This window comes from Micromys minutus (genome assembly GCF_963924665.1).
Source record: "Micromys minutus genome assembly, chromosome: 20".
Taxonomy (NCBI): Eukaryota; Metazoa; Chordata; class Mammalia; order Rodentia; family Muridae; genus Micromys; species Micromys minutus.
Window position 1 is genome coordinate 45,437,716 of NC_137955.1, and position 60,948 is coordinate 45,498,663.

At 48.8% G+C, this 60,948-nt stretch overlaps 1 protein-coding gene across 1 annotated transcript; it reads left to right on the forward strand.

The window, feature by feature from the left end:
• The first annotated feature begins 5,211 nt into the window (after positions 1-5,211).
• On the forward strand, positions 5,212-59,688 carry DAP (death associated protein). Its single transcript, XM_080933660.1, has 4 exons — positions 5,212-5,379; positions 15,367-15,463; positions 57,278-57,320; positions 58,524-59,688. The coding sequence occupies exons 1-4, from the start codon at positions 5,325-5,327 to the stop codon at positions 58,635-58,637; spliced, it is 309 nt and encodes a 102-aa protein (XP_080789786.1). The 5' UTR covers positions 5,212-5,324; the 3' UTR covers positions 58,638-59,688.
• Positions 59,689-60,948: the final 1,260 nt, after the last annotated feature.

A 60,948-nucleotide genomic window follows, 5' to 3' on the forward strand; every position in this document is an offset into this window, starting at 1 on the left:
TATTTATTTGTTTGTTTGTTTGTTTATTATCAGCACACTGTCTTTGTCTTCAGACACACCAGACTAGGGCATCAGATCTCATTACAGATGGTTGTGAGCTACCATGTGGTTGTTGGGATTTGCTCTTAACCACTGAGCCATCTCTCCAACCTGGTTGGATGATTTTCATCCAAATTCTCTCATAACGACTCTTTCCTGGAAGCAGTCCAGGCATCCCTGTGGCCAGCTGAGAGAGGGCCCAGCATAGAGCTCTGAAGGGAACAAAGTGACAGCACCCTCGTGGCAGAGTCCCTTAGTCCCTCTTCTCAGGGAAGCTGTAAGATAAGGAAGGTGGTGCACCAACACACTCAGAGCTCTGGAACTAACAACCAGCACACAGAGGTGCAGAGCAGCCCAGAAACAGCTGCAGTGCATGGCCAAGCATCTAGAGCTACAGTAGAACCCATGCAGCCTTCTACTGAAGGGGCGGTCCAGCATCTTTGAGGCTGAAGAGGAGGGGAGGTCTTAGGGTTCACCTGTTGACTGGCACTCTTGTTCTTAGTCTAATGTGGTGCTGATATTCCCAAAGCCTCCACTCTGGCGCTGCTCTGAGGACCAAGGTTTGGAATGCTATTTGTCTTGTTTTTAAGTTTTTCCCTTTTTCTATTTTTCTGTGTGACTGTGATTTATTTGTATGTGAAGGCATGGTTTTTTGCATGTACGTGTATAGGTGAGCATGCTCATGTGAGTGTGCCTGCATGTGGACGTCCCAAGGTTGACATCCTCCGTTTATTGCTTTTCTACCTTATTCATTGAGGCAGGGTCTCTTGATCAAAAACCCACAGTGCACCCAAGTAGCTAGTCCTGCTAGCTAGCTAGCGCTAGGAATCCAGTCTCTGCCTTTTGAGACTGGAATTACAGTGGGCCACCGGACATTTTTCATAGGTTTGGTGGTGATCCAAACTGCAGTCCTCACACTTAGCCAGCAAGTGCTTTCACGGCTCCATCACCGCCTCAGTCCATAGATTTATCTTCATCCTTCATCTTCAGCCAGTGTCAAAGGACTGATCTCCAGCAACAGCTCTCAAACATCTGGTGGCAGTGAAGGAGGGCTGACCTACACAGAAGAACTAAGAGGTGACCATGTTTATGATATACTAAAACTTTGTTGCTTCCCACTCTGTCTCGAGGGTCTGGTGTGGCTTTCTGATGGCTACATGATGGGAAATGACCAAGGACTGAGCATAGGTTTGAAAGTGTGCTTGCTCACTCTGCCTTCACATCAAGTGTGGTGAGGACATGGTCCTCTGTCCTCCACCTTCTGTACTTCCTGTACATGAACGCCCTCCCACCTCCAGTCAAGTGGAAAGGTTCGAGTCCTTGCTCTTGCCTCAGAACATCTTTCTTCTTACTTTTCCTGGAACCACCACAAACCAGAGGGGACCTGCTGTGTTCTGGAGCATCCAGAGGGGACCTGCTGTGTTCTAGAGCATCCAGAGGGGACCTGCCATCCAGAGGGACCTGCTGTGTTCTGGAGCATCCAGAGGGGACCTGCTGTGTTCTAGAGCATCCAGAGGGGACCTGCTGTGTTCTAGAGCATCCAGAGGGGACCTGCTGTGTTCTGGAGCATCCAGAGGGGACCTGCTGTGTTCTGGAGCATCCAGAGGGGACCTGCTGTGTTCTAGAGCATCCAGAGGGGACCTGCCATCCAGAGGGGACCTGCTGTGTTCTGGAGCATCCAGAGGGGACCTGCTGTGTTCTGGAGCATCCAGAGGGGACCTGCTGTGTTCTGGAGCATCCAGAGGGGACCTGCTGTGTTCTGGAGCATCCAGAGGGGACCTGCTGTGTTCTAGAGCATCCAGAGGGGACCTGCCATCCAGAGGGGACCTGCTGTGTTCTGGAGCATCCAGAGGGGACCTGCTGTGTTCTGGAGCATCCAGAGGGGACCTGCTGTGTTCTGGAGCATCCAGAGGGGACCTGCTGTGTTCTGGAGCATCCAGAGGGGACCTGCTGTGTTCTAGAGCATCCAGAGGGGACCTGCCATCCAGAGGGGACCTGCTGTGTTCTAGAGCATCCAGAGGGGACCTGCCATCCAGAGGGGACCTGCCATCCAGAGGGGACCTGCTGTGTTCTGGAGCATCCATCACATACCAGTCTGGGTTGTAAACACATTTTACTTCCTTCTTCTCTCTAAAAATCTCTAAACAAGCAATATGCTTCAGGAAGACTTGTGTCCAATCCTCATGGTTTACACAGTGTCCCCAATATGTCATATTGTCAGCCCACAGAGACGTCCTAGAGGGCACGTGACTCTCTCTGTTAAGACTGGGACATTGAGCCTCATGGAGGATGGATTTTTCTGTAGCTCATAAGCTGACATGCAGCCAGGATGGGTCCTAATGTGTCTACAGATCTCCCCCACTGACTTCTCTCTAGTCTACCCCATAGGAAAAGTCCAGGCAGAGCCCTGTGGGCTCAGAGGTCACGATGACCTCAACAGGCTCCTGCCCCTCATCCCACATGTGTGGTTTCTAAGAATAATGGGCTCACAGCCAAAGAACTTCCTGAAAGGCTTTTATGTATTTTTAAGGGCAAAGTCATGTCCCAGTAGCGCTGTCTCCGGGATAGATTCTTTAAAAGCAGAGTAACAAAAAATATTTTATTATTCAATTTTAGATTCCGGGCTCTCCTAAGATTATTTTGTCTTGCTGAGAGCCTCTTTATCCTCAGCCTCTTTGTCATGTTTATTTTTATACTTAATAGCAATTCATATACCCTTGCAAGAAATTTTATACAGCAAGATAAATGCTAAGCCATAATTCTGAATAACTATTTGAAAGCCTAAGACACGTATTATTGTCTCCAGTACAGAATCATAATCACAAACTACATAGGGAGCTTCCACAAGGTCAAACTGTGGCTCAGAGGGCAAACTGGAAATGCTGTTTGTGGAAACCCTTCCCTCATTTCTCCACTAAGCACATCCTCTCCTATGTAATTGGCAGCAGGCTGGGGAGTTCGGCGGGGGATCGGTATCCATCGGGCTGGGACGTCCATCCTTTTTATGGTTCTATCTTCTAACTTCCCGGTAAAGATAACAGGGATATTTGCCAAGGTTCGGGTTGGTCATTTCTTTCTTCAAATGTCTTTTTCTAAACTATACGTTTGTATGAGACTGAAATTGACTCCACGTTCTTTATTAGCTATTGAATAGCTTCTGAAAAATCCCTCAGATCTCTTCTCACCCTGTGATGGAGAACAAGTTGAAAATCCAAGTGAAAGCCCCAAAGATTGCTTGCCTCTGTGCCTCTGTGTGGTGTGTGTGTGTGTGTGTGTGTGTGTGTGATATATGAAACAATTTCCTTTATTCTTTGGCTTTTGGAACCTGTGTGGATATCAAATCAGTTATACTTAATTGTATTTATAACTTCTATAGCATAATAAAGAAATGCCTTGGATGTTATGGAGCTAAGTCAGGAAAAACAGCTACCCTTCCTTTATGAGCCAAGTCAACAATTTCCTGTGGTGTGAGAGTAAGAATATAAAAGTTCTCATCCATAAGGCAGCAGCTCAGAAAGACAGAAAGTAGAGGCTCGCCTGGAATAAAGACTCAGTGTTCATCGAACTGACTGAGGCACCGGGATATTTTATACACCTTGGGGCACTTGCACAATGATAAAAAAAAAAAAATCTGCTGCAGAAACAGAAGTATGTTCTCCAGTGTATGATGGTTTACATTAACTTTCAAACATGCAATCGGAACAACGGAAAGAGCAGGGTTCTCTCAGGCCTCCCCTTCCAATTCCTACAGGCCACGCCTGGGGACATAACTGGGTTGGTACAGAAGAGCATCACCACTGAGCCCCGAAACCCCACAACACCAACAGCCATCGTGGTTCAGATCTGGACTGTTCCTCGCGGGTGTGTGTGGTAAAGGCACACCCAGTCTGGCAGTAATGGTTGGTGGGAGAGTCATTCAAAGGTGGAGCCTGATAGGAAACTTTTGGCTCTTTGATGGGATCTGAAGGGCATGTGGAACTCTGGGCTTTTCCTCTTTCACTTGCTCACTAGACATGAGGTGAACAGATTTGATCTACTGTTCTGTCCCGGGCCCAAAAGCAATGGAGCTAGTAAGGAAAGTGCTAGAAGCTCCAAAACTGTGGCCTCAAGACTTTATTATTATTATTATTATTTTTTTTTTACTTAATTCTGCAGTGGGGATAGAACCAAGGTAAGCAGCGTAAAACTGAAGTCTGATGTGTCCAGCCGGTTCCGTTTTCACGTGAGTTACTGTGGGTGTTTGTGGAAATGCTGGGAAGCTAACATGCACCAGGGGTACAGCCCTCCTGTGTCCTTCTTGCAGACAGGGACACCAAGGCCCCGGAAGACTCAGTGAGGTGGCCAAGGTTGCAAAACAGACAATGGCAGGGAGAATTTGTACCTCCTGTTACTTCAAACCCTCTTTCCAGATTCTGTTTAGAAAACAACCTACTTAGAGAAAAGGGGGGAAATGTCCCCCCCAAAACCTTACTCAAAAGTCAGCCAACACTGGGAGGAAATGCTGCTGGGCTGAGAAACATGGTATCTGGGCCCAGCTCACATTCCCAAACTGAAATGCCTTTCTTTCTTTTTTTTTTTTTTTTTCTTTCTTTCTTTTTCTTTCTTTCTTTCTTTCTTTCTCTCTCGTTCTCTTTCCCCCTCCTTCCCTTCTTTCTCCTTCCTTCCTTCCTTCCTTCCTTCCTGTGTGTTTGCTTCCGGCTTCATTCCTAGAACCATTATGAGATTCAAATAACATCACTCAGTCAACCAGTCTAGAATCTGTTCAGTATACACAAATGCATAGAACGCTCCCAGAGGGGAACTCAGACTGTATCTGTGACTGCAGAGCTCCTGAGAGGCACCAGATGACCTGTGCAGCAAAGTGGGCCAAGGAGCCAGGAGCTGTCGTCTCAGAACGGAACCCCCGCGCAGGGGTCTCGAACCACCTGCAGGCGACGCTTCCCTCAGTGACCGCACGGCGGGTCCAGCCCCTCGTCAACCGCGGGGCTGCCCCGCCCTTCACGCACACGCGCCCCGTCACCCTTCCCATCCAGCCGCTTAAGAGTAGTACGTGGCGCTAGCCGCTGCGCATGCTCCACACGGACGGGCCGGGCAAGGCGGGGCGGTCCGCGCAGCTCGGGTGGGCGGGGCCGTGCCACGCAGCGGTCCGGAACCACGCCCCCGGCCCGGGGCGGCAGTGCGCGTTCCCGAGAGGCGCGCACTTCACCCCATCCCTCCCGAAGGCCTCGCGCGCGCACTGCCGCCCACCCGCGGCTGCCATCGTCCCTCAGAAAACCGGCGGCGCCATGTCTTCGCCTCCAGAAGGAAAGCTAGAGACCAAAGCTGGACACCCGCCCGCCGGTACTGACTGGTTTGCACTTCGTCTCGGGGCGCCGGGCGGGGGCGGGGCAGGATGGGGTCCCGGTGCCCCCGTACCAGTGCGGTGCGCAGGCGCGCAGGTGAGCGGGCCAGGGGTGCAGGTGAGTGGGGCGCGGGATCCAGCACTCCCCGGCGGGGGACACCCAGCCGTCCCGGGAGTCACCCCGACTGCCCGCACTAAGCCTAGTTGTACAAGTCAAAACTTAAACGTAGGCAATTTCTATGAGCTTGCACAGATGTTTGGGGGAGAAGACCCCCCAACAATTAAAAGGTAGTGTTGTATCACGATGATTTATCGTGGGCTGACAGCATTTCACACTGACAGACCAAAGAAGCGGAAATAATTACGATCATTAATCACCCGGCATGACTTCCTTTACTCATTTTCTTTTCGCATCCAACTTTCTCTTGAAAGTGGTTAAAATGGTTTTTTTTTTTTTTTTTTTTTTTTTTTTTTTTTTTTTTTTAAGTAAACCTGAAACTTTCTAAGCCATGGCAGTTCAGTTCAGTAAAGAGCCACCTTTCTTAGGAAATGGCAAGCAACCTTTGTGTGCCTTGGGCAGCAGCCTCCACTCAGTTCCTGTTTGTTCCTCCCTGGCCAGAGGAGTTGGCATTTCTACTGCCCTTTCTTGTGGCAGGGCTACCTGTGGACGCACCACAGAGAGCCAGCCTGAAGGCTGTGGGTCCCAGAAGCCAAGCCTACTTAAAGCTCCTCCGGGTCTTGACTGCACATGCTGGTGGTCCAAAACCAGGGCTTCTTCCAGCAAAGCTTAGAGGGCTGTGGAGGATAGGGACACATAGGTGCCATCTTTCTGTAGTAAAGACTCATCCTCTCCAGCTGCTGGCCACACTGGAGGGCAGGAGTTCCAGGGGAGAGGGAAGGTCCTTTAAAATGTACTGCATCCCAAAGCTGATTCACTGTGACAGTGCTTCCCAAGGGACCTAACTGGGTTTAGGAGTTACAGCTATGGGGCCTTTGGGTTTAGTGTAATATACCATGTAGAGTCTGGAAGGCTCTGGGTTCCGTCCTTCTCACAATACAAAACAGCTCTTGGAAAGGTTACCTTTAAGACCCTGGCTCCTATCCCTAACCAAGTCTGTTGGCAGTTGGTACCAGCTTGTTTCTCCAGTGGAGTCTCACTGGGTGTATTAAACCACACTTCAGGGTAAGCCCTGTGTCCCAGAAAATAGATGGCCAACGCAAAACAAGCCCAGTGGTATTTTTGTAGACTTCCTGTCTCATGTGGCTTTCTTTGGGCATTTTAAGAAGATCTTGCTAGGCTATTGCTTGTGTATTTTGGTTTGTGGCTTCGTGGACTGTGTGTGTGTGTGTGTGCGTGTGTGTGTGTGTGTGTGTGTGTGTGTGTGTGTGTATGTGAGAGAGAGAGAGAGAGAGAATGTGTTTTTTTGTTTTTTTTTTTTAAAGAAAAACAAGAAGCAGGGTGAGTAGGGAATTTGGGGAAGAATTAGGGGAGAGGAAAGGCATCTTCAGACTATATTGTGTGAAAAAAAATCTACTAAACCACAAACAAAGAACAAGAAACATTTCCTTTAAGGGAAACCCTGACCTTTAATTCCTAGGAGTAATTTGTGTTCACCTGCCTGTGGCTCTGAGCTGCTTTTGTGGCTCACACAGTAGGATCACATTCCTGATTCTCCCAAGATAAGGAGTTTATTAGTAAGTGCTGTTGGAAAGACATTGAGTCACAATATCATTAATTAAGTTGCACGTAGAGACTATTTCATATGAACGTCTCAGGATCAGAGGAAGAAAAGCACATGGGGGAAATTTGACTCGAGAGTTCTGATTTTCTTTAGTTTGTAAACGGGCTCTTGGACTAGAAATGAAATACATTGTTTGTACCTGCAGAGAAAGCCACATCGTTAGAGTCTTGAGGAGTATCGCTGGGGCTCCTCTGGGACCCTGGGTTTCTTACCTGAAATTAGAGGTTGTAGCAGATGGTTGTTCTCAGGGCTAGCCACCCGTGGGGCCCAGCCTTGGGGCTGTATCTTTGGCTTATTCGCCTCTGTTTGTTCCTCTGGTTAATCAAACAGATACATTCAGGTGACCTTAAGCCCTTTCATTTACCTGACCCAAAAGCCTAGCAGGAAGTTTAGCTGTCATTGTTACATGCTGCATATCCCAAGTCCAGCTAGACCTGTGAGGCCAGAGGGGTGGGTGGGAAGGTACTGTCAGTAGGCAGCGGTGGAAGTGACTCTCTGCGGTGGCCCTAGTGTGCATGTTTCTCCCTATCCACAGAAGACCGAGGGTGCTGCCTGTTGGTGGCTGGAAGGCCATAGGGTGCTTTTTCCGTCTGGCAGTGCCAGAGAGCAACAGTGCTGCAGAATAAATCTTTTTTTAAAGAAGAAAGGGCCACCCACTAGTAAGGAAGAAATAAAGGTTTGCCAAGAGCACAGTCTATAAGTCAAAATGACTGCTTTAAAAACTTCTGGAACACTTTCGTTAAGTGCTTAAGTTGTGTGCCACGTTTGTGCTTGAATCTTTAACTGGAAATAATAAAATCCTCTCAGTTCTCTTCTGCTGTCCTCTCTGGTGTTTTCTCTCTAACCCCTCCCACCCCCATTTCCCTCACCACACCTCCACCTCCTGTCTCCTACTCCGGCTTCCAGACTCACTAACATCTTTACCTGTGGGGAAGGGGAGCTGGCACAGTACTCAGTAAAGAGGTCCAGGAACGTTTCCGCAGGACCTGTCCCCGCCTTGCTCTAGTGGCCTGTCCCTAGCTTTCTTCCGCATTACACGGGATTGTGAAGAGTCAGAAGGGAGGAGACAGTAACCAGAACCTGGTCCCTGTGACAACACACCAGCGTTTTACTTATGGAAATACCTGCTCTGCACTTTCGTTACCATGGCCCCCAGTCAAGATAACCGTGGACGGTGCAGTTTTAATCACTGGTGGAGCGGTTTGAGGTGACTGGCTAACCCCTAAGTGCCAGTTATTGGAGATTGGCACCCAGGACCCCGCAGCCTGACTGCGTTGTCACTCCCAGATGCCACTCTCAAGCTGTGGGTTTACTGGAGGATCTGCGAAAGGGACGTGGAGGGAAGGACTGAAGGACAGTGCCCACCTGCTGCTCTTCACTGGAAAATGTGTGTGGAGAGATGAGGTGAGAGCATTCTTCTCAGGGCTCTGACTGAGGTAGCCCTGCAGCAGCCCCCACTGCACATGGTGACTCATCCCCGCCAGTCCCCATGTGACCTGATGAAAAACAGTTTGGCAAATAGTATTTCAGGCGTATAGCCCTGACCACATGCACCCATTTCCCAGGGGAGCCAAAACTGTAAGTAAGTCAAGTCTCATAAATCTCATAACATGATCCCATCGAAGGCTGCTGATTTTCTCTGTTTCCCCCAAAAGTTGTGGTCCCCCACAGAACTGAGACAAATTAAAACATAAGTATGACTATGGATGTCAAGTGCAGCGGGAAATAGACCACTTGCTATTTTCAGCAACACAGATAATTCAACTCCATTACATTAATCATTCAGACTTGGCTTCAGGATGTATTAAAGCCCGTGGATGATAATCGACCCTGAAGTACTTTCTTGTGAAAGTTTTGGATTATCCAGAGTGTTCTATTGCTAGAAATGGGAAGTGAATCTGCCTTTTATTGTAGCAAGCTTCCGGTCATGTACATGATAAGCTAGTCCTTATGTTCAGCCAGTGAACCAGCCATTGGCCACAGGTGGAAGGGAGCAAGAGCCCTCTGCTTTCACTCCCAGCATGCAGAAGACCCTGTAGTGACTGGTTTCTGGTATATGCTGCCTCTGCTCATCTCTGGATACTTCCCCCTTCTGGAACCTTCTGTGTGTGTCCTTTTCCACAAAAGGCCTCTGTGTCCTGATGCTGGTGGCTCTCTCCCATGCATACACCAGACATCTTTTCATTGACATAGGTATTATTTGCTTTTGTAAAAATAACCCTGTGAGGTACAGCACGTGAGCTAGAGGAACCAAAGTTTCCTTTTTTCCCTCTTGAACCTCCAAAAAGGAGCAGCCTGGGGTCCCAGACACGTCGTACCCCTTTCCCGGTGATCTCTGTCTCTCCCTAGTAGGGCCACCCTTTCTACTAAGATCGACGGCATTTCCTGTTCCCTCTGTTTCACGCTCCTGTCTCACATATCCCAGGGGAGTTCAAATTCCACCTCCTCTCGCCCATGTGCCTCTGCAGTACCCTGCCTGTGTTTAATCTAACGCACATCGTACAGGTTGTTTTCTTGTCTTCTCTCCACCAAAACGATGGTCAGAACCCTTCACCTCTTAAGGGTGGATTGGCCTCCCTTTAGATACCATGTCAGCAGCTCTTCTCTAGGAAGAACAAAGGTGGCTGCCCTGGCATAGCACGCTGTAGGATCTGCAGTCAGGCTTGAGAGGCATTGCTCTGCATCATAAACAGCTGTCCCCACTCCCCATCAGGTGCTGTGCCCAGTGCCTGCGGGATCCGGGAAGAACTTTCTCTCCCCACTGCACCATCCTGCTGCAGGTTTTTCCAGCCACTCTCTGAGCCTTAGCAATAGCCACCAGCAACTCCCTCTCAACGCTCCACACTGTAACAGCTGACAGGAGCTTGGTCCCTGGATGGCAGGTAGTCATTGGCCCCCTCCATTTGCTTCCAGGGACAGTCTGACCAGTCTACCCTCTTTCCTAGGGCTGGTGTCCCGACGAAGGTCCGATGATTGTCAACAATCATGTCAGAACCACAGTGGTCTCCTTCCCTGTGACTTCTGTTACCTCCATAGTGAGATGTTCAAACACAAAAGATTTGAGCACACGGGACCTTTCTGAGCCCAGAATTGTCATTTTCAGCATCCGCTTGGCAGAGTGGAGCACATCTTGTACGCCACACTCTCTCAAGAGATGTCTCAGGACCTAATTCATTTATCCTCGGTGTGTCTGGGAGGGGGGAACTTGTCACCCTTTCTTCACGGATAGAGGACCCCGAGGCACAGAGAGTGTCAGGCATGCATATGCATTCGTTCACACAAGTGTATGCCGAGCTGAGGTTTGAACCTGAAGGCCCAGCACCCAGCCCTTAACCTCAGCAGTATAGTCAGGCTAAAAGGAATATGTCACTCTTCAAATGTGAATCTTTCAGTAATAAGTACACCCCACAATCTTGAAATTTTCTTTTCTAGTGAAAAAAAAAGCCAAACAAAACACCTAGCTTTGCAAATGATTCTACGGATTTCTAGTTTTTCAGACAGAACTCTAGATAAGCTGATAGAACCATTACGACATGCTCTCCAACGCTTTTGCATCCTTGCAAGCTAAACTGAATCTGCCTCGGCCTTGAGTTATCGTCAACATTGCCACTTTTATTGCTGCATTAATCACAAGCATACTGAGATGAATTAATGAGGTTAATTGTTTTCAGAAACGAAATCAAATGCGAGTGCTGACGCTAGGTGACTGTGCTCTGGCACCAAGCGCTTCTGCGGGGAGTGGACAGGCTGTTCTGGGGGCGCCCCCAGAGATGTGGTCGTTTCAGAAGTCACCTTGACATTCACCACCAGCTTTCTTTGTCTTCCTGGACTAGCCCATTTCCCTAGCAGGCAGTTTTTGCAGCATATCGTATCTGTAAGCTGCCATATTTGAAACGTTCCAAAGACACCATTTTTCAACGATCGTTCATGCTTTCACTACCACTCCTGTAGCAGAATGCCATGGATGGACAGCTCCCACAATACACATTGCTTTCTCGTGGTCCTGGAGGCTAGAAGTCCAAGATCAAGGTGATGACAGGCCTGGTTTCCTGAGCCTGCTTTCTCTCTCCCTCCTTCTCCCTCCCTTCCTGCTCACACCTCAGATCTGGCAACCTTTTCTCCATGAACGTGCATCCTGGTACACAAGTTCTGATGCACTGGAGTTGTCTCCGATTCTAGCTCATCTCTTCAGAGGCCTTGATGCCAAATATATCACAATCTCCAGTCCGTGGCTAGTGATACTTTACCGTATTTTTTATGCCAAATACCATTACAATGTTCAGGTGGTGCTGGTTAATGCCTCACCGTATGTATTTCATGATACAACAGCATCTTTCATCATGTTCTGGTGAGCATGGGCAGGAAGGAGGACGTTATGTTCTAAAACCACTTAGGGAGCAGTTCTAGACTCTTTGTTTTGGGAAGATTATTCTCAGACAGAAAAATATCTTAACATACCACAGAGTTTTAACCCAAGTACTTCAGTGAGGCAGAAGCCTTAGATTAAAATTTTGGCTGTTTTGTGCTCTTTAGTTTTTTGGGGGGTGGGGGTTGTTCTGTTTTGTGTTTCTTTTCAATCTGAACTCAAAGTGAGAGAAATTCCTAAGGACCAACAACAAAGAAGGATCTGAAGGTGAGACATGAGACTTGGGCCTTCATGGGTTGGGTGTTGGACACCAGACCACAGCACAGGTATAGGGTACCAGACCATAGCATAAAGCTGGACACTTAGAGATCAAACCTTGTTAGGGAGAGGTTTGTCCAGCCTCACAGCGAGACACCAAGAAGCTGACCTCCATTAGCCCAGGCTTCAAATGGTAGTAAAAGTTGGAGAATTTGTAAACACAGGAATGATTTTAGTGGAAGTTAAGTCGAAATATACAGTAAATGTCATGTCCATTGCCTCTCTAGTCTATGATAAAATATCGTCTAGAGGCAATTTACAGGAAGAAAGATTAATTTTGGCTCACAGTCTCAGTCTCTTGAAGCCAAAGAGATGTGGTGGCAGTCACACATGGTGACCGAAGGGTGTAGTGAAGGCTTCTCATTCTTGGCAGTCAGCGCCCAGGACTGGACCCAGAGCTGATGATAACCTTCAGTGCTAAAGACCTTGGCACCATGTCTCAAAGGTCCATTGCCTTGTTAAGCAGAGCCACTAACTGGAGGCCAAAAGCTCCAAACACAGCCCTGTGAGAAGTGTCACATCCCAACCGTCACATCTGTGACCCTTCCTTGCTACGAAACCCATCTGAAGGATGACAGAACCTGAACCAAAACAGTTCTATCCTCTCCACAGAGCTGTTGTCTGCACCAGGACCCCATAGGATCCTAATAAGTTCAGGGAAGAAAACACATGACCCACAGCCATCCAGCCCAGGAACAAGATCGGCAGATAGAGGAAGACATCGAGAGTAGACACACAGGACCTCAGGTGACTGAAGAGCTGGACAGGCAACTGTAAGACAGGTGTGCCTGAAACAAAATCGTGGTTAGAAATGAGGGAAGAGCAAGTCCCCAACAAATACGATTCAAGGATGTGGAGACAAAGCTAAGCTCTTAAACAAGAAGTTAAGTTATTAAAAAATCAACTTGAAATAAAAGGCAGATTTCTGAAAGCATTGTTAAAGAGGATCTTTTCTTTTTCAAAGTAGCCTGGAGTCCCCGTATTAAAGGGTGAGGCACTGAGGTTTTAGTTTCCACCACAGACTGGCATGCATACTGTTCAAGCACAGACCTGGTCTCCTGATCTATTCTGCCTCTGACGACAGCTCTTTTACCCGCTGATCACGAAAAGCCAGTGTCCTTGTCTTTCCATGTTTTCCGGAGAAATCAGAGTCCGAGCCTGAGAAGGCCTTTGCCTGCTCCTCCCGGTCCACTGTAAACTTGCCTGTCCCTGTGACCCAGCAGGATCCATCCAAAGGAGGAACACCAGAGACACGTTGACTACTCCCCTCCATGAGATACAGGCTGTGAAGTGGTAGGAGTGCAGTAGCTTACCTCCAGAGGAAGGGAAGAGCTCTGTGGGTGCAACTGAAGAAGACCACATGGGGACACTACTGTCCTTATTTAGAGGTCTCCATTTCGGTGATGAAAATATATTGTAAAGGAATTATCCAGGACCAGGCTGGCATAACTCTCTCAGGAACACAGTAGGTGACTGACATAACCCCTGGAAAGAGGTGACAAGCTTTTGTAGCAACAGAGGAAAGCCATAGGTCAGTACGGTGGGCATATTCCACGTAGGGAGCATCAAGTAGGTGGCCATACAGGTGGGAAACCTTTCCTGTAGGTTTTGGACATTGCTGCAGCCTTAGCTTTAGGTCTGGTAGAGGCTATTGGTCTGCTTAGAAATACGTTCTCAGAGTTAGCCAAGTCCTGAGAACATTAGGTTATACACAGAGGTTGAAAGTCAATGGCTGTTAGTGACTGAATACAGGCGAGGTCATTTAAACTCTCAGCCCACAAGACCCCCTCTGTTCACTACCTCGGTGCTCACTCAATACAGACGAGGCCAGGCCTTCTCTAGGGTCTTTAGACAGATCAGCTTTTCAAAGAATGTGCAAGGCTGTGTGCCTGTAGAACCAGCACTTGCAAGCCATGTTGTGAAACACTGCTTCTAAAAGACGAACCCCAGGATTATTGCGGGGGGGGGGTTATGCTGGGGGTGGGATGGATGCTTTCTTGAACCCTTTGGGGGCTGGGAGTTGGCCAAGTTGGTACTGTGCTTGCTCTGAAAGTCCAGAGATCTAAGTTTCTGGCATCCACCTCAAAGCTAATTCCTATCTGTAATCCCACTGCTAGGGAGGGAGATGGATTGATGCCCAGAACTCCCATGCCTCAGAAAAGCAGGAGGGGAAATGAAAAGACCCAGGGTCCACCTCTGGCCACCACACTCACACACTTGGTTCTACCTACCTGGCGTTTCCCACACTCTTGTGCCTTCCACCCCAGAATCTCCACACCCAACCCCCCTCCTTATAAAATAATTGCATCAGCCACTGAGTCAGTAACGATCAGATCACAAAGAGATCCCACTTCACTACAACAGGCATGGCCACAGTTAGAAATAGCAAGTGTGGGCGCATGTGTAGACATTGGAGGCCTCATCCTGGTGCATGCCTGCTGATTGCTCGGTGGTGTAGACAGAATTTCTGTGGAATTCACTATCCCATTCCCATATACAGAACCAAGGAGACGAAAACACAGACACAGAAAATGGTACAAATGGTATCCAGAGCTCATAACAGCCCAAACTGCCAACAACACAAATGTCCACCACCTGCTGAGTGGCTAAACTAAAACGTTGTATGTCCCTGCAGAGGAGCAGATTTGGCGTTAAGAAGCAATGAAGCCCTTGTATGTGGGGTAACAGGTGAACCTTGAAAATATGGAAAGGAGCCAGTGACCATATTCTGTATGTTTTGTGAGGTCTTCTCTACCCTAGATGTCCAGAATAGGAAAGTCTGACTGATGGTTACCAGGAGCCAAGGGGGGATGGACAGGAAGGCTGTTCATGGGCACGGGGCTTCTGCACGGGGTGATGAACGCAGTCACAGCGATGGTCTTATGTAAGTCAGGCTGTATTAGTCTAAACGGGGGAACTCTGATTCCGTAAAGCTGCTTTTAAAAAGCAGGCGCACCATAGCTCATTTTGGGGAGGATTGCTCTGAACTGCTTTGCAGGCCCTATCTGGGCTCCGAGGCTGGCCCAGTAGCAGACTCTTGAGAAGATCCCATCTGGGACTGGGAAAACGGCCATTTCAGTCCAGTGCTTACTTTGAAAGCCCAAGGACGTGAGTTCCGATTGTTGGCACTCATCTAAAACACTGGGCAAGATTCACGTTGTGATCCGTGCTAGGGAGGCAGAGATAGATGGATTCTCAGAACCTCCTGGGCAGCCAAGACTATGTCACCCTTCCAAAGAACTAAGGTCACCAGGCAGGGTTTGTGTGGCCTGTGTTACGTCTGTATGACATACAGGGCCTAATCCAGCAGCCACTTTGTCACATGGCTTGTGTTCTGCTTATGCTGCTGTGCTTAGAAAGTCCCTGAGAGGTGATCGGAAAAGAACACTGGAGCCTTGGGGAGCAACTAAGAAATAAGAGGGCGCCGAGGGCTCCATTGTGTCCAGTGTGCTCTACGTCACACCACCCTCCTACGGTTTGTCACTGCTCCTGGAATCCAGTCTATAATACAGGTAGATACACTGCTACCCTGGTCACCCCTGCCTCTGTTCGTATTTCAGTGAAAGCCGGTGGGATGCGGATCGTGCAGAAACACCCACACACCGGAGATGGGAGGGAAGAGAAAGACAAGGATGACCAAGAGTGGGAAAGTACCAGGTGAGGAGATGCCGGTGACTCGGGCACACTGTCCACTGACCACTTGGTTAAATGTTAATATCTGTTCTGTGCTTCTGGGAAATCCTGAGCTTCCAGCCCCGTGCTATGTGTTTTCCTTTCCCATCGTGAGGCAGGGCTCTGTGCTAGCAGGAGAGAGTCAGGGCTGCTGAGCCTAGGAGCTGGGCAGGACGCTGCCTTACCCTGGGACACTTTATTCTGGGACTCTGGTGGGACAAACAGCCTCCACCTATCCTGGCAGGTCACGATGCTGGAACAGAGGAAATTGATTGATTTGTGTGCCTGGTGGATCTCTGTGCTCAGGTCTCTTTGCCCCATCTAGACACATGTGTAGTGCCCATCTGTGGTCAACAGCTCTCACTAGGGCTGCAGAATGAAACCCCCTGCACACCCCTGTGATCACTCACACCAGTGGAATTGTTGCTGTCTACACAATAACTTTTTCAGTTCAGAAACATTGCAGGCAGGTCTGTAATTAACAAGGCTACTCTTACATGTCTTCCTGACGTTCCTGTGAGGCGAAATGGAACATCTGGAGGAGGTGAGAAGCTTAAATAAGGGAGAGTGCGTGTCGGTGAGGGAAGGGTTGGACGCGCCTGCCTTTGATGACAGCATCTTCCTCACCCCAAAGGGTGATCTCCTCCACCTCTGTAGAACTCTGTAGAACTGCAGCGTTCATTTCGGGTATATTAGTTTGGCTTGGCTCTTCACAGTGTGGGTTGAACCATGTGACCTAATGGGAGCATATCAAAAGGGGGAGAAATCTGTGGACACTAGGCTGTTGATTTGTGTTGCCAATACAGGCAGCAGGCCATGTGCCCTGTGTCACGGTATAAGTTGATCCAACCCAGGCTGGCCTCAGAATCACAATTCTGCTACTGTTTGCATGTTAGGCTTACAGGTGTGCCACCATACAAACTCATGATTGCTAATGTGTGGTGTGTAAGGAGCCTGCGTGTGTGCCTGGACATCCCATGCACCTCGATACACAGGATTCGCATTACTCTTGTATTTTCCCTGCTTGAGAGTTGGCTGTTATCCCCACTCCAGGATACCCACTCCTTCACTATCCGGAGAGTAAGTAGTCTTAGCTTCCCTGGGTGCTTACAAATAAGTGTCAGAGTGCAGGCAGCTGGCTCCTTGCTTCTCACGGCCAGCCTCCAGCCTGTGCTGTCCTGTTGAGCTCCTGATTTCAGCTGGACACTTGCTGACCAGTGCACATCAGGTTAGACTCCACCTGAAATTCAGTGTCACCACGGCCTCTGTGTGGATGAAGAAGACAAGACTTAGGTTGTCCAGCACTCTGATGCTTATCCAGTCATAGCCAGAATTCAGCCTGAGAAGCCCAGGAGCCCCTTGTCTACACAGAGGGCAGTCTGGATCCCTCTCAGTCTAAGACGAGTTAGTTCTCAAAGTCTATTCTTCTCAAACCCATAATCCTCCCTTACTTCTGCACCTTTGCCATAAAGAAAGGGTGAAATCTCAGTTTTCAGCAAGGCTGCGGGGGACCCGGCTAGCTTCACTCTGTATCTGGAAAAACCTACTTGTGTTCAGGATGTATAAAATACATAGTCATCCCCCCTGATGTCGCATTGGACATGCAGCTTGACTGCACACTCTCATACTCCCAGGCTTCTACGTTCTTGCACGTTTTGATAGAATGTTCTCCAAACATGAAAATAAGCATGCTGTCTGCATCTGCAAGCTCCCTTTAAACACTTCCTGCATGTGTAACACTGTTTACTGACTCATTTCTGGTGGCTTCCTTCTTCCTCTTGAAGGCAGAACAGGAATTACAGAGAAAATGAACATTCAGAGCCCCGAGGGGGCTGTTATGTGACCCAGAGAACCCACAATCCTCCCTGGTAATTATTTCCTGGAGTAAGCTTGTGAATCCCTTACTCCCTTAATCTTTAATTTTCCAGAGATTTAAAAATAACACTTTATGTCACCAAACTGTATTGAGACACTACATTTAAGGGAAAAGAAAGAATATATCCAAACCATGAAAATCATGGCTATTATTTCAGAGGAACTTAGTTCGATTCCCAGCGCCACAAGCCTCTGTGACTCCAGCGTGGGTTCTGATGGCTCTTCTGATGTCCACAGGAACCAGGCACAGCCGTGCATACACATAAAGACAGACAAAATGCTCATATATAAAATAGTAAAGTGTGAAAAGAGAGAACCTTGTAATTGTTCGAAAACCATTCTCTTGGTATTCCTTGTATTCTTTCTGTACTCTCAGTACACAGACTGTGTGTGTGTGTGTGTGTGTGTGTGTGTGTGTGTGTGTGTGTGTGTGTGTGTTCCTGCTATCCCCTCTCTCTTTGAGCTCCATGTGTTCTCTGGACTCTGGTATAGCATGCTGGGAACTGCCTAATTACACCTCTCCAGAGGTGCCCTGGTTTGTAGCACTTGCTGTTTTTGTGAAGTAAATACTCCCACACGGCCTGTTTGAAGTAGAAACACGATACCACTGAGCACAGACACATGAAGAGAGACCTCTAGCCATCGTTCACACCGGAGTAGGCTCTAGCATTCCAGGGACTACAGCCCCCTTGTGCATAGTTATGTTTGCTGTTTACAGTCCATAGTCTTGAAGAGGTTTAAAGGTATGACTACTTTATGATGCACTGAAGATGTCCACTTACTTATTCTGTCTGGCGCCCTCCATAGTGAAGGTGCTGAGCTTGGAAATGGGTTAAGTATGCCCCTCAGACACTCACGTGTTGGAATTCAGCCTCCATTGTGAGGCAGTGAGAAAGTCAAAAGGTGGTCAGACTAGCAGCCCTTAAGAGGTAATTATGTATTGGATGTCGTAGCCTGAACCCCCATGGTGGAATTCCAGTAGCTCAACAAGACAGAACACAGGACAGGGAGAGGGAGAGAGGAAGGAGTGATACATATCTGATACCCCTGAGCTGCCCCACATCTCCTACAAACTCTCGCCAGGTGCAGCCTCTGACCTTGGATGAGACCATGAGCAGAGGTAAAGGCCCTTTTCTGTAAAATTAGATTACCTCTGTAGTGACAGAAAATGGTCTCTGACAGAAGGTCCCTTGGGGATGAGTTCTTTCATCTCTTATCTGACTGGAAATGTACTTTCTGTGCTTGGGCTTTGAAAAGATGGTGTGCTTGTTAGCCTCCTGGTCACTGCGGCAGAGCACATGACATAAACCGTGCAGAATGAGATATTTGTGCTGTGCTTTGGGGGTTTGCGTGGCCCTCCAGCTCAGTGCTTGGGCCGCACATTGTGCTGGAGGAGTGCGTGCTGATGGAGGGCAGAAAGTGGACAGAGCTTAGAGCATGGCCATGGTCTCATCTCTGTGCTGGCTATGTAGGCTTTCCTTCTGTCTCATGGCTGCCATGAGACAGGTCCCTCAGCTCTGCCAAGCCCTCCCCTTGATGATGAACTGAGCTTTGGTCTTTCATTCAGTAATTTATTTTTCTTTCTGGAGTGTTTGGTCACAGCAGTGGTGAAACAGAAGCAGAGAACTAGCAATGGGGCCGTCACCGTGACAGCCTGACCCTTTGACCCGACAAGAGCTTGCAGGTGCAGGGCAGACATAACAGGGGAGGACACATGGCCCTGTGGCTTTACATAGGAACTCGGGTCTCCAGAGGCCCCTGTTCCCTGTCAAAGGAAGACTTCTCCTGAGGTCTAATGGGAAGGCTCGCAGCTGCTCTCCTCCAAGGTGACACTGGCCATGTCTAGCCTGGAAGACACAGTTGCTCCACAGCCAGCACTGTGTGGTGTTCGGTGGCTAATACATGTGTGCCGTGAATGCTTCTGCCTCTGTGTACACATTTCCCCCTTTTATTTACTATTTTATTCGGGGCTTACCCTGGTGACCTCCCTTTAACTGTCTCTGCGAAGACCCTGTATCCAAGGCACATCCTAGTTTGAGAATGTGAAGGTTTAATGTCTCTCTGTGCCCCCTTCAGAATGACCCCATAACAGATGCCAAACTGTGACCCATTGCAGTCCTAACAGTTCTCCTGATAAGTTGTCCTTGGGGGATAAGTAATTTGGAACTCAAGACTTCTGAGTCAGAGGATGGCACAACTGGGTGCTGTTTAGGTCACAAGGCCCCCACCTGGCAGTTTTTATCTCAGTGTGAGCTGAGTGTTTAAACCCTAACGGCTCTGTGTGGTGGACTAATGTGATCATCTGTGAGTACGGTGTTGCCTTTTGTGTCCAGGCGAGTCACAAGCTGTGTTCTGAAAGTGTGTCCTTTTCCCCTCACATGCATGCTGAGACAGGCAGGCCACGATTGCTTGGTGCCAGCGGATCAAGCCCAATGTTGTCTCCGGGTCCCAGTGACATAGCTGCTGACCCAGGTGTTGGTGTGGTGTGTGCATCCTAACCTTGTGCTGCACCGTGAGGGCCTTGTGTGACAGGGAAGGTCTTTATGGAAGGCTGGCTTGAGGCCCCCATTTATGGACAGAGATGACATGGGGGGAGGTTAAGATATCCATAACGGGGAAGAGAGCCATCAGCTCTGCACGGGTAAGGAAAGTGGGAGGTCGGTAGCCCCCGTCATTCAGGTCTTCACCAGGGTGATGAAGACTGGTATATCTTCATTCTAAGTCTGTAGATAGAGCAGGAGCAATGTGTCTCAGATGAGTAACAGCAAGGGACATGAGAGAGTCACCATTTTACCTGTGACTACTCAGAAGGTTGGCTGAGCCAACACTGGCTCCATACCTCCATTAGGAAGCAGAGGCTCAGAGCATCAGCTGCATTCTGTCAAGCTGCATCCACTGGCACCCAGAAGAGGGGCAGTGTGGTATCTGTCTGCCTCAGTGACTCCTCAGGCTATCCCTGGGCTACTGCCCAGAGTCACTGAAAGGCCCACTGTCACGGCAAGCGATGAGCTGCCTATCTGTCTCTCTCAAGTTTCCTGGGCTGTAACGGCAGCGTGTTGCAGGCTGGGTGTGTCAGGTGGCAGAACTGTGATCTCTTGTGCTCTGAAGTCTAGATGTGTCAGGGAAGGATTTGCCCCTGTTCTCTCTGCTTCTGCTGACAGAACTCCAGCCCTACCTGTGTGGAATCAACTTGTTGCAAGTCTGTCCAATTCCATTTTCAAAGGCTACTAGTCATGGTGGAGTAGAACTCAGCCTACTTCACAACTGCATTGTTGGTACTCACAGACAACGCCACATCCTGAGATGACGCAGGCTAACTCCTCAACATAGGTTCTTTGGAAAACTCCACTACACCCCACTGACATCCCAAAGGCAGTGGTGGTAAAATCATCTAACTATGAAGCTCCTGTGGCAAAGGAGCCCCTCGGCCAGCCTTTAGTGCTGTCCAGGTTGAGCACCATAGCAACCAGGCCTTGTGGATGTTCTGTGATGGAGGTGTGGCCCCCACACTTTAATCTCATGCCCCATCCGTTTTAAATAATGTTTTCTACATTCATTCTGTTTGAGTGTTTGAGAAAAGTCTCACTATGTAGTCTAGGCTGACTTTAAACATGAGATCTTTTTGTTAGAGGCTCCTGATGCCTGGATCATTTTAGAGCACTCACGCGCGCACACACACACACACACACACACACACACACACACACACACTATACCTCCATTCTATAAGTTATGTAACATCTACAAAACAGATGGCACTCAAAGTGATGGAAGTGAAATCAACAATAGTACTTGATACTACCACCAGCAAGTATCTCAAGGTCTTACCACCCTTGCAGTGAAGTTTCCCATTAGTGAGGATGTGATTTTAAATTTCTAATGACCTTCTGGGTAATGTCAGGTTTGGTGGATATGGACTGCTTCTTATCAGACCCAATTAGCATTTACCACATTGTCAGTGATGAGCTGAGATGTGAATATTTTCTTTCCTTTCTGCTTACAAGCGCTCATTTGGGTTAGCCTCCTTGTAAGCCACATGTCTGCTTTGTAAAAACTAGTTTAGTTAGATCTGTTCCTAAGACAGCATTTGAACATAGTTGTGGGCTCATGAGGTGTGTCGAGGATGAAGGTGTGTCATGGTGTGTGTTGGCCTCAGGAAACCACCAGCCACAACACAGCTGTACAGAGACTGTAGGGTACTGAGGGAAAATGGAGGGGTTTGGCTCTGTGAGGAGGTCACCCTGTCTGCCCATGAGACCTAGCAATGGACAGTCTGCCTGCAGACAAGTGGATCAGTCCACGTGTTAGGTGGTGGCAATTTAACTAGGTATGGTTTGTCTTTTAGAGGCAGCAAAGCATACACATTGGGTTCCCACACTCATCTCCCTCTCAGACTGACCATAACCATCTACAGCTCAAGGGCCCACCTTCTTCACAGATTAATTCACAGCCTCAGTGCCCATCCTGTCCTTGTGCACAAGAAGTTAAACCTCTCTTCAGAACACACGGGGCATGAGGTTTAGCCCAAGAGACAAGAACGTCGAAGACCTTCTAGTCAGAATCGTCTGCGAGCAGGGAGCAGGGTATGTGTGGCAGACAGCCCGGCAGGAGCCTCATCCACGCTGGGCAGCACAGGAGAGTTGCCTTAGGTGCACAGTGAATTGAAGTGTCTCCATGTAGTGACCAAGCGTGTGGGTTCTCATAAATCACAGGGATGAGAAAGGAGATGTGAAATCTCAGCTTTCCCTGGGGCCACACTGCTGAGACTGGGCTCCGAGGCAGCATCTATGGAACATTTGGCTCCATAGCAGGTATGAAAACCAGAGGTGGTTTGTCAGCTTCTCAGTGGTCCTTAGGAGCCAGCTGCAACCTCCATTCCATAGAGCCCCTCTCAGCACATGGATGGGGAAAAAGGAAATGAGACTTCTGTGTGTCCACAGGAGGGCCAGCCTCTCTGTCCGCTCAAGTTCGTGAAGACTGCAAGAGTTATCCTGTCCATCGGGAGCGTTAGCTTACCTCAAACATGTGGGCCGAGTTTAAATCAAATCTCCAACTTGTCTTTATGAGATAAAATGTGTAACAGTAACTACATGGAAACCAGAGCCTTGGTTGAGTCTTCTGCCTTATGGTTACCTGACCCTTTTAACTCTTAAGTAAGCCTCTTGGCTTCAACTGTCCAGTCACACAGCCCTGAGAAAATGCCTGGCTGATTCTTTAAAGATGAATCTCCAAGAAAGCCACTGCCTTGCTGACACCCCCAGCTGGCAGGAAGTGGTGCCCACGGGGACGGGAAGAGCCTCCTTCACCTCCTTGGCCATGTTCTGTTGTTACTGAGCTCTCTTGGAGCAAAGGGGTCGTTGATTTTTGCTCATGTTCATCCCTCGGGACAGGGTTTAGTCATTAAAGGTAAATTATTGTAGCTTGGAAGATTGAAAGTAATGTCACACTCAAAAAAGTCTCTTACCTTTCATGGGACAGTGACTGCACCTGTGGACACGTCCCAGGAGTATGTATAGTTGACATGTCCCCTCTCCTCATTCATCGTTGTAACCTATAAAGGCCGTTTGTACCCCAAAATAATCGTTCTATTAGAAGAGACACTCAAATATTCTTTGGGCGTTTAAAAGGAAGAAATCGTGTCTCCTGCCACAGCATGAGTGGACCTTAATGCACTGTGCCAAGTGAAAGGAGCCAGGGTACCAGGTCTCTGGCCGCAGCATTCCACTGTCGGGTCTGGGGAAAGCCCAGCTGTGGAGCAGGAAGTGGAATGGAAGGCAGTGACTGCGGAGAGAGTGAGGAGGGAGTGTTCAGCGTACAGACCTGCGCAGACCTGGAGCTTTGTCTTCTCACTGTGAACACTGAGCAGTGCAGAACTGTCACACGCCCACACTTCCCGCCGCTAGGAACAGGCATGCAACAAACAAACAGATTCTTCTGCAGATAACCTTTATTGTACAGCACTTTGAGCAGGGGGCTTCTTGAGCAGGAAATTTCTCTCTGAGCCGGGGACTCCCTACCGGGTTCTACTGTTTAGGCGACCTCTCACGCGCAGTCCCCCACGTGCGATCTCTCTGTCCAGTCTCTGTCCACGCGGGATCTCCCGCAATCTCTCCACTCTCTTCTTCTCCACGTGGGGGAGAAAATGCACTGCTATATATGCCTAAGAGACTTGTGTTGCTACCTGATTGGTACATCCTCCTGTAGCTCAATCATGTGCCCCAAGAGTGGGCTGTGACTTATGTGGTTGCCAAGCAACACGAGGGGAAAGGTTTTTGTAGGCTGAACAATGGGCGGGAAGCTGGCGCCATCTATTGGCGCCAACGGCTTCCTACACAGAACTGTACGCTTGATAACAGAAAAGGTGGTCAGTCTCATCACGTCCCTCACCACTGTGAATGCGGGAGCACAGCACAGCAAAAAGCACCCCACCCCCTGCCCTCCCACCCCAACCCCCAGATGTGGTCTGGTGGCTCAGAAGCTGAACTACCCTATGACTCAGCAGATCCATCCCCCAGGTGTTCACTGAAAAGGATTCCAAACAAACGAACAAACAAAAGCCCATTTGTGGGTGTTTAAAACACCATTGTTGATAAGAGCTGAAAGGGGATACTGTGCCATGCGGTGAACAGGAAGAGTGTGCTCCATCCATATGGTGCAGTATCACCTAGCCAAGAGAATGACCGAAGGCTGAGTCTTGTTACAGTAGGTGAACTTGAAAACCTCACCAAGGAGGCGGAGGACACCAGCGGCCATGGCTCTGGAATCATCTGTGGGAAGAACAGAAGTCTGCACACAGCAAGCAGCTTGCTGGCCACTGGTGTTTGGGAGAAGAGAACCCATACAGAATTGTCGCTTAACAGGTATGGGTTCTCTGGGAGATGGTGATGGAGCGTTCTAGAACTAGGAAGTGGCAATGGCGCCAAAGAAAATGAGTGCAGCTGTCACAGTGTACAACTTAGGTGGCTGAAGTGAAGATGGTCATGTTCTGTGCTTGTTACCTCAGGAAGGGGGATGGGGAGCCCTCAGGAAGGGGGATGGGGAGCCCTAGTGGTAGACCAGCCTTATGTCTTAGCTGGGAACGTGTATATTCAAGTGTTGAAAAGACTTTCTAGGACTATGGCAACAATCCCAGGGGGACCAGGACAGTTCTGAGAGAAGGGAAAAGACAGATGCTTGGCCACGACGGTCTCATTGAGGAAGGGCCAGGGCAGCCGAACTGCAACACCAAAGCCCTGAACTCATGGAGGGCTGGCCCTCTGGCCATCAGATAGATGGGCCACATCCACAGGAATGGTACTCAGAAGAGGAAGTAGGCATCTCATCTCTGTTTTTAAGATCAGGAAGGTGTTATGCCAGAAGACCTAGCAAAGCCATTGGTCAGAACTTAGTCACATGACTGTGCCCAACTCGAGCATGCCTAAGATTTTTTTTAGACCTGTCATTTTCAGCACAATGAATATTTGACATAGGACCACATCTTCAAGAGTAGTCATTACAGGCAACCTTGGCAATAACCAGACAGCACTGGTTAAGTTGCTAGACTCTTCCTGCCCCAAGTCTTCTAGTAGATATGCATGGGTCACAGATCTGACATCCCACCAGCTTTCAACAGCAGCTTTCAGCTGTCCCCAGGGTACTACTCATAGCATGGCTGGGTGCCAGGTACTTCCCTGAGTGGGGCCTGCTAGTGAGCTTGCATTCCTTTGGAGACTGTAAGTTTAGAAAATTAAAGTTATGTTTATCACCAGAATGAAATCTCACACCGGAGGGCATCTAGGGCCCTCCAGCTCCTAAAAAGCTACAGCCTGACCCCATGTTCTTAAACATCCATAATGATGAGCAGGGCCTTGTTAGTGATGGGCATAGACAGACAAGAAGACAGATGCTGAATGATGATAGATGCTGGACAGCTGTCCCAGGCCATGGGACATAGCTGAGGGGGCTATCTTATGACCTCACCAGTGCAGGAAGGTCACCAAGCCAAGTTCCTGTGAGTGCTCAAGCAGCTGAGCACTTCTGCTCCGCTGTTGGCTGTGTCCCTGGGAAGATGAGTTCTCTACTAAGGCAATGCCAGAATGGGACCTCTGCAGTCAGAACTGCAAGAGCTATGGCAAACCCAAGCCTAAGGGCTGATAATGCTGTACAGTCTTCAGAGCTGCCCCGTGTGTGGCCCAGGCGCCGTTGGCCCAGCCTTCCCTGCGATTCCACAAAGCAGAACCCTACGTGGGGCGAGCACACAGCGCACTAGAGAAAAATAGTCTGTCTTTGATCTTTCAAGTATACCTCTTCTGTTGCAGTCAAAAAGTCATACTGCCACCGCTAGCAAGGTGTTGGATTTGTGTGGGTCACGAGGGAAGGGGCTGTTGAGTGACCTGTGTCCCAGGAGCTAGTTTACTGCTTTGAGTTTGTGCTCTTCACAGGGAAAGGTTGTTGGTTTCTTGCGGTCTTGCTACATTTTGCATTTCTGTAACCAGACCCCTGTACTTGATGGATTATGAAGCAAAGGCTTGTGTTGACTAATGGTTCTGGAGATTTATAGCTGGGTGGGCTGCAGCTGGCGTAGCCTTTGCTGAATTACAAGGTGTGGCACCATGCATCGTGTGTGTGTGTGTGTGTGTGTGTGTGTGTTTTATGTCATGTGTGAAGAACAGAGGACAACTTAGGAGACTCAGTTCTTTCCCGTAGGGTTGTTTCTCCACTTCAAACTTAGGTTGTCGGGCTAGGCAGCATGCGCCTTGACCTGCTGAGCCATGTCACTGACCCTAGCGCACAGAATCTTGATGTGAGTGTATAGGAACGTGCCAGTTAAGGGGATCGGTGTAGATGGTGCTTCTGAAGAGCACACCATGATGCTGACCCTGGAGTGAGGCCGGGATCACCCCCTGTCCCTTCCTTTTCACTTAACACCGCCACCTGAGCACGTGGCTCCCCAAGGCTTCCAGCTGGTGCCAGGGATCAGTCATCCACTTTTCAGACAGGATCTACTTCTGGTCTGCCATTAAATTGAACTTGGAAGACTGAAGAGTTTATGCTTTTCTGAATAGACATATCCACACCACACAGCGGAGAAAACAAAAGCATGGGGCCAGCCAGGTGGAATGTTCCTAACTGACCACAGTGACAGCCAGGCCCTGAGGTGTGAGGGCACAGAGGGGGTGCATGTGGACTGAAGCAGCAGAGGTGGGTGTGTGTTACCCAGACTGACTGGCAGATTCCGGAAGAGTTTGTCAGTGAGGCCACCACAGGACCTGCACACTCCCTCTGGACCCTGGGCTCTCACAATGGCATGCATCTCATTTTCCGGAAGCTCTGAGAAAATGGAACACAAGCTTGTGGTGCTGGGGCAGACATTGTCACCCATCCCTGGTGGGAGCTGAATCTCCGCAGCCCCTGAAGGATCCTGTGCTTTCATTTTCTGAAGTATTGCCATCTCGTTGAAGCCCTGGACAGACTGTCGAAGCAAGTGGAAACCTGAAACAAATGAATCAGAAAACCAGATTACCTGTACTTCAGAAGAACAATTCATAAAAGACTAAATGTTTGTAAATAAACCAGTGGCAAACAAATACAAAACAAGGCCACACACTTCTCTGGCATTAAAAGAATAAAAAAGATAAACGTTTTTATCTCCCCGGTAGGGGAGATGACTCAGTCAGTTAAGTACTGGTCACATAAGCACAGAAACTGTTTCAGTCCCCAGTACCCTCACCAAGCTGGACATGGTGCTGTGTGCCTGTGATCCCAGCTCTGCGGGACTTCGTCCAGAAGATCCCTAGGGCTCAGCAGCTAGCTAGCGTAGCTGAGCTGTAGAGAGCTGGGTTCACAGAGACGCCTGTCTCGACATAATAGGGTAGAAAGCCACTGAGGAAGATACCCAGTGACTTGGCTTCACATGCTTGTGCACACCCAGAGCAGGGGAGAACGTTACCCTGGTACTGTTTCTTTTCTATTAATTGCATATTAGTTGGCTGGATGCAGAAACTTACCAGACTGCCTGCGAACCAAGCTTGTAGTTCTCGCCTTGAGCTTGCCTCTCCTTCTTGCCTTCCAGGCTCCCTGTTGAGCTCCTAGGGCTGCAACCAAAGAATCAGTCCTTTCTTCTCTGTCCCTCACATCCTGAATGCCTGGAGACAGTCCCCTCCTCACTGAAGGCAAGGCCAAGGCCCCATCCTGCGTATTCCTCACATCTCCTTGCTGTGGCTCTGCATTAGTTCTGAACACTGGCCCACCAGACTGGGAAACACTTCCCAGATGGCTTGTTCTTGGATGAGGATGGTGGAGTTGGTGTTTACATAAGGACCCTGGTTGTCCCTGTCATAGCTACTACTCTCTAGTTCTCTACTCACGAGCTCCTGGTGCTGCCTCACTCCTGTCCCGCTGCGTCAGCCACCTGCTGTCCTGGCACGCTGAGCGTCCGGTCTCCATGGATACCTTCACAGTTCTGCAGCCTGGATCCTTAGAGCCAAGAGACACCACCAAGATGGCCATTGCTATGTACGGAGGCATTCCAGCTCACCAGAGGCTTACACTGCCCCTTCCCAGATACATCCAGAGCAGGGGAGGAAAGACTTCACTCCTCACACCTGAGCGGGATGCTGGTGTCTGCAGTCAAGGAGAGCTGTCTCCCGTCTCCAGAGAGGAGAAAGGGATGCACCAGAGCCCTGCGAACATCAGCCACCCTCATCTCAGGGGTTCGATCCTGGGAGGATCCCACTAGCAAACACAGGTGATATCTGGTCCCTCAGATGCCACCTTCTTACTGTAAGAATCGTTACATGAGGGGCTGCTGCTACAGATCCCTGCCCTGGCTTTTATTCCAGCTTATCTGGAAATGGTGGTTGTTTCCCATGAACTGGAGAGAAAAGAGACCTTAGATCTCTGCTCTCTCTTAAGTGTGTATGCATGGCATGTATGGTACACACACACACACACACACACATACACACACAGTGCTACACTAGAGAGAGGGTGGGCTATGAATCCTGATCTCCTGAGTTCCAAGCCAATTCCCTTACCAGCAGTGACCCCTTCTGGGAGACAGGGGTGGGCTGAACCTCTCAGACTAATGTGGGTGCAGATCACAGGCTGACCTGTGTCGGTGGATCTGCTAAACCGCCTTTCCTCTTCACTCCCAAGACACTTAGTGGGGGAGCCTCCAAGTAATACACATAAGCCAGCCTGTGCAGGGCCCTCGGAGGGAGAACCTGCTTCATGAGGAAGCTGTTACAACCCCCTAATGGACTTCTGGATTTGCAGGTTCTCCTGAGGAGAGAAGGGGGCAGACACAGAGGAACTGCCCACTGAGTAGTGTTCAGAATGTTTTCCACAGGACTCTAATCTGCTTTGCAAAGTATGTCATTCAGCCTTTTGAATTTGTAATTACACGGCGTCCTCCCTGGGCCCTGGAGGATAAGAGGTTTAGAAGATTGTCCTGGATGTTAAACAAGCAATCCAGCCTTGTTCAGAAAGGCAAGTAATGGCAAATGTAAGCTACGTTCAGACTCACGTAGGTGGGTTTTTTTCTTTTCCATCTTCACATCTGCAGGAAAGCTGAGGTAGCACCGTTTAATGGTTGAGGAGTTCAGCCCAGAGAGGCTAAGCCTTTCTCAATCACACAGACAGACCGACAGAGCTGGGATTTAGCTCGAATCGCAGAGGTGATTGCCACTCTGGCCACACCGCCTCTATCCTGGTGATCAGTGGTGTTTCCCCAGAGACCTGGGGCCGGTTATTGAGGAAAGGTGTAGGGGGTAAAATGGCTTGCCAGAAGAGGATTGTGTTACTGGGCACTGGTCTCCAGCTGAGAGCACCTCAGAAGTGGACACTTTTGTAGCTTTCCATTTACCCTGAGTGTCAGCGTCGAGGCTTACAGGGCACTGGGACAGTCGGTGTGTGTGTGTGTGTGTGTGTGTGTGTGTGTGTGTGTGTGTGTGAGTGTGCATGCAAGGGACACAGGCTTCTGTGGAAGAATTGTGTTCTCTCAGCTGCTAGTGTGGAATGACAGCCCACACAGGAACCAACCAATCCAGGATCTGAGACCCTGTACTTTCAAACTGGACTCATGGGTACACGGGTGGTCACCCTGATTTCAGAGCTGGGAGACATAGGAGGCTTCTGCAAAGAAAAGAGATCAAAAAGGGAAAACACAAATGGAAGGAGTTTGAGTCGGGGTAAAAACTGCTGACTCATCAGCACTAAAGCCCGTTATGACGCTAAGTGGAAAAGGCCTGCCTTAAATGAGAAGGTAGCGCCAGTGGGGCCCCGAGAGCAAAGATGGCTGAAGAATAAAAGGGTTGATTTCCTTGAGCCAAAGTCTGTTCAACATGGGACTGTAGATGGGAAAGAAAAGCAGACTGTCTAACCCTGGCAAGTCAGAGCCCACAAAATGGAAATTTCTGAGACAGACAGACAGAAAAGCAGGGAGGGAAGTGGGCAGGGCACGGTCCCCAGTTGTCCCTGGGGTCTTGGCCCATGATTGTTGGGTGGCCCCCAGGTAGATCACTAAGATTTGGTGCCTGTTTCCTTGTCTAGAGCTCAGAATTTTTCCATGTGTCTTTTTCTCTTCTGTTTGTGGTAGCAAGAAAACAAAATAAAACTGAGAATCTGTAGTTTTGACAAGCAGCCAAATCTCAGCATGCCTTAGTGACTGCCCATGTTTGTGAGTTCCTGGAAGAAGTCGGGAAGCAGAAGGTGGTCTACAGAAAGCTTGCTGGCTGGCCCTTGTATAGACATCTCCATTGGGAAGCTAGTTTCCAGATGTTTAAAAATGACTCCACTCCAGGATTAGAGATGCTATACCATTTTCTATTATTTAAAAACATTGGCATTTGTTTGTTGTGTGCATCTGAGTATTTTGCCTGCATGTATATGTGTATCTATGTGTACCCTGTGGGTGTCTGCTGCCTGCAAAGGTCAGAAGAGAGCACTGGCCCTCCTGGACCTGGAGTTACAGAAGGGTGTGAGCCGCCACGTGATCCCATAGCATGAAGGGCTGTAAACAACCAGGCAGCCTCTCCAGCCTCATGCTGTAAAGGCTTCATGGAAAGTCATTGTGCAGCGTTTGTACAGAGCACAGGAAGTAGGTGCTGTGCCCAACCGTTCGTTAGTCCCTTTTTACAGGGTCACCCAGACACTGTGGGCCACTTGTGTTTTGCCATTTGCTCCAATCATCTTCCAGATAGACACCTGGCAGACGCGGTTTAGCTAACAGTCCCTGAGATGCAGAGCCGCATAGACAAGTCCCCTTCTCGGTACCCAGCGCAGAAGGTATTATGATCCTACAGTCTAATGAGGTGCAAAGAAGGCACATGATCAAACACACAGCCGCTGTAGTCCAGAGACTTATAATGAGATGGGAGCCTGGTTTCACACATTTATTCTTTTGCCTGAGTGTCTGGCCTGGAGCCTGAGACAGACTCTCTCTCTCTCTGAAGAGGGCTGTGTTAATTAGTGGCTATAGCTTGCAGTCTCCCTTTACTGGAAATGCTCAGGACCTCTTAGGGTGTTTTGGGTTTTGTTAGTTTACTCTTGTTCCTTTCTTGTTTGTTCAGCTGTGTGTCAGCACTTGTGTGTACATATAAGTGCAGGTAACTAGAGGTCAGAGGCTCCAAAACCCCTGGAGCTGAAATTACAAATTATGAACCACCCGATGTGGGTGCTAGGAGCCAAACTGGGATCTTTGGGGAGAACAACACATGGTCTTAACCACTGAGCCATCTCTCCAACCCAGCAACTCTTGTTTTATGGCTTGATCCGATTATTCTAAAGGTCGAATCTGCTGGTGCCTCCTCTCTCATAGGCTCTGCCTCTTGCCAGTGTCCCACGGGCATACGGGACACATGGTTAACAAGAGCAAGTAGAAAGTAAAGGACTTCTCTTCTACAAGTACAGTGGCTCTTACATAAGGCATCCTGGAGAATGCAAGACCCATTAGAAGACCTGGGTTGCCAGCAAACAATAAATATCAAGTGTGTGTGTGTGTGTGTGTGTGTGTGTGTGTGTGTGTGTGTGTGTGTGTGTCTGTCTGTCTGTCTGGTTTGACTTCCCGTGGGTTTCAACATTCTCTAATTCTGTATCTGAGAAGCTATCAAGCCAGCGTTTTCTCTCTGTGTCAGGCTAGAGAATTCTCACAAACGCTGCCTTAGACTAAACACTCAGCTGTTTTCAAGCCTTGCTCTTCCTTAGTGGTGGCTGTGGCAGCTGTGCAGGACAAGTCTGTGTTGCTTCACCACTGACATGCCATCAAGGAATACAGCTCTGAGGGGTGGCTGTCCCTTATGGTGTCGGGATTCTGTAGCTACAGTGGCTGGAAGCCTAACATGTGCTGAGGATGGCGTTGTGGTTCTGGCGGTTGGTGTGGGGCTCTGTGGTCTTTTTCCCCCCGCTGATGACCTTAGAGGATGACGGGGAAGCTTAACCTCTGAAGAGTCGGCATAAGTGGATGCAAGAGTGAGGCCATTGCTGTCAGTGGATAAAGCATCTTCAACAGGTGGCATTACTGTGGGACCCAGCCTGGGTGGAGGATGGCAGGTACCAGCCACCCCCATGCAGAAGTGAATGTTTAGAGTCACCATGATGGAGAGAGAGGATCTATATTAAAAAGATGTCTTTCTTTTACCCACGGACATTTTCAGACTTCAAAGGGTTTGCCCCGCATGCTGGCTGTGTTTCTGATGTTTTTGTTTGTTCTGTGCTGTGTTGCTTTACATTTCGGGAGCCTATTTGGCCTCATTACTGATCCTGGATGGCTTGTGGTTTGTATATTTCCCTGTCGCCTTCTTTTTGTCCCTAAAAATGGTATGTAATAATTACACAGCCATTGGCTAGCATGCTTGTAGTGCTGGCCACAATGCTCCCTTAGCCAGGACAGTGGACACCAAGCAAACCTGGGCCAACGTGAGCTTTCCCTGTTGGAGAAATTAACAACGTTGTTTATCATGGCTGTGCCTGGGCAGGGTGAATCAAGAGATGTGCTGTCGGGCGCAATTTAGGCCCATCAGATTAACTATTCCATGTGACGTTTTGACGTGTGCAGAGAATGTGATGAATAGCTCACGTTGAAATCCCATGGCGGGTTCTCAGGGTTAGGGGCACAGGTGATGGGCTAGGCAGATATCCTCTCTGCCTGCTGCAGCCTGCCTTCTCTTCCCGGTGACGTCAGAGAACTGGTCCACCAGACTTACTCCATGCTGCCTGTGCCTAAGCATTATTACATTGCTTGATGGGGTGCTGTTCACCTAGTTTTGGCCTAATAGCTATTGTCAACAAGTATTGGGGGCAGGAATAGAAAGAGGGCTCAGCAGTTACAGGCACTGGCTGCTCTTCCAGAGGACTCAAGTTCAGTTCCCAGCACCCACATGGCAGCTCATAACCATCTGTAACTCCAGTTCCAGGGGACCTAACATCTTCTACTCTCCAAGGTCACCAGGCATGTATGTGCTACACAGACATACATGCAGGCAAAAGTCCCATACACATAAAACCAAACTAAGTAAAATGAGGTCATCTCCAAAGAATATTTATAGGCGGCTAGGGATATATAGCTCAGTGCTCAGGAGAACATCGGTGTGGCATGTACAAAGCTGGGTTCAGTCTCCAGCTCCACCAAAATTAAAAAGACATTTGCCAGGTCCTCAGGACCTTGCAGTAATGGGTCCCAAGGTCAACAGATGCCACCTAGGAACCCTTCACTGGCCTGCTTCTACACCTCAGGGTAGAGCGGGGACTGTGGGATAGATAGCCAGGCTCAATTCCCTTTTCCAAGTGGGAAACACTGAGAAGACTGAGGCGCTCCCCATGCAGTGTGTCCCCGGCCGTCCAGCGTCTGACCCTGTGCTTTTTCCACTTGCCATCAGAAGGCTTGCCTCTCTCCCTGCCCTAGTCATTTCTCAGTGAGGAGCCAGTGCCACCTCATTGGCTCCAGGCCTGTCCTAGTACACTGAGCAGCCTCCTGGAGGGACTGCCCTTCAGCCCTGGGGCAGGTTAGTGTGGTGCGTGCTTGACTAGGGGACGAAGCCTTAAGTGTTGTTATCCTCAGGTGTGTGAAGGTGGAAAGACATCCCATCCCCTAGAGCCTGAGTTTCTGGGTCAGAAATGAAATAAAATAGAAATCTGTCACGTGGAAAGATGCGGCATTTTATGGGTGGTGGTCACTGGTCATTCTCAGCAGTGGGTATGCAATGGGTGTCCTGTCAGCTGTGACCAACTTATCTACCCACAGCTATCAGATTGTTCCCCTGAGAGGGGCTGGGGCTGGAAACACTTGAGTTGAAAACATAAAGGTACAGCAGTTGGCAAGCATCCTAGCTTTCCAGCCTGACTCACTTTTACCACAGCCCGGGCACTTTCCCCTGGCCAAGCCACAGGTTCCAGTGAGAGGCACCATCTGCCCCAGACTCCAGCTAAGCCAGGCACAGGGCTGAGAACCTGCTTTGTACAGCATTGTCTGAAGCCAGCATCTTGGTACAGTGGCCCTAACAAGCACTTCTATAAACGAGTCTCATAGTCAATGGGTCCTGGGCATCAGACAAGCTCCCTCCTGTTCACACACAGTGCACCATAGCCCCCAGTTAACATAGTTCCTAGTTAACTAGGGACCTAGTTAAACGGAAGCCCTTGCCTTAGAGAAAGACACACAGTTCTGGGCACCCGAGAGAGCTGCTCTATCTACTGCTCGACATCTTCCAGCAGAATCCTTGTAACCTTACCTGGGAGGTGACAGAGGGTGTGCAAGCCTTCTCCACCTGTGGCATCTGTGTGGCAGTTCACCTGATTGCCACGCCCCTGTCTGGATCTTCTACATCAGGCACGGTGTGGTGCGGACAGGACAGCTGTGCACCACTGGACCTGGGCCTCTGTGTGCACAGCAAGCAGCTCATCGTTGTCTTCGTAGGACCATGTGTGCTTTGTCTCAGCAAATGACCACTGGCAAGAGGTGCCCTCACTGCAGGAGAAAGCAGCGGGGTGCTCCCAGCGAGGTGCTCCCTTGAGATCCCACTGTCTACAGGAGACATGACTAATGCACAGCAAGTGTTTGTTATTACTCTACAGATTTTTATTATAGGATGTTTCTAATTCCCTTCCAAATCTAGTGTTCTTAAGGGTTTTAATATCCTCCTGTCATCTGTGGTCCTTCCCCCAGCAAACACGAACTTCACATTAGTGAAAGAGCTAAGCCAGTCTGTTGGAAAGCTCGTCCCCCTTCCATGCTATAGTGTGTCTGGTTCCAGGCTCTGGGGACCTGTGATGGTGGTCACAGCCTTTCTGTTGTCACGGATCCACCCTCCTGACAGCCCTACAGTGTAGCTGTCACTCCTTCCGTTACTGTGACAAATGCCAAAGGAAACAAGCTAAAAGGAGGAGGTATTTATTTTGGCTCACAGTTTCGATCCATAGTCCTTGGCTCGTTGGGTCTAGATCCAAGGTGAGGCAGAAAGAGCATCATGGCAGTAGGAACATGTAGGCAAGGGGCAGAGAGGCAGGGCAGCAACAAGGGCCAGCCCCAGGGCATGCCCCAGCGACCTTCTTTCCAGCAGACCTCCACCTCTCACAAGTTTCCAGAACCTCCAAAAATAGCACCGCCAATTGGGGACCAGTTCTTCAGCAGCGAGCCTGGGGGTGTTCCATGTAGCTCAGGAGACACTGCTGCATTTGAGGCCTTGAATTTTGAAGAGCATCATCTATGGCTAGAAGCCCAGGCTCTGGTGACAAACCTGAGAGTTTGAATCCTGATCTTCTGGCACTGCTTATGTAACAATAGGCAGCTTTTTTTTTTTTAACTTGGTGTGTAGGTGTGTGTGTCTGTCTGTCCTCTCTCTGCAAGAGACACATAAGGAAGCAGAATTCTAAAGCTTTGATGACCATGGGTTTCAGCAATCACACCATAAGACCAAAGAGATCAACCATTAGGTGTCTTGGGCCATCATCCTGAGGTCCATCATCCTGAGGTCCATCATCCTGAGGTCCATCATCCATCATCCTGAGGTCCATCATCCTGAGGTCCACCATCCTGAGGGCCATCATCCTGAGGTCCATCATCCTGAGGTCCATCATCTATCATCCTGAGGTCCATCATCCATCATCCTGAGGTCCATCATCCTGAGGTCCATCATCCTGAGGTCCACCATCCTGAGGGCCATCATCCTGAGGTCCATCATCCTGAGGTCCATCATCCTGAGGTCCACCATCCTGAGGGCCATCATCCTGAGGTCCATCATCCTGAGGTCCATCATCCTGAGGTCCATCATCCATCATCCTGAGGTCCATCATCTATCATCCTGAGGTCCATCATCCATCATCCTGAGGTCCATCATCCTGAGGTCCACCATCCTGAGGTCCACCATCCTGAGGGCCATCATCCTGAGGCTACAGTAGATACACAGAGCCCTATGGCCACAGGCTCGATCTGCCTCACCTGCATGTGATGAGGTCGGTGCTGAGTGTTCCTGGCATGCATACAGTTGAAGGCTGAGGGGCTGTGAGCAGACACTCACAGGCATCTGTGAAAGACTGTAAAGCCACAGCCAGAGTGTTTGTAACTCAGTGACGTCAGGGCAGAAAGGAGCAGGCCGAGGCTGGCAGCTGCACCATCCCCTCCGCATGGCAGGTATGTTGAGAAGCCAGTGCCGCTCTGACAGATCTGTGCAGGACTGCTGTAAGTTTTCGTGCAGTCAAGGGAAAGGCCCACGCTTCTCCTTGCCTGCTGACAGTTCTGCCATGTTGTCTCTGCCTGGTTCATCCTCTGTCTTGATGGGTGAGGTATTAACATAGAAACGCATAGAGTCCAGAGAACAGAAAGGCCAGCATCACCAGGGGCAGGCAGGGGACCTGAGAATCTGTCTCCACATGTCCTGGCTGAAATGTGCGTGCTCACAAAGGTGCCACGGAGGTGAGCCTTTATTTATCCTCCTCAGAACAGGGCTGTGTTTCTGTAGACAAATGAATGAGTATAAAAGTGGGGTGCTGTGAAGGGCCTTCCCCTAGGGTATGCTTCACACTTACAGAGCATGTTCCCTTTGTAAAGTGTGAGAAACTCGGGGCCAGTGAGGTGGCTTAGTAAGAGCACTTGCATGCCTCATGAGCGAATCACAGTCCTCAGAACTCGCCTCTCCAAAAAACTTGGTGCAGTCGCATCTGTGATAGCAGAATGGGAGGTGGAGACCTGAGAGTCACTCAGAAGCTCGTGAACTAGCTAGCCAGGAGCATCCCAGAGCATCCCACACAGCAGATAGCTTTCCTCAATAACGTGGAAAGAGAACCAATTCCTAAAAGTTGTCTTCTGACCTCCACATGCACACTGCAGCATACACATGCCCGCCTCCAACATACCATACGGTAATAAGAAATGTGCAGCATACACATGCCCGCCTCCAACATACCATACGGTAATAAGAAATGGTTTTTTTTCTTTAATTGAGAAACCGAGTTCTGGAAGTCCTGGTGGTTTCTGGTAGAAGAGATTGGAGCTGCAGTGGAAACTGAGGCAGGGAGCTGAGAGCTAACTGTACTTTTCCTGGCCTGCGTGTTTGAGGGACATGCCATCCCTCCGTTCAGCAAAAGGCTCTCAGGGCTCCGAAGCTCCTCGCTAGCATGGCAGGAGTGCTGAGGCTTCTCTCCAGAAGGCAGAAGGCTCCTCACACTCAGGCTTGTCTGTCAAGAGGCCATTGGCACATGCCCCAGGATGCTAGCTGCTGCTAAAGCCAGGAGAGCCTTGTTGTATTCATCCATTATGAATTATTGAATCACATGCATATTTATAGCAACTTCCTAGTAGTTTAATAATTTATTCATCCCGTATGGCTCCTTCAGTCTATTGCTTTTAATTGTTAGGGGAGTCTTTTTAGAGCTAACTCGACCAGGTTACTCTCTCAAAATGGCACTTCCAGAATTCTAAGATTGAATCCCACACACTCCTCCCTGCACAGGAGTCTGAGGTCTGCTCTCTCTACACAGGCAGGGCTGCTCCAAAAGAGCCAGGTTCTTCCCTGAGCCCTGGAGATCAGCACACAAACATTCAGTATCCTACATTTGGATTTTGTGTAAGACAAAGCCGATGAGAGACCCAAAGCAAAATGCATTGTATATAAGAAGAAAAGATCCTTCCATGCCTTATCAAGTAAGCTTCCTGTTGGGGGAAGCATGCTGTCTTCTCGGTGTAGCCCAACACCCTCCTCACAGACCCTGGACCTCCCAACAGCCTTACTACTCAGTGACAAAACACACCTACGGAAATGGCTGTCTCCTGTCTCCACACAGGTAACTTGGCCCAGTAGTTGAAAGGTGTCCAGATAAGAAGGGAGTCTTTGGTGTTATGCTCACTGGCCGTGGAGTCAGGGCATACCAGATTTTCAGTGGAAGACAAGGCTGGCAGCCTCACATCTGTCTTGAGGACAGGCCTTGGATGCAGAGGTCTTCTTTACACTGAGTTGAGTTTCTAGTCATGAAGGACATCATTTCTTTACATGGTAGACTTCTGTGCCAGATGCTGGTCACCTGGACTTTCAGAACGAGTCCAGAGTTTTAGGAACATACAAGAGTCCTATGAAGAAACCCAGCCAATGCTGGGCAGTGCCATGAGTCAGAGTACAGCAGGGAGACAGGGCTATTTCCTAATAAGTTTATGTAGGCTCTTGAATAGATACACAAATCTCTTCCTTTCTGCTCCCACTCAATGTTCCTATCCTTCATGGATTCCACTCCTGGCCCCTCCCCTGTTTTCCAGTTCTCTGAAGAAATGCGCCTTAGCCTGAGCTCACTGTGGGAGGCACAAGACTGAACAGAAGCTGAAGAGAGAACCCATTCCCTTGGGCTCCAGAGTAGCAGCCCATGGCCCAAGGCAGGCCTTTGAGGTTAATAGTGCACAACCATCTGCAGACCATTCTCAGGTGTGAGCAGGGGTTAGCCACCTCTGCTTCCTTGCACAAACATCTGCAAACCATTCTCAGGTGTGAGCAGGAGTTAGCCACCTCTGCTTCCTAGCACAACTATTTCCAGACCATTCTCAGGTGTGAGCAGGGGTTAGCCACCTCTGCTTCCTTGCACAACCATCTGCAGACCATTCTCAGGTGTGAGCAGGGGTTAGCCACCTCTGCTTCCTTAACTGCCTCTGTGGCACTAAAAGCCTTTGCTAAGCTTAATATCATTCCTTGATGCTGCCCCTATCATCTGAGGAACATCTGTGTGCACCAAGCAGTGTTCTGGACACTGGGTTCACAAACTCCCCATAGTCCTTGACCTTCAGAGGGAGCTGGAGTATCGTGTTTTGGTTAAGTGGGAGGTTCTTACAGAGATGCTGGGGGTGTGTCGGTTCTGCCCTCGGAGGGTCAGGGAAAGGACCAGAAAGGTAGCGTGTGTGGTCGCCTTTGAGGTGGCATTTATCAGCTGTTCCAGTATCAGGCCAGAGTAGGGAGAGGGAGTGTGAGCATTGGTTCCACAGGAAAATGGAAGTCTTACGAGCCCGAGTAAAGGTGAGGGGCATTCTAGACTGTGTCTCAACTTCGAATGGCCTACAGTGTGTTTGGTGTGGTGTGGCTTTGAGAATGAAAGAGGACCCTTGATCTTTACACATGGGCAGACCCAGAAACCCAGACTGTCCTCTGGAGGCGCGATCCTGCAGAAGACTCAGTGCCCCCTCGCATAGCGTCAGACAGCAGGGCTTGGGAGTGCTTCGGTTGTTTGAGGATAAAGCATGGACCCCATAACCGCCTCAGGCTCCTCACAGCCTCCTTACTGAGCAGTAAAAGATGCTGGAGTTTTCTTTCTGATCCTCTCCGTCCTCTAGTAAGGCATCATGACGGGAACAGAAGCCCGGCTTCCCCTGCATCCCTGAGAGTGACGGAGCCATGCTCTGCATCCTCCCGCTCCGTCTTCAGCAGCCTTCATAAAACAAGCAGCAGAGGTGCGGATGTTCTCATGGGAGCACTGCTCATATTCCTCGTTTCAAATGAGAGACAAGTCACAGGAATCAAACTGGGGCTGGTGAGGCAGCTCAGCAGGTAAAACCCCGATGACCTGAGTTTAGTCTCAGGGACAAAACTAGTAAAAAGAAAGACCAGCTCCTGAAATTTTTCCTTACACATGTGCCAGGGCATGCACATGTTAATGCACATGTACGTGCACAAACACAGCACACACAAAGAAATGAATTTTTTAAAGAATTAAGACAACCTGCTTCAGGCCGCAGCTGCGTGCTCAAGCAGCTCCCCACGCTCTTTCTCAAACTGCCATCTCCTCTTTCTACGGTCCTGCTTTCTGGATTTCAGATTCATTTCCGGGACATACATTCAGCGCAAGCGGAGGGGCTTCACACCCCTGTTACTACAGATCAGGGGACACATGACACAGGTTTTTAAGGGCAGCTCCACTGTCAAACATTCTCCTTGACTGTTCACACAAGACCCGAGGTGGTGTTTGGGGTTAACAACACAAAGCTATAGGGCAGGCTTCCTAGTGGAGTGAGACTTATACAGATGTACAGACACACACACACACACACACACACACACACACACACACACACACACACTTGGCCAAGACACAAGGCCTGAGTCACTCTGCAGGGTGGATAAGTCCGCCTTGAGTCCTCATCTCCCTTAGATCCCAGCACCTTCCTGGTTTGTATTTTATGAAGTCATTCTGTATTTTTGCCGCCGGGTCCACAGCACCCAAGACTGTGGTGCACACTAGGGTTTGCTCAGTGACTACGGATGCTTTGGGGAGCACAGGTCTCCACAGGCTGACTGCTGTACTCTATACCCCAGGACCACTCTGGAGCTCCCAGGCAGGAGCTGCTCTCCCACTGAACCTGCCTTCACCCCAGCCCTGGCAATCCTCTGTCTCCTGCTCTGCTTTAGCCCCAACCTAATGTGTGCTCTTCATCGTTCAGTCTCGGTGTGCTGGTTGGCAAATGTTGTCGGCGCATTGGTGACAGTGACAGCAACTCAGAAACTCCTGTAATGCCTCACTCACCTTCTACTTTCTGCTCAGAATGAATAGGGCTAAGGTGTGGGGGTTGGCCAGAGAGGGGGAGGGGGAGGGAGAAAATGAATATGGTTTGATATTCTCCCAGCCTTAGTGGAAGAAGTGACCTGTTCATAAACACTATCTCAAGAAAAGGATTATAAATATGAATTCCCCTCAAGCCGCTTAAAGAACAAGTTTCCGTTTAACCCGAATGTCTCTTGGATGCGTGTTCTATCCAGCTGAGGGGTCAGTCCAGGGTTTCTCCTCCTTGCCCTGTTGATGCTGTGGCCATCTCCCTAATTATGTCTGTGCTCTGCAAAGGAACTGCCCAGGTCGCTGTGGTCCTGTCCTACTACCCCCGTGTGCTACAGCTACGACTCTGCTTCCTTTGCTGCTCCTGCCCTCTGGACTCTGCCTCACCTTTGTGTTCCTCACTAGCAGGTGTCTCCCTGAGTCACACTTCATGCATGGAGATGACTTGATTTTCCCAGGTTACTCAGAGCTCCTGAGAGGATGCTTGGCTCCCTGTTTCTTTCATAAGGGGAACCGGGGCCCAAACCCTAGCGCCATGCACCTTGCCCGCTGGCCTTGGTCTCTGTCAGACTTGGAGAGTGCCCCTTGGTCTGTCTTTTGCCTTCTCACTTTCCAACAATAAAGCCAGACTGCATCATTGGTGAGATCAACTGCCCCATGAAAAGCAGAGGGAGGGAGACACCCCCAAGGAATATAGTGGCTAGCGGGGATGGGGAGGAGGGCTCTGGATGGCTTAGAGTATAACTGACTCCTACTCTTCCTCCTTTCAACTCCTGAAACCCATGTTTGCCAAGCTTACAGGGGTGCTGTGGTTCTGTAGCCCAAGAATAGCTTGGTAGGGGTAGGGTAGGGGACAGGCATCCAACCCATGGGACAGTGTGCTTTTCAATGGGCTACAACAGGCTCCAACTGGCTCTGTCTCATGGAAATTCTATCTGTTCTCAAGGACACATTCAGCTTTTTCATGGTTACCACAGAGACTGGCCTGCACCGAAACTGGATAATGTTTCTGGAAAATTTTAATGTCCTTTCATCTCAGCTTCTGGCAGACCACAGGTTGCTTCCCTGGCCTCTTGATGATCTTAGAGGAGCCTTTTGGGAACAGTCTTTGCCTTTCTCCATCTTTGATCAGGGTCCCTGGTGGAGGTCACTATCTTCTTGCTAGGACAAGGAGGGAGATGACATCACCGTCCCTCCAGCTGCTGAACAGGAAGCACTCCAGAGGGGGCACAAACACTTTCTGGACTATGCATGCAGAAGCCAACCTTAGGGCCCTAAACACCAGTGGACACAAGTGAGCCAAGACCAAGGAGCATCACGTCTGGTCCGTGTCAGGGAAGAGTGGCAGCTCTGCCTGCAGCTCCAAGTGCACGCAGAGCCAGACTGGGGACTTTGACTCTCGTCTGTACCCAGCCTGCCCTGCTGTACTCTGTGCCTGGCCACCACACAGCCCGTTAGACATGAGAGTAGCAGGGCAACCTTGTGAGATGGAAATTGTCCTCTTCCCTAGCAGCTTTTTTTTAAAAGGGAGCAGAATTGGTGATGTGTTGATTTTGTGTTTTTGTTTTTTGTACTTTTTAAACTACTTTGTTCTTTTCTAATTCTGGAAAAGGCCCAGGTGCATGCTGTGGTTCAGGGGTCCCTGAGTTACATGTCCACACCGGCAGCCGTTGAGTCTGCACATCTCTGGACCATGGTGGCACCTGATCTGTCATCTTAGGAGCTGGAGGTGATTGATGCTCTCTGCTCCCCAGCTCCCTCTCCACTCCATGTGACAGGGTTACAGATATATAATTCTGTGGAGCTCCGTGTGCCAGACTTCAACCCAGTTGTCTTACCCTCTTGGCCATGCTTTGGTTCTTGCTAGATGTGTATCTTCCTGGCCTGGTGCTTGGCTGAGGGCCCCAAGGATAAGGAGCCATCATTTCCCACTCCTTGCTGGGTTCTGACTCCTAACGGTGGAAGCGGGTGGATGGAAGGTGGAGGCTGTCTCATCCTTCCTGGTGGGCACTCTATTAGGACTTGTTAGGTTCTTCTTTTTAAAAGCCATAGCTGCGTTCAGTTCAAAGCTAGACACTTTGTCCTTTGAACTGTGGGCACCCCCGCCTCCAGAAATTATCCACTGTAAAGCGTGACCCTTGAGCCTGAATTTTATTTCCAGATGTAACGATTAATACTCAGGTTTTCAGCACCCGCCTAATCAGCATCGACTGTTCCCTGGTATAACTTCCTTGTGATTGAAATTCGAAAGAATGCGCCTAAAAACATCCTTGCTTTCAGAATCAATGATGGGATAGCTTTAAGTGTGTTCCTTACTGAAATCAAGTAACTTGTAAAGCTTTTAATGCGTGCGTGGTTTTACACACAGGCTGATGATCACACAGATTATCTCAGGCTGCAGAGGTAACAGCACACAGGCAGTTTCTACCCCGTTCTCGGAGGCTCTCCAGACTTCAGTGCTACAGACAGGTCCAACTCCTGACTCAGCACAGACAGGGGCTGCCTTCCACCAACCAAAACACTTCACCCCAGGGCTGAGGCTAACAGCAGGGTCCCTGCCCTCAAGCTTCTTGCTCCCACACTACCACTCGATAGAACACAGTCCAACCTGGCCTATTTATAAATGTGTTCCTACCTTTGGTCTTGGTCCACATTCTTCCTAAAAAATCGTCTTCCCTGGAACACTGACAAAGGGAGGCAACATGTCCTGTTGGAAGTACAGGGTGTGCCGGGAGTGGGGCAGATGCGGCTTCACATTCAGAGCACTGGAGAAAGATGCCTTTCTCCTCCCAATTCCTGCCAGTCCCCGGGTACCAGCTACACTTAGAGTTAAGAATGGGGACCCTGTAGACATCCTGACACTCCTCAGGTGAGCACTGAGAAGCCCTGTAAATTCTCTAGTCAAGAAAAAAAATGAGGGAGGAAGACAGAAAAGGAAGGAACAAGGGACAAATTCCTCTCTTTATTTTCTCATACCTGTGAGTTTGGGCACAGGAAGGCAGCTGCCCCTCAGAGACCAGAGGCATTGAATCCTCTGGGATTGCAGGTGATTGTGAGCCGCCCAGTGTGGGTGCTAAGAACCAAACTTGGGACCTCCATTAGAGCAGTCAGCCTTATAGCCACTGAGCCGTCCCTCCAGTCCCCAGGAGAAATTCTTATGTCACAGTCCAGAAAACAAAACGAATTCCATTGTTGCCACTAACCATGAGCTTGTGCACAGATGTGCGCCGCATGTGGCCATAGGTTTGTTCATTTAAGCTTCAGGCTATAGCATGAGGTGGATCTCATTCCCATTCTACGGATAGATAACGAGGCCAAGAGGCTCCCCCATCTGAACCCAGAACCCCTCTCCATATGCATGCCCTCCAGTGCCCATTCACACACTCTGCTCTGTGCTTCTGAATGGTTAGACCGTGGGAAAAGCAGTGCTGGGCCTGCACGCCCACAGGTCTCTCCTCTATGGTGGGATGAAGGTAGCTACTCTTGGCCGCCATATGGAGCCTGTGAGTGTCTTGTTAAGGTTTTACTGCTGTGAGCAGACACCATGACCAAGACAACTCTTGTAAGGACAGCATTTAATTGGGACTGGCTTACAGGTTCAGAGGGTCAGTCCATTATCATCAAGGTTGGAACGTGGCAGCATCCAGGCAGGCATGGTGCAAGAGGAGCTGAGAGTTCTGCATCTTCATCTGAAGGCTGCTAGAAGAATACTCACTTTCAGGCAGCTAGGATGAGGGTCTTAAGCCCACATCCACAGTGACATATCTACTCCAACAAGGCCACACCTCCTAATAGTGCCACTTTCTGGGCGGCGCATATGCAAACCACTACAGTGAGGAAAGATTAGTCATGGGGTGGCATCGACATCTGTCCTCTGTGAAAGGAGTGAGGGGAAAGGAGGTAAACACAGGAGGAAGAGAAGGGATTCAGGTTCCCTATTGGAGCCCAAGAGCAACTTTCTGGAACTGTCCAGAGGCAAGGTGAAGGCCATACTCCTTCCTGCAGCAGACAGTGGCTCTCACACTGTGTCCTGAGTATGGTAAGGCATTAACTAGAAGCCAGGGTAGCCCACACTCAGCCCTGGGAGGTTTAACTTCCCTTGTGTAGAGCAAGTAGACTAGGACCCTCAAGATCCAGTTAGCCTAGCAACTAAGAGGGGATCATGTTAGGTCCTCAAGCAGGAGGTGCTGTAACATATATGACCCTTGTCCTGGCCACCTCTCGAACCCTTGGGAAAACAGGCAGGCCTGAATTTGGAAGGTCTACAGGAGGGAATGGGCACTTAGGACTAATTCCAGTGACAGAACACCTCACTGCAAGCACCTGCAGTTAAACCAGACTGAACATGAGCCATATGTATGTGCTAGCCTGGCCCCTGCACATGTCCTCTTGATAAACAGGACAATTGCATGACCTAAGGCAGAGGCGTGGGTCCTTCTATCATGCTAGTCACACTGAAAGTACCCAGGTGGAGTTCTCACCGGACACTCTGTGACTCCTCAGAAGCCACCTGCTGGCCACTGGGGACGCTGGGTTTCCAGAAACCACCTGGCCACAGCCCTCACCAGTTCTGAAAGGACCAGCAGCGCCATCTGGTGGGGACATCAGGCAGCAGGCGGATTTGAAGAATGCCTTTACAAAGCTCTGTGGGTGCAGTGGTGTGAGACCATAGCTTCCTCTCACCAGCCGTGCTAATGACTGTTCAGGCATCTGTGAAATTAATAACCCTAGTAATAGAAGAACAGGCCAGGATGCTATGAAGGAGACGGAGAGGCAGGAAAGGACTAGCCTTCCATCTGTTTGCCGCAAGACGTTTCAGAAAATACCCCAAGTGGGAACTCCGAGAGCACACAAGGCCACCGGTTCAAGACAAAAATGAAACTTCCAGGATCTGCTTCCAAACTGTCCTAGTTCTGTTTCCATGCAGAGGGTATCTAAGAAAAGTATATTCCTCGAGAGCGCCCCAGCCACCCGGTCTCTTTCTGTCCTGACAACTGCTGCTTCCCACCATGGAGTCCTCAGACCAGTCCCAGATGTGTGTACTTACAGAGCTCAGTTGTGACATCCTGAATCAGCACTGTCCTGTCCCAATACACATGTTGCAAATGAGAAACTGAGCCACAGAAAGGTTGTCACAGCCTACCAACTGATTGATCTGAGAACACAGCCTCCCCCCCCCCCAACAACCAGAAGTCACCTTTCCCCCTGTCCTTCCTCTCCTGTCCTTTGATTTGGTGCATAGTTTGGAGCCTTCACTCCCCTGGAGCTCATGGACTGAGCTGCTTGTGACACTGGGGAAGATTAGTGGCAAGAGCATGGCCTAAGAGCTCCTAAAAGCTCAGCACCAGGACTCAGAAAAAGCCTGCTATCTCTCAGGCCTGGTGCTTCCTCCATCAGACTGAAGTACCACTTGATAGGGGAGTCAGATGAGTTAGTAACCTATGCACAGGTTCCTTGGATACTGGTTAAGTAACTACTTATGACATATGCAGTGGATTTTAAAGGAAAAAAAAACATTGCAAAGTCAGAAAGCAAATGTCTAAATAGATTTGAATAAGTCCTGTCAAATAGGGGACTTTTGCATTGCATTTAAATTACTAACTTAAAAGGCTGCATTTTTATGTCAGATATAAAAGATGATACCTCAAAGTGTGGAGCTTATGAGGTGGTCATAGGCCCTGTGCAATGTTGGATCTGAGTCTGGCCCCCAGCACTTACCTGCTGGGCAGCCTGAAGGCAGTTTGGATCCTGCTGCTTGGGCTTAGGAGAATGGCATTTGCAGAAAATAGCTTCAACATCTTGAACTCTGGTCAGAAGCCACCACATGGAAATGGCTCTGTTACTGAAACTCCAGAATGCCTTCGTTATCATTTTCAGCTCTCCTTGCTTCCCACTCTCTGACGTGTACATGTATGTGCAGACACGCATGTGGACAGGTGTTTTGGCATGGTGAGTCTCCTACCCACGTCCTGACAGGATACTTGGGAAGAACAAGCTGAGTGTCCCGGGATGCTGAACCCCACACCACACAGAATTCTATTTTGGATGACAAAGGGCTCAGCAGCTTTAAACGCAGTGTGGCAGTCCCCCAGCGTTAAAGGACCTCACATTACTAGCTAGAAACCCAGGCTGGGCACGGCATTGAATACAGAGCTCCCGGAGAACAAGCTGTCAGGGCCTTAGGAATGTACTTAGTTGTTGCTACTTTCATGGCTATCTGCCCAGGCTCACCTGCCCTCTGCAGCTTAGGGGAGCGTAATCTGGAAACACGGGTTCCTGTGGGTATTACAAGCACCTGGTGAAGCTCTGGGGAAAACCTTACACCTGGGTGAAACGAAGATGAGGGAAAGAGCGTAAAAGAAAAAACGAATTTGTCAGGCAAGATAAAATGGCCACAGTGCCCAGGGGTGAGCAGCCTAGAACAGGATGTCCTGTAGGTGTGGTTCCTAGATCTGTCACCTGGGAGAAATCTGTACCAGCCAAACAGCATCTCTGGGCACTGTGTACCCTACTCCATAGTACAGGAAGTTAGGACAATCACCATCAGAATCCTGTCAGGCCCAATAGGTGGAAAGAGCTTGTCACTTTAGCCTCTCAGAGAGGTTATTACTGACAAGGGAGTTTATGAAATCTTATAAACATGCAAAAATCACATCAAGTCGATAGTAAATTTTAATGTCCATGACACATTGGGATAGTAGCATTCTGCATATAATTGAGTAAAATATTGAAACTGATTTCACAAATTGCTATCCTAGGATTCAGGGGAGTTAGGAGTATGTGATGTAAGCCTTCCTTATGTCTGCATAACAGAAGATCACTGAGCCCCTGAGCATTGTGGGTGTTTTATCCTGCCTTCTGTGGGTACCGTGTAATGGCAGAACATGTGGTGTCCAACAAGAGAGTGTGGGGAATAACGGAAGACGAACCTGTGGCTCAGTTGACCCTGTTGAGAGTTTGATGTGGTCTGGAGTGCAGGATACTGAGCTTTGTCCCAGATGGGACAAAGAAGCAGCGAGCAGCAGCTAGGAAGCACTCCCAGCTCTAATGGGAACTATTTCCTCCTGGCCCGCAGTTCCTTGAAATCTTTTTATTTTTTATTGGATGTTCTCTGCATTTACATTTCAGATGTTATCCTCTTCCCCCAATACATTCCCCCCTCCCCTACCATTGCCTCCATGAAGGTGCTCCCTCTCCCAGCCACCCTCTCCCACCTCAGCACCTCAGCATTCCCCTACACTGGGGGTAAAAAGTCCTTTTCACTGGATCAAAGCTCTCTCCTCCCATTGATGCCAAACAATGCCATCCTCTTCTGCATATTCAACTGGGGCCATGGGTTTCTCCATGCGAACTCATTGGTTGGTGTTTTAGTCCCTGGAGCTGTGGTGGGTTTGGTTACCCTTTCAGCACCTTCAGTCCTTTTTCTAGCTCCTTCATTGGGATCCTCATGTTCAGTCCAGTGATTAGCTGCAAGCATCCTCCTCTGTATCAGCATGGCTCTGGCACAGCCTCTGAGGAGGCATCCATATCAGGTTCCTGCCAGTAAGCACTTCTTGGCATCAGCAATAGTGCTTGGGTTTAGTGGCTGCATATGGGATGGATCCCCAGGTGAGACAGTCTTTGGATGATCTTTTCTCCAATCCCTGCTCTCCTATTTGTCCCTTTATTTCCTCCCTTGAGTGTTTTGTTCTCTCTTCTAAGAAGGACTGAGGTATTCACCTTCTGGCCTTCCTTCTCTTTGAGCTTCATAAGGTCTGTGAATTGTTTCTTGGGTATTCTAAGATTTTGGGCTAGTATACGCTTATCAGTGAGACCATACCATGAGTGTTCTTTTGTGACTGAGTTACCTCACTCAGGATGATAGCTTCAAGTTCCATCCATTTGCCTAGGAATTTCATTGTTTTTAATAGCTGAGTAGTAAGTACTCCATTGTGTATATGTACCACAATTTCTGTATCCATTCTTCTATTGAAGGACATCTGGGTTCTTTCCAGATTCTAGCTATTATAAATAAGACTGCTATGAACATGGTGGAGCATGGGTCTTTGTTATATGTTGGAGCTTCTTTTGGTTATATGCCCAGGAGTGGTATAGCTGCATCCTTAGGTAGTACTCTGTCCAATTTTCTGAGGAACTGCCAGACTGAGTTTCAGAGTGGTTGTACCAGTTTACAATCATACCAACAGTGCAGAAGTGTTCCTCTTTCTTCACATCCTCACCAGCATCTGCTGTCACCTGAGTTTTTGATCTTAGCCATTCTAACTGGTGTGAGATGCAATCTTAGGATTATTTTGATTTGTATTTTCCTGATAACCATGGATGTTGAACATTTCTTTAGGTGCTTCTCAGCCATCTGATGTTCCTCAGCTGAGAATTCTTTGTTTAGCTTTGTTCCCCATTTTTTAGTAGGATTATTTGATTTTCTAGAGTCTTAACTTCTTGAGTTCTTTGTATATATTGGATATTAGCCCTCTATCAGATGTAGGATTGGTAAAGATCTTTTCCCAATCTGTTGGTTGCAGTTTTGTCCTTTTGACAGTGTCCTTTACCTTATAGAAGCTTTGCAATTTCATGAGGTCCCATTTGTCGATTCTTGATCTTAGAGCAGAGGCCATTGCTGTTCTGTTCAGGAAAATTTCCCCTGTGCCTATGTGTTCTAAGCTCTCTTCCCCACTTTCTGTCCTTTTAGGTTCAGTGTACCTTGTTTTATGTGAAGGTCTTTGATCCACTTGGACTTGAGCTTTGTACAAGGAGATAAGAAAGGATCAATTTGCATTCTTCTACATGCTGACATCCAATTGAACCAGCACCATTTGTTGAAGAGGCTGCCCTTTTTCCATTGAATGTTTTTAGCTCCTTTGTCAAAGATCAAGTGACCATATGTGTGAGAGTTCATTTCTGGATCTACAATTTTGTTCCATCGATCTACCTGCCTGTCTCTGTACCAATACCATGCAGTTTTTATCACAATTGACCTGTAATGTACCTCGAGGTCAGGGATGGTGATTCCCCCCAGAAGTGTTTTTATTGTTGAGAATATTTTTTGTTATCCTAGGCTTTTTTATTATTGCAAATAAATTTGCAAATTGCTCTTTTTAACTCTGAAGAATTGAGTTGGAATTTTGATGGGGATTGCATTGAATCTGTAGATTGCTTTAGGCAAGATGACCATTTTTACTATGTTAATCCTTCCAATCCATGAGCATGGGAGATCTTTCCACCTTCTGAGGTCTTCTTGAATTTCATTCTTCAGAGACTTGAAGTTCTTGTCATAAAGATCCTTCACCTGCTTGGTTAGGGTCACCCCAAGGTGCTTTATATTCTTTGCCACTGTTGTGAAGGGTGGCGATTCTCTAATTTCTTTCTCAGCCTTTTCAAGTTAATTTTATGTCCAGCCACTTTGATGAAGTGGTTTATCAGATATAAAAGTTCCCTGGTGGAATTTTTGGAGTAACTTAAATATACCATCATGTCATCTGCAAATAGTGATGGTTTTTTACTTCTTCCTTTCCTATTTGTATCCCTTTGACCTCTTTTTGCTGTCTGATTTCTCTGGATAGTACTTCCAGTACTATATTGAATAGGTAGGGAGAGAGTGGACAGCCTTGTCTAGTTTCTAATTTTAGTGGGATTGCTTCAAGTTTCTCACCATTTATTGAGTATTTTTGCATCAATGTTCATGAGGAAAATTGGTCTAAAGTTTACTTTCTTTGTTGAGTCTTTGTGTGGTTTAGGAATGAGCATAATTGTGGCTTTGAAGAATGAGTTGAGTAGTATTCCCTCTGTTTCTATTTTGTGGAATAGTTTGGAGAGTATTGGTATTATATCTTCTATGCAGGACTGATAGAATTCTGCACTAAACCCATCTGGTCCTGGGCTTTTGTTGTTTGGGAGGCTTTTTGATGACTGCTTCTATTTCTTTAGGGGATATGGGGCTGTTTAGATGGTTTATCTGATCATGATTTAACTTTGGTAACTGGTATCTGTCTGTTCATTTCCTCTAGATTTTACAGTTTTGTTGAGTATAGTTTTTTTTTTTTTAAGTAGGATCTGATGATTTCTTGAATTTCCTCAGTTTCTGTTGTTATGTCTCCCCTTTCATTTCTGATTTTTTTAATTTGGATACTCTCTCTGTGCCCTCTAGTTAGTCTGGCTAAGGGTTTATCGGTCTTGTTGATTTTCTCAAAGAACCAGCTCTTGGTTTTGTTGATTCTTTGTGTAGATCTTTTTGTTTCTTATTTGCTTGATTTCAGCTCTGAGTTTAATTCTTTCCTGCCATCTACTCCTCTTGGGTGAATCTGCTTCTTTTTTGTTCTAGAGCTTTCAGGTGTGCTGTCAAGCTGCTAGTGTATGCTCTCTCCAGTTACTTTTTGGAGGCGCTCAGCGCCATGAGTTTTCCTCTTAGCACTGCTTTCATTGTATCTCATAAGTTTGGATATGCTGTGCCTTCATTATTGTGACATTCTAAAATGTCTAAGTGATTTTAAAGAGTGGAGAGTTCCAGGCCAAGGAAGGGCAGAAGTGACATTTGTTTCCCGACAGAAAACAATGGTGAGCCTTCCAAACAGTATCTATCAGGACTTCCCTCTGGGGAAAGGACACCCCAAAGTACTTCTTGTGGCTGTAGAACCTCGGACTTAGGGTGATCAAAGCACAGAGCCTCAGCATTCTCAACTTGAGTTCTGTACCACACTGCAGAGCCCCTCAGTCAAGAACTTTTCCTTACGTTATCCCGTCTACAAGTGTTCGGAATTACTTTATTAATGCATGAGACAATCACTCACTAATTGAAGGTGTGGTTGATGGTCCTCAGAAAGGGCAGTGAGCGTGGGAGGTCTTTTCCTGAGCTTGATAGAAGCAGGCAGTTGACAGACCCTGCCTAGGAAGAGCCCTGTGCCATAGGAGGCACCACCAGGCAGTGTTGGTAGAGGCGTACTCCTACTCTCTGAAGGAGACAGGGCCTCTGGGAAATGAACATGCTGACAGAACATGGTGGCTGCTCTGTCCCTCACTAAACTGGGTGCTGCAAAAATGGACAAAGGAGCTCTTGTTCTCTTGCTGTCTTGCTCTCTGGTGCTCCCCCGCCCCGCCCCTCCCCGTTCCCTTCTCCTTTCCCCTTCCCACGTGCTCATGGCCTTCCTCTACTCCTCTACTTCTCTGCTCCTCTCTTCTCTCTCTCTCTCTGCTTCTACTGCCCTCTTAACTCCCCCCATGACCTGAATAAACTCTATTCTATACAAAAGGGGGGGGATACAAAGGGTAGATTTTGTTAACCTCTCAACTGTTTCAAGCCACCTTAGAATGTCTAGACTCTGCTTTTAGAAGGACTTTGCTGAAGAGCAAGCCCACCTAGCCTCTCCTACCTCTCCCAGAAAACCTACAAGACAGCAGGTCTCTGAACACTTATGTGCGTCTTAAAGCGGAAATCTCTACTGCAGACATGCTGGGCTTGGGGGATTCCCCTACTTATATGGTACCTTTCTTTATCTGTCATTCATTCATTCATTCATTCAATTTTGGTTTTGTTTTGTTTTAAGTTTAGGGTTTTTTAGGCAGTTTCAGGTTTCCAGGCGGCCCTTGACCTCTTTCCTCCATCTCCCAGATGCTGGCATTTCAGGTGTGTGCCACAACGCTTGCCTTGGTAATTTCTTTCATATTAGCATCAGATGTATCCGAGGTCCTAGGAATGGCCATCCTTTATCCCCAAGGTAATCAGGATGCTCGTTGTTGGGACTGTGGCTGGGTACTGTCCCAGCTGCTAGGTCAGCAGCAGCTGAACTTCTTGCTCACAGTGGAAGTCCCATGCACCCCATTCTGAATTCTGTTGACTGGGACTTCAGACCTTGGGTCTCACCAACCACTTGGCCGAATCAGAGGTCCATCCCCATCTGGACACCTGAAGTCCTGCTGTGGTTACATGGCCAGAGAGGGTCAGTGTGGCCACAGATGTCTCCTCAGTCACTGTGGCAGGATTGCTGTGCACCCAGAGCCTAGTGGCTTCTAGAGACCCTGGTGGTAGTGGGCGTGGGATGTGGACCAAAGGTCCAAGAGTGTGTTGTGTTTTGTTTTTGAGACAGGGTAGCCTGGGATGTACCATGTGACCCTGACTGCCTCTGAACTGCAGATTCCAACACGTCTGCTTCAGCCTCACTGCAGAGTGCCACAGTCTCTAACGAGAATGCACACTTTAAGATGTATGGTCAGGCTGGAGAGGTGGCTCAGTGGTTAAGAACACTGACTGCTCTTCCACAGGTCCTGAGTTCAATTCCCAGCAACCATCTGTAATAGAATCTGATGCCCTCTTCTGGTGTGTCTGAAGACAGCTACAGTGTACTCATACACATAAAATACATAAATCTTTTAAAAAAAATAAGATGGTCAAAATGTATTTGAAAAGATAATATTTGAACTTTTTACTTCATGTTTTTAGTGTTTACTAATTTTTAATATTTAATGTTAATCCAATATAAAAATTTAATATTTCCCTCTCCAGTTTGCAATGTTTACTCCCTCTCAAATTCTTTCTCATGGCGTCTCTGTGCTATCTGTACCCCACTGAGACCAAGACTGTTGGGAATGTTGTCCTCTGTTCCCTCTTCCTGCCTCTAGTCAGTTTCACATACAGTGTCCACAAGCGCCCTCCCCCCACCTAAGGAGCTACATTGTACAGGACACTGTCCCTGTGAGTATCTTGAGATAGGGCAGTAACTTGTCCAGTGGCAGACGAGTTTATAGGATTCAGCCATCAAGGACAATGTTGTCCTTGGGCCTCCTATGGGTCCTCAGAACCTGTGACTATTGTGCCCCCCACCCCGGCCTCCCTGTGATGGAAAAGAGGGGAGAGATCATGTTTCCTCCTATCCTGGTCCTCACGCCTCCTGTCAGTCACAAAGCCCTGCCTACCCCTCATGCTCGACTCTGCAAGTGCCCACCTGCCAGGCTGGGGTGGAAACAGTGGAGGAAGGTAGATGTAAGGTACCCAAGGCTTCCTTTCGGTACGACCTTGATGCCCAGGAGCAGGTGCTGATGGGAGGTCCCTTAGTAACCTGGTTTCCAGGAGACTTGGGTGGCAGCTGTTACAAAGTATTTCAGAGTTTCAAGCCATTTTAACTGTTTTAGCTTATCTGCTTCTCAACTCTGTGTGAGTATGTCTTTGTGTGTGTGTGTTTGTGTCTGTGTGTCTGTATCTGTATGTCTATGTATATGTGTGTCTGTGTGTGTGTGTATGTGTGTGTATACAGATTTGGACTGGGGAGTTTTAGGCTTCCTGTTTCTAGGACTCTGGTAGGGCTGAGGGATGAGCTCGGCCACATACTCAAATTCTTTCTAGACTCACTGCCAGGATGACTTTCTTGTGCAGTTCTCCTGCAGGGGCTGAGTTTGCTATGCTCTTGCCTGAGGTGCCTTGACTCACATTAGAAAGTAAATCAAAAGCAAGAAAGATTGCAGCAGTTGGACTTGAGTTCACAGCTGCACCTTAGGGAACCATGACGTGGAATTAATTATCACTGCTCCTACTTCAGCTTGTTCCTGGGAGTTTTAAAGGGCATCCAAAGTGATGACCATTTCATATTCCTTTCCAAGTGACTGAAAAATGCTGGAGTCCAGTCTACGGCCCCCAGACACAGCCAGCAGCCCCCATGGGCAGGGTCAGCAGTTGAAGCAAATGGACCCTAAAAACCCCAGGGCATCCGAGCACAGTCCGCTCTGTCTGCCCTCCCTTATCCTGTGGGCTCTTGGGCTGGACAGAGGAACCAGACTCGTACAGGCAGAGGCAGTTTGGTCAGCTTTCCAGGGCTATGAGTTCTCCAGAGCACAGTAAAGTCATAAGACACAGCAAGGATGCCTTTGCACTGTTTAAACAAAGCCTAGATATCGGAATGGGTCATAGGAGCAGAGGCTCTTGGGAGTAGGGCGGTTGGTTTCTTGGGATGCTGGAAGGGGTTAGGCTCGTGACGGTCCCTATTTCCTCTCTGATTTGTTTCACACCGTGGCTTCCGGACATCAGCTGCTCCCCTGTAGACTCCTCAATGCTTGCTGCATGTAGGATGATGGGCTTAGTGTCCTTCCTGCAGCTCGTGCCTGAAGTAACCAGCAAATTCTGAGACTGCACCTCTGCAGCCCTTCACCACATGAGGGGGTTTGGGCTTAGCAGACTGACTCTTCTCTGTACTTAAATGAACATGTAATAGATAAACCCCAGCCCAGTTCGCTCCTCCACAAGCACCCAGCAAAGTGATCCCAGGATGTTGCTGAGTTGTTTGGTAAGAAGTTCCTTCAGCACATGGAGCAACAGAAATCACTTAAGGAGTTTCAGGTGCTTTTTACTGAAGTCTCCAGGACGTAAGCAGAAGTACACTTCCTAAAAACCAAGCCCTTCACCTACACCCACACAAAACCCAACTGTGGTTCCCTTCAACACAGACAAGTAGCAGAGCAATTGATCAGCTGATGCTCCTGGGATACTTCCTCAACCGCTGCCTGCCAGACCCGGCCTTAAGCATGGCCATGTCCCCAGGGCCTCCTTTTAGCCCCAGTCCTTTGGGGCTGTGGCCTTGTCCTTACCTCCTGTCCCCGGTCTTCCTCCGAGTGTCTCCCACAAACACACAAACAGAGCACAGTTCCTGCTTCAAATGGAAGAAGAAATCATTTCTCCCCCAGACAAACAGAAGGGAATAAGGTCCAGCAACATGAGATCAGACTGCTTCCAATAGTACGGAAGCAGCTACAAGAACAAAAGAAAGTCCTATGTCGGTGCACTGGAGTGGGGAAAGAGGCCAGTTGTAAAGCCTTTGCCTTCCACCATGAGGGCCTGAGTCCCGGAACCCAGTACAGAAGTGAGATGTGGTAGAGCACACTCGTGATCCACACTTGTGATCCACACTTGTGATCCCAGTGCTGAGATAGATAGGTAGATACACGCAGGTTCCATGGACTGACTGGCCAGCTCACTGAGCCTGCTTAACAAATTCTAAGCCAGCAAGAGGCCCTGCCACAGACAGACAGACAGAAAGACAGACAGACAAAGAGTGGTCAGTGCTTTAGCAGTGACACCCAAGGTTGTCTGTCCTCTGGCCTCTACACACACCAAGCACACTTGAGACAATGGACCTATCAGTTAAATAAGGCAGGGAGGTCACAGCAAAACATTTCTGCTGCAGGTTTCAGACATTGTCTGAGGACATTCTTGGCTTCAGAGTTGGTAGAAGCTAATGGTCTTACTTATTTAACACATTCCAAGGGTCTTATCTAATAGTCAAAGGGATGTTAAAACAGGTGCAGGGGGATACAATGAATGGTTTTTAAAATGATTAGAGAGCCCAGAATCATTTGGACTCGGAATCTCTAACACAAGTGTGGTTCTTTCAGGGGACAAGAGTTCACTGTCCTCACATTCTACCCCCAACTCATCCTGGTGTTTCTAAACTGCACCATGCATCTCTCCAAATAATCAGTGCACATAACAGGATCCCATATGTAGAGATATGCTCAGCATATTCTCAGTGCATATTACAGGACTTCATATGTAGAGATATGCTCAGCATATTCTCAGTGCACATTACAGGACTTCATATGTAGAGATATGCTCAGCATATTCTCAGTGCAACATAACAGGATCTCAAATGTAGAGATAAGCTCAGCAAACTCTCAGCTCAGATAGCAGATTCTACTTTTTAAGCATGACTAGTTTTAAGAAAAAAATAATAAGAAAAGAGTGTGAACAGACCCATAGGAAGATGGGAAAGAGACCCATTGCACTGGTGAGGTGGGATTACTCAGCTGGGCGTGTTTGGACTCGTCTCTTTCCCTCCGCAAACACGTGTTACTTGGATGCTATATTCTACCCTCGGTACTGCTGACAAGGAGCTATATATGAAGTAAGATGCTAAGAACTGATGATAACACAAAGAAAACCTATACTTAACATGTGCTGACGACAAAGTTTAAAAACCACATTATGCTGGGGCACTGTAGATAGGTGGATCCCTGGGCTTCACTGGCCACCTTGACCGGCCTCATCATCAAGTTCCAGACTAGAGAGGAGCCCTGTCTCAGAGACACCAGTCCACTGTACCCACCTGAGTTTGACCTCCGACCTACAAATACACACAAAAGCACACACAGAGAGAGAGAGAGAGAGAGAGAGAGAGAGAGAGAGAGAGCACACACACACACACACACACACACACATTTAGTTTTAAAGTTGTGAGGCAGAAGAGATGGCTCAACAGTTAAGAACACTGGCTTCTCTTCCAGAGGACCTACGTTTGATGCCCAGCAACTAATATTGTGGCTCTCACTGTACCTTCAGTCTCAGAGTCTGACACCCTCTTCTGGTCACCTGGTACATACAGGAACATACCCATACACATCATTATTATTGTTGTTGTTATTGTTGTTGTTATTATTATTATTGTTGTTGTTATTGTTATTGTTATTGTTATTATTATTATCATTATATTTTATGTTTTAAGTGGCAGTGGCGTCTTAAGGACTTTTGCCTTTATGATACTTGGGGACAGGGGGACAGCAGAGCTAGTAGTTGGCATCACATCTGAGTCTCTCCAGTTGGAAATTTCCAGAAGCCATGGCTGTCCGGGGGACCCTGTGAAGGAATACCCTGTGGGAAGCTGCTTCTGACCTTGCTTCAGGGAAGCCCCTGTTCCAGTCTCACAAACTCTCACTCTCAGCAGCAAACAAACCTGCTGCTTGATGCAATCTCTTCCCACCTTCATTGCTCCTGGACTCACCGCAGAAGTGCCCCGAGCCCAGCAGTTCCCTCCCAGCCTGGTTGTTGACGGAGTAACAGAGGGCTGAAGTCAGTCCCTTGTGTGGCAGAAGCCACCACTGTTCTCCTCTGCGACCACTTTGCTCCTCTCCCCCTTGTGTGAGTCACTCACTAAATCCTCATTTCCCCTCTCTGTTTTCCAGCCCGCCTAAACCGACAGTGTTCATCTCTGGTGTTATTGCCCGGGTAAGTGCATGGGCAGTGGGCGGAGGGGATGGGGTTGAGGTCCCTGCGCCTGGCTTGCTCCCAGAGTGGGCGCATGAACTCCTGTGCAGTCTCTTCTTGCCTTTGCCTTCTTCTAAGCACAGCTGCCACCCATCTTGTCTGGAGCTGGTGACCTTCAGTGACACGCTTCCTTCCAGGAGTGTGTCAGTGAGTAGGAACTTGTGACTCCCACAGCTGAGCACCTCCGTTCACGCTGCAGAATCACCCGGACCTCACACGCTATGGCTCTGGGCCTTAGGTGGCCTGGCCTGCAAACGTTTCCCCAACATCAATACAGGGTGTGACACAGGAGACCTAAGTAAAAAGAAGTTGTGTATCTCTGAGTAAAGTTTTAGTATGATGCAGCCAGACATGCGCATCTGTGTCCCGTCTGGCTGCTTTTGTTTGCTGGCCCTTGGCCTATGTTCATGTTTTCTGCACACAAAGGTACACTGTGTACCTCTGAGGATTACTTTTCTATCAAGGTCTAAGTTCCACTGTCTGAGGAAAACAGCATTACTGGGGACAGCATTGGGTAACAATTGTCACAGCCATTTAGACATAGGGCCAGACCATGGCAGGTTTGCTGCACACAAGAATATTAAATACCTTCATTGAATATTCTCACTCCTTGCTTACATGATCTGCCCTTGGCCAGATCAAAATTCATTGCTGGCCTAAGAAGCCAACTGAACCCTCCTTGGAACATAGCCCAGCCCTCGGCCCCCACAGGTTGTGTCTGACTCAGTCTCCTGGTCCCATCCTGACCTGAGCTTTTCTTCCTCACAAGTACACAGGCATCCTCACAGCTGTGCTGGCAAATCCCACTCTGAGACTCTAGATTTGGTCTGTGTTGCTTCCAAGTCAGATGGCACAAAAACAGACCTAGCAGGGACAGCCTGCCCACCCCCAGGTCGGTGCAGAGAAGCCATGTGGAAGCTGGGTCTTCTAGGGCAAAGCCTGCACAGATCCTCACTGTCCGTGACGTTCAGTTCATGCCACTGTCTGCTCCCAGGTCTAATGGCCTGCAGGGCCTTGCTGGACACAGTGGTAGTTCACTACTCCAAAGGCAACTCACCCCTGACCCCTGCAGGAAACCGGTGGACCTGGGTTTGAAGGACTTTCTCTAGTCCATCCAGTTACTGTTAACCAGGTGGTATATTGCTGTCTCTCCCCACCCCCCAGGGCGACAAAGACTTCCCCCCAGCGGCTGCTCAGGTAGCCCACCAGAAGCCACATGCCTCCATGGACAAACACGTTTCCCCAAGAACACAGCATATCCAACAGCCTCGCAAGTGACCGGCACCCAGACCCCGGCACCGCAGCAGCAGCAGCCACGCCGCCTGCAGGATGCTTCCCTGGCAGAAACAACTCCCACACTTTCCACAGAGCTTACTAAAGTTAGAGATCTAAGACAAAGCAAAGTGGGCCTCAGCTGTGTCAGATCCCCATCTTTAAAACTAGAAGAGGCTCAAACACCAAACTTTGTTTCTAAGAGTCCTAGTCGGGTGTCACTAAAGGGTCACTGAAACCCCAGAAGTGCCGTTAGCGGAATGTGGCAAGTCCTGAGTGAAAGGAAGGTTTTTCACACTATAGCAGTCACTTGAAGTCCTAAGAGGAAGAGGCCACTTTGGAGAGATTGGATAAAGTTTGGAGAAGAAAAACCAAAGCACTGTGGTGTGCTCTGTAACAGCCATGCTCACTTCCTGTCCCCAGTCCATGGCTGCAGATCCCTGCTTTTCAGAAAAGTCAAAGAGCTCCTTTAGCCAGATGCAGAGCCTTCTGGGGTGCTGCTCTGGGAAGGTGCTCCGGGCTGTCCCAGTGACCTACCGTGGCTCCAGCTTTGTGAGCACCGTGTATGCCACCAGCCTTTCTGGGACTACTTAACTAGGCCTGCACCATGTGGCTAAAGGAGGAATGGGGTCCTCCTTATGAGCAGTTTAGTACCCCCACAGTGGACTCAAGGGAGCAGAACACAGCCCCCAGACTGTGTTGTCAGTCTCTTCCTTTGTAATTACTGAAATGGTGTGGAGACCCAGGATTGCAGGCCACAGCTTCAATAGGCCATATGGAACCAAATCTAGGAAGAGACCCTAAAGCCAGCAACACCAGGCAGGTCTCCCGTGCAAGCCTTCCCAAGTTGTGCTGCATTCATCCTGAAGCGCCCACAATCCCATTTAGTTCAGCAGGCTGAGGGACCACCCTGTGTATTCTGCTAGCTCTGTTGTGTGTCTGGACTCTGGGTCACTGAAGGTGGCGTGTTAGCCTGAATGGATTTCTTAATCTTTGACGTTGAGGATATGTCGATTATATAATAAAGCTCCTGCATTCTGCCTCGGTGTCTCTCTTATGGCTCAGAGATTTCTTCTTACTGCTTCCCAGGGCAGTTTCGGTGGAAGTATGAACAGGCACGTGTGATGGATGTTCTCAGAGTTGGTTGAGCTGTTGGACACCTGGTAACAGGAGCGTGTTTGCCTCTGGATCCGTCAGGAGATGGAGAAGCTGAATGTAGCTGATTGACCAGTCCGCTTGGGTGCCGCAGCTGGCCCTGTGCTGGGAAGGTTTCTCGGGGGCAGACCTAGAAATATTACTGAGCATAGGGGTGATGCTGAACAGCTTCTGATACGCAAGACATTTACCTATTTCAGATCTTCCAAGACAGGAAAGTCAACCCAACCTCTAAGGGGCAAGCCCCAGCATGAAGGCAGCTGAAGTCTTTCCCTCCGCAGCTGCATCAGAGTCAGGGAGGACTTGAGAAGGAAGAAAGGAGAACCATGAGCCGGTGGCCACCTTGCACGGCAGATGTTCCTGTTCCCCAGCTAGTTTGTCCCCCATGGAGGCCATGGCGGGTATCTGTGCATCCTGATTCATGAAGACAGCAGTGTAGATCTTCGCTTTGCATCCAGGGGCAGAGAGCTGTTCTCCGTAACTAAATGTGGTCAGTGGGCATCATAACACACCACCCAAACAACACCGCAAGCTGGGGGACATGTTCCTGGAGGAAACATTTCCCATTCAAATGGTGACAGTGTCCCCTCAAGTCCAGTACAGTCTTCCCCAGTCACATCTGCAAAGGCCTTATTTGCAATTGAAGTCACATCTACAGATCATGAGAGCGGGGCCTTGAGTATTGTTTTCCTTTTTAGGGTGTCAGGAGAGGCAGTGTTTAGCCCAGGATGTCACCTCAGGCAGAAGCCAGAAGCCACCATTCCAAACTCCTGAGCCCGGGACCTGCTGTAGGGTCCTAACCAGACCCAGCACTGACAGGCAGAGAAGAAAAGGGGGACAGGAATTCTGGGGCCCTACTCTGAGCTCTCTGGCCTGGGTGCAGTGGCGTACACTACTCATGGCTCAGTCACAAGTCTGTGACCTATGAGTGGGCATGTTCTAGTGTGAGGGAAGACAAATCTCAGTAGTCAGAGTTCAGTATCTCGTTAGCAAAGAGTTCTCTGATTAGACACACCATTGGCCAGTAAGCACATAAAAAGTTACATGTCCTTGCTGGGCATGGTGGCACATGCCTATAACCACAGCACCTGAGGGGCTGAGAAAAGGGGACCATGAGGTGAAGATCATCTTGCACTGTAAAGTGAGAGCTTGTCAAAAAAAA

Excerpts from the sequence above, each read along its gene's own strand:
- DAP (XM_080933660.1), top strand. The coding sequence starts at position 5,325 with ATGTCTTCGCCTCCAGAAGGAAAGCTAGAGACCAAAGCTGGACACCCG. Across the intron at positions 5,380-15,366 it reads AGCTGGACACCCGCCCGCCG|TGAAAGCCGGTGGGATGCGG; the intron begins GTACTGACTGGT and ends TTCGTATTTCAG. Across the intron at positions 15,464-57,277 it reads CAAGAGTGGGAAAGTACCAG|CCCGCCTAAACCGACAGTGT; the intron begins GTGAGGAGATGC and ends TCTGTTTTCCAG.